Below are 69,245 nucleotides of genomic sequence, written 5' to 3'. Positions count from 1 at the left end.
GGATTTCTGTTCACAGCTCTGGCCTTACCTAACTTCATGTTTGTCATTTTTTTGTCTCTTCCCCTAAAGTGAAAATTCAAGGAAGGCGGGGATTGAGAATTGGGCGCAGCCCCCATGACAGGCCCAGCAAACATTTGTTGAGCGCAAACAATTCTATCAGAGAAAACTGGGTCTAGTTGATGACCCAATGCTCTATTTTGTAAACAGTTAATTAAACAGAGATTAGTTTTCAAGTGCACTTTCTTTTCTTCCTTTTTTCAAATCTCAGATGGTTTTACAGGCCCTTGAAGAGTTGTAGCTCTGACTCAGGCCCTCGTGGCTAACGATCCATTTCCATCTTAATGATCATTTGGCTGCTTGGTTTCTTGGTGCCTTATGGATATAAGCCACCCGCCCATAGCCAAGGATGGAAATCAGGTCTATATTTTAAAACTATATTTTTAAACTCAAAAGGTGGCAGTGGGTAAGAACCTGGGGGTTTCTCTGCACCTTGGTGATGCGTGTGCCAAGAGGGATACTCCAAGCCCACCGATGCCAATGTTCTATTAAACTCTACAAATTCAAATTTTTACTATGTCACATTGATTCCTTGGTTTGTTGGATAGAGCAAACATTCTTTAAAAAGCAAAAAAGCAACCCATTGAAAAAAATCCAAGACATAAATGAGCAGCAGTGTGATAGAAGTGTGAGTCAGTAATTCTGTCCCAGCCTTCTGGGGCGGCACCCATCAGGTACGTACTGGGTGCAGGGGCTGCATCCCACACGTCTCTGCCACGATCATTGGGTTCTCGTATCTCGAAGATGCCCGTTATAACATCCACATCTGCCACGTGTTGTGGTCACTCTGGGCCTCACCCCACTCCCGAAAAAACACTGCTAGTGACCTAGTCAAGTGGACAATCCCAATGGTGTTAATATGATGTGAGTTGAAACCTGTCCATTCTAAAAACTTCATTCCAGTTTCATTAAGGTATAACTGATGTAGAGCACTGTGTAAGTTCGTACATAGCATAGTGACTGGACGTGCAGATACTGTGACATGGTCACACTGTCAGTTCAGTGAGCATCCGTGACCTCAGACAGATCCCCAGTAGATGGCAGGACCTCCGTTTTCATGGGTGAGTAATATTCCACACATGTATCTGCCACACCTTCTTTGTCCATTCGCCTATCGGTGGGGGCATGGATTTGGCTTCCCTATCCTGGCTGCTGTAAATAATGCTGCAGTGAGCATGGGGGTGCAGGATCTCTCCCATATGGTGTTTTCAAGAACTTTCTGCGTTAATTGAGGTTTTGACCCTCCTGTGCACCATTGCTATTTCACGCACACTGTGGGTATGAGCTCGCTCTCTCCTTCCCGGAGCACGTCTGAGAACCGTGAGTCCTTGAAGTTCAAATCCATCTTGGGAAGGTGCCCCTGTCTTTACTCTGACAACCACTCATCTTCCAGGGTTCTGATTTCTCTGTCTTTTTTAAAAGTCTCTGATAAACATACACGTCTTCGTAGTCGGCCATCCACAATATTATGATAACAGGCCAGGGGCAACCTGAGGAAGAGAGGAACACTTGGTTCTCTGTGTCGCAGGCCGGTGCACCTTCCAGTAGGGCCAGATGGTAAACGTGTGTGGTTAGCAGCTCCTTGCTCTGCCATGGGAACAGGAAAGCTGCACAGACCATCTGTAAAGGGGGGAGCGTGGCTGTGTTCCAATAAAACTTTATTTTGGATGTGTGTTATAGGCACAATTTGAATTTCATGTAACTTTCACCTGTCACCAAATAGTGGTCTTCTTTTCTCCCCTCAACCATTTAAAAATGTAAAACCTATTCTTGGCTTGCAGGCTCCCAAAAGTGGGCGGATAGGCTGTAATTTGCTGCTATGAATTGTCAATGATTATGGCCAATAATGATCATGGATAGTTTTGGTGTTGTTAACAGTTACCAAGTGCCCCCAGTGACTAGATGACTTTAAATAAAAGGGACTTGGGGCACTTGGGTGGCTCAGTCAGTTGGGGGTCTGACTCTTGACTCAGGCTTAGGACATGACCCTGGGGTCCCGTGATCAAGTCTGCTACTCCCTCTGCCTCTCCCCTTCCCTCTGCTCATGAGCACACACTCTCTCTGTAAAATAAATAATTTTTTTTAAAAAAGAGGTTTCAATTCAGAAAATTTCCTCTTGACAAAACCAGACAAATGAAAAAATGGAAATTGTGTTTAAAAATGTATTTTGGCCTGTTCCAATTCTATCTGTCTGCCACCTCTCCCCTGTTTCCCTTCCACCAGCAGCCCGGATCCAGTGCCTCACCATGCACGCCCAAAACGGTGGGACATGCTCTCCTCTTCCATGTCCCTTACCCTGTGGCAAGCTCACTCCTCCTCTGCACCAGCCCAGCTAGACCCCTGAGTCCACCCTCACCCCTGGAAGGTGGCTGCTGCTGCCCTAAGGAAGCATCCGTGCAGGACCCCATACTTAACTCCAGACCCCGAGGGCCACGTGTCCGTTTCCCCTTCTTCCTCTTGGTGTCGGGTGTCCAGCTAACTGATGTGTAGCCGACACAAGGTGGATCTGAATCTGAATCCTCCTGCACCTCTTTCCTGTGTCTGTGAACTGGGAGCACCTGGGAGGGGGAGGTTAGCTGGGAAAGCGTCACAGGCACCCCAAGGAGTGTGCAGAGTGCTCACTGCTTTCAGCCTGAACCCAGGGGGACAAGATGTGACCTGTTCTCAATAGGAAGTAAATAGTTACCCCTTTCTTTTCTTTCTGGTCACACAGGTCATGGCTCCAGTTCCCATAGAGGACGTATCTCCCTGTTTCCTTCATGCTACTTCTTTTCTTCCCTAATGCAACTTAATTTCCTGATATGACTTTTTTTTAAAAAGATTTTATTTACTGATTCATGACACTGAGAGAGAGGCAGAGACACAGGCAGAAGAAGCAGGCTCCCTGCGGGGGGTCTGATGTGGGACTCGATCCCAGGACCCCAGGATCACGCCCTGAGCTGAAGGAAGACGCCTAACCACTGAACCACCCAGGTGCCCGGGGGAAGAACTGTTTTATACCAATGTGAAGTATTAACAATTCAACAGGTGGGGGGAGCTCTTTAGACAAATAATAGGTGGTGAGAGTTCCAGAAACTGGTCATTGTTTAAAGCAGGTTCCTTATTTCTGCCGTTACTCCTGTTACTGAAGCTTATCTTGACGAGCTTAGAAGAGATGAATCCACACTTTGTGAACCCTCACTCAGGCGGGATAGTTTTCAGTATTACGACTGGTGACTTGAGATGAATTAAACTATGACTCAGATAATTTGCAGTAAAATATGTAACGGCTTTTTTCGGAGAGAACGAGGGCCTCCATGTCACACAAAATCCTCCCTCTGGGGTGTCTGGTTCTGATGGAGATGCTTCTGTTGGAGAGCAACCCAGAAAATGAAACTCCTAGGAATGTTCCTCCTCGGGGGAAAATGTTTTCTGATGGAAAATGGAATACAGAGAGGGTCTGGGGGGTATTGGTGGAGCACTGATTCTGAGCTTGGTGTCCTTTTCCTCAGCGTTAAAGCCTTGATCCCACTCTGATGCCAAAGACTGCTCGCTACTCAGACAGTGTTCTCCCGGGAACTGGCTCCCTGTATGGTCTCCGTATTTAACTCAGGATGGGCATCTGTAGTTAGTTAACTCACGTTAACCAAACTCTCAAGATACTGATGTATAAACCAAAATGCCAGCTTATTATTTTCAGCGAGGAAAGGACGGAAGCTCAGTTTTTTCTCTTCAATACCTTCTCTCTTCAATACGGGAAGCCAATCATTGTTGGGAGACCGCTTTGGGTGGACATCGGGTGTGTGCCTCGGATGCTGGGCTGGCATCTGGCCGAGTGGCAGCCTCCGGACGCAGCCCAGCATCTGAGGCTGAGGTCCTGCCCTGCAGCGGCTGATGCACCATCGCCCCTGGACGGGGCCCCAGCTTTACCCTGCACGTGGCGGAACGCTGGCGAGTCCTGACTTCGTCGCCCGGGGTCCGCAGCACTCGCAGATGTTTCTCCTGGACTCACACGGACTATTCGGACAAGATACAACATCGTGTTGTGATCTCAGCTTTCCTCGAGCCCAGCCGTCCACTCCTCCACGGGCCATACGCCGTTTGCTTGCACCGGACGGTCCCAGGTGCCCCCAGCTGCCCAGTGGCAGGTGATGTTTTAGGGGGGGCTGAGATGCCACTTTCAGAAGGAGACTTCATTTCTAGGTCGTGTGGAAAATTGATCTTACTGAGCCGTGTCTTTACTCTTTGTATTTTGGAAGTAGCCGGCTCTTGTCAGGGAATTTGTATAGCTTATTCTTTCTATACTGTCGGGTTTTTCTTGCAGTTTTGTTTTGGGGACATAATATTATCCATTTAAAAATAAGTCATCAGAGGGAAGGCCTGTGTTGAGTTGGGGCTACATTCCGGAGGGGACAGACGCAGGAGCGGGGAGAGAGAGGAATCAGCGTGTGTGGACCTGGCCGTCGATGAACTCAGGTGAAGTAGGTCGCAGACGATGGGAAAAGTTTGTGTCCGTTCAGGCTGCGGCCGCTGCCCAGGGCTGGTTCGGCCAGGGCGAAGCTGTGCACCTGTCCATCCCGGATTCCCACTAGTGTCCGTCCTGGTCCTTCCCAGCACCCCCAGGGTGTGTCTCCATTTCCAATACACATGACATTTATTTCAAGTATGCCTCTTGGAGGTGGCAAGATGCTGGATTTTTATTCTTATAATACTGGCCATGGCCTGCCCTGCCTCCTTCCCTCCCTCCCTCTATTAACACGGGAGTCCTGCTGGGTCACCCCCCTCGACATAAGGGACGCCCATTGGGGCTCCATCCTCCAACCACTGACGCGTTGGCTGCTTTCTGCCGAGTGGCTTCTGTTGCAGTGTGAGCTGGTCGCATGGCTCTCACTGACCTGCTGGTAACTTTCTTCAAGAAGTTGGGGGTAAAGAGGCGCAAAACTCCATGCCACATTCCTCCAGGGCCACGCACCCTGTCGGAACCCTTTGTGTTGACCCTGTTGACCCGCCGCCCTTTGCTTAGACCCTCGGACATTAGGAAAGTGTTGGCCTGGTGCCCAAGCAAGTCCCTTACAGACCTGTGGTGCCGGTTGCCTTTGCCTTTCATGCAGCAGGTGCCGATGTTTCTTGGGGCCCCCGGGGCTCAGCTTTGTGAGGGTGGGCAGCTCTGGGAGCCAGAAGAAACACAGAATGCTTCATCTTGCACCAAATCACCCTCCCTTGGCTCATTCCCTCATCCCGCCTTTGGACCTCCAGTGGCGTTACTTGGAAGTGGATTCTGACATGAGCGCTGCATGGAGAGTGCGGAGAGCGATGTCAGGCGTGAGGGCAATGGGGCTGCTTCTGCACCTGCCCCTCACCCCACTCCCTGCCTGTGCAGCCCAGACACATCCAGAATGCCCTGCCTCGACAATCAGTTCAGAAGCAGCACGTTTTTCTTCCAAATTCCATCTGAAAATTCGGAGAATGTAGACTGGATTTTGACACCACATTGTGAGCTTGAAGGCAAGATTCCCCTTTGCTGAGACGGTTCCAAGCCCCTGGAAAGGGAAACGCTGTTATTCTTTGTGTTCGTTAATTGTTAAATTCAGGCAGTCCACTTGAATTTAATGGCCATAAGTTTCAAGTAATTAAGTACCTGCCAAAAAATAGACAATTATGCTTCAAAGCAATTCATTTTATGATTTTTGTTTCCATGAAATTGATTGCTTGACAGCTGTTCTGACGTCATGTGAATTTTGTCACCATTGAAAAAAATAACATTCCTTGGTCAGTGTCCGTTAGTACCACCCTTGAAGAGAAAATCCTGAGGACTGCACATGACAGATTTATGATGTTTGGGACATTTTGACATATTTGCAACACTCCTATCAAAAATGACATGTCAGAAGCCACACTGTCATTGGGACTCCTCAGAGAACAGGGTCTGAAGGAAGATTTGCAGGCAGGATCTTTGAGGTGCCCGCTTGGGAGCCACCTTGTGAGGGCAGGAGGACAGCAGGACTGGCAGGGCAGAGTTGGCTGTTATGTGGGTGCAGCAGCAGCCTCACGGGGCTCAGTTCTGAGCAGGAATGGCTTGTCTGAGGGGACCTGCCATGAGGGAAGGGGTTTGGGCCTTGCACCCTCCAGGGAAGGCAGACGACCTTGGATGAAGCCGAGTCCTTTGCTGAGGACAGTTCCTGAGGAGGCTCCCGTCTGGGAGCTATTGGTAGCAGGTACTCCCGGGAGCTGGGGGGTGAGGGCCTGGTGGGGAGCAAGATCCAGGTGGTACACCAGCGTCCACCACAGCAGTTTTGTTATTTTATTTTATTTTATTTTATTTTATTTTATTTTATTTTATTTTATTTTATTTTATTTTATTTTATTTTATTATTATTTTGGAGAGGGAGAGGGACTGAGGAAGAGGGAGAGAGAATCTCAAGCAAGCCCCATACAGGGCTCGATCTCACAACCGCAGGGACTCATGACCTGAGTCCAAATCAAGAGTCAGACACTTAACAGACTGAGCCACCAGATGGCCCACCACCAGAGCAGTTATTAAATTGCTTATTTTCTCTTCTTCTTCTCCTTTTTAAAAATATTTTATTTATTTATTCATGAGAGACACACAGAGAGAGGCAGAGACCCAGGAAGAGGGAGAAGCAGGCTCCCTGAGGGGAGCCTGATGTGGGACTCGATTCCAGGACCCTGGGATTACACCCTGAGCCGAAGGCAGACGCTCCACTGCTGAGCCACCCAGGTGTCCCTCTTCTTCTTGAATATGGATCATAACTGCAGGAAAGGGGACGTAGGTAGCCCTGAGACCAGGGGTTCCACGCAGGGTTGCAGCAGGGCCTGTCTTGCCCGTGAGGACTTGCAGAGCCTTTGCTGTAAGCAGCAGATTCCCACAACCCCTCCTCCCTGACAGAGGACCTCTTCCTGAATTTGCTTCCGATGCCTGCACTGATTCACCCGAACAGGTCCTCGTCCACATTTTTCAATTGGCACTTTCGTTTGTGGTCCTGCTGCGTCCAGATTCAGCAGCTAGGACTTTAGCGGTCAGTGTATCGCACAGTCTGCTGTGCTCTGGGAGACGAGTGCACGTCTTCCTCCAGGTGACACACGTCCCTCCACGGGACCACGGGACACTGCCTGGAGACAGGGTCTGCGAGGGAGCCGGCGAGTGGGGCCGATTTGGAACTTCTGTGGGGTGTGCTGCTACGTCCTCCCACGAAAGTGGGTCCTAGCAGCTGCTTAATTACTCTTTAAATGCTTTCGGGGATTTTCTGGTTCTCAGAGGGTTTTTTTGAAGGAAAAAGTTCTTAAATTTCAGCTTTATGGAGGAACCATCGACAAGTCAAACTACAACGTTTAAAGTGTACACCGTGGTGATCTGATCTGTGTGTAGTGAAAGGATTCGCTCCATCTAGTTAAACGTACAGATCACCTCATGTCTTTCTCTTGTGTGTGTGTGAGCACGTCTAAGTCCTACTATAGTAAATTTTAAGTGTGCAATACAGTATCAGCAACTACAGTCACTACGTTAGATCTTAGATTCCCAAACCTTCTTCAACTTACAGCTGAACTTTGCACTCTTTCACCACGCTTTCCCTATTTTTCCCACGTCCCCAGCCCCAGACAACCACCATTCTACTCTGTTTCTGCAGGTGTGACTTTTTTTTTTTTTTTAAGATTCCTCATACAAGCGACACCAGGTAGTGTTTATCCTTCTCTGACTGATTTCATAATGTCCTAAAGATCGGCCCACGCTGTTGCAGGTGGCAGGAGTTCCTTCTTTCTCACAGCTGAGTACCATTCCCTAATAAACGGGCACCACGCCTTCTTTATTCATTTGTCCTGTGATGGACACTATACTCCCCTGTGGTGGCTGTTGTGAATAACCCTGCAGAGACCATGGTAGTGCAAACATTGCCTTGTAATACTGTTTTATCTCCTTTGGGTAGATTCGCAGGAGTGGAATGTACTGGATCATATGGTAGTTGTATTTTTAGTTTTTTGAGGACCCTCCATCCTGTTTCCCAGGGTGGCTTCACCAGTTTGCATTCCCACCGACAGTGCACGAGGGCTCCTTTACCTCCACATCCTCGTCTGCTCATAGTTCTTGTTTTCTTGTGACTAGCTGTTCGGACAGGTGTGAGGTGACATCTCACTGCAGTTTTGATTTGCATTTCCCTGATGATGAGTGATATCGAGCATCTTTTCATGTACCTGCTGACCATCCTTATGTCTTACTTGGAAAAATGTTTATTCAGGTCCTCTGCTCATTTTTTAATTGGATTTTTTTGTTTTTACTGGGTTGTATGAGTTCTTCATATATGTTGTATATCACCTCCTTATATGATTTGCAAATATTTTCTCCCATTCCATCGGTTGTTTTTTCATTTTGTTGATGGTTTTCTTTGCTGTGCAGGAGCTTTGTAGTTTGCTAGAGTCCCACCTTTTATTTAGTTATTTATTCATTACTTTTAATTTTTTTTAGAGACGGGGAGGAGCAGAAGGAGAGGGAAAAAGACAAAGAGGATCTTAAGCAGATTCCATGACCTTGGGATCATGACCTAAGCTGAAATCAAAAGTTGGACACTCAACCAACTCAGCCACCCAGGCACCCCACTATAGTCCCACTTTAAAAAAATTTTTTTGCTTTGTTTTTGGCGTCACGAAGGAAAAAAATCTTAAGAACAAAAAAGATTCAGTTCAAAAAGTGAATTGCTATTAACATTTGTCTTCTCTATGTCAACAGCAAAAACATATTGGCCTTTAAACACTTTACTGTGCTGAACAAATCCTATAAAATAATTTAATCAACGCATCCAATGTCTTTTTTAATGGTCATCACTTATGTTACTTTGCACATAAGGAATAACTTTAATACTAAATTCTCAAAATTCAAGTCGGTTGCTCAATAAACAGATATTTTAGGAGAAGCCATGCATTTCTTCTTTTTTCCTAATGCGTGGCTGAAGCAATGCATTTTGTCTAATGTGCATGCCCCATCGAAAACTTGTTGGAGAATTTTTTGGAAGCTGGCAACTGTTACCCCAGGCAGTATGAGTCTGAGCTCGTTGTGTCCCATGTCCCAGGACCTCCATCACCTCTCTCGATGACTCAGTCCTTGTCTGAGGTCGGCACCTTGGCTGGGCTTGCTTCTGGTAGAATTCCTACAGCGACCTTGTGAATTTAAAAAATAATAGTGAGTCAAAGGCTCCATGTCTGAAGCTAGGGGACCCATAGAGGACTGGGAGCTGAACCCTCCAGCGGGGGGCGCTCTAGGTGCTCTCTGAGGCTCCGGGGTTGCTCTGAGCTCAATGTCTCCGTCATTTCTCTACAGCGGGGTGGCCACCTGCCTGCTCCTGGGACCCGAGTGGTAAGTGAATGGTTGGGCCTCGCACACAGAGAGGTCATGAACTCATCGCGTCTCCACCCAGGCAGCTCCCGCCAACCTGGAGGTTTGGAGCTACTGATTTTTTTGGAGAAGCCAGAATCTAGAAACTTATAATGTGAACATCTCTCAAATTTTGCATATGAGAACTATTGATGTTTTCTTGAAAGCGCAGTGTGGCCCTCCCCTCTGCTCGCCCCCCGCAAAATAGGCATGAGGCTGTGTTTGGCCACGGGCTTGTCTGTGCACACTCCTTGTAGCGGTGCCCTGGGAACCGATGACCCAGAGAGGACTCTGGCCATGCTGCCCACCAGGCTCCTTGCAGGATCTATTTCTTTATGTGATTTCAGATAAGCACATGTGATTCACGACATCTATGCTGTGGAGATGGGACATGCAGAAGGTCCCACTGCGCCCTCAGACACTCTGCTGTCCAGGAGCCTCATGTGCGGATGTGACCAGGACAGGCAGCTCCCTCCATGACACCTGCACCCACTTGCTCGTTAGGTCCCCTGCATCTACCAACTGCCCTGGACACCTGCACCCGCTTGCTCAGTGGGTCCACTGCATCAACCAACCATTGCCTTGTACGCCCATGGGCGTTGGAGGCTCCCATTACGGGGTCCCAGGGGGCAGAAAAAAGCCAGCAAGTATGTGGATGGCACAGAAAGACAGATTTTCATCATCTTTCCCCATCTGTTCTGCTGATGAGGACCTTCACAAATGGGGAGCCTCCAACGGGGACCTCTCCTCCCAAGCAGGAACCGGGGGGCTGAGGGGGCCTGGCCAGCAGCCACACTGCCCCAAACGGGGCCTGCTGGCTGTCCCAGCACAGGGAAGACCAGAAGGTAGAGACCCAGATGAATTCTCCTGGCACGCTGCCAAATCTCACCTTCTCAGCATTCCCATGAACTGGAAACTTCCCAATTCTAAGTATCACCCATCACACCAATGGCACCAAAACTTGGAGCGGGTCATTGCTATCATATCCTTCCTCCTCCGTGGCAATGGGCTTGCTTGTGAAGCACATGACGAGCTTTCACTTTCTGTCTGGAAGCTGCCACACATCACTACTGCAGAAGCTCTGATTGCAGAGTCTGTACAGAGCTGAATCGGTGGAAGCTTCCCCTGGGTGAGAGCCACACACCTGGACTGTCAGGAAATGAGCACATTCGTACTCAATTGCCACATACACGCCTTCAGCTCTTTTACTCCAGAATTACAGAGCAACAATCTTCCAGTAGGACCAACTCTTCTCCAGCTGCCTTGCTGTGAAGCCTCGTGTCCACATGCCCTCGGGGATCCTCCCTGTACTCAGGGCGTCACCATGTCATGGCACCTGCCACAAGCTAAGGTGCAGGTCTGGCCCTGGGGGTGTAAGCAAACTGGTAGCACACGGATCCCTGAGTCCTGTTAGGGAAACCCATTTCAAAAGATGAGTGAGTTAAAATAATGAAAAATTCTTCTTTTCTTCATCTCTTTACAATATATTTTTAAAAGATTTTATATATTTATTTGAGAGAGAGAGAGAGAGATAGCAAGAGAGAGAGAGAGATAGCAAGAGAGAGCATGAGCCGGGGGAGAGGGAGAAGCAGATACCCCGCTGAGCAGGGAGCCCGATGCAGGACTTGACCCCAGGACCCTGAGGTCATGACCTGAGCTGAAGGCAGACGCTTCACGAGTGAGCCACCCAGGTGTCCCTCTTTCAGTATTTTAGGCACTACAACTATTGGTTTTGTGCTCAACCTGTAATTATATTTCTGTGCACGGTAAGCGAGCATGCGTGTTATGCAAAGGGTGTTTATGTTGCTGGAGCAGGTTTCAAAAGCCAGGCATATACATTGTACCCGAGTGTTTACATAGATTCCTTTAAGTGGGGTTATAACAGAACAAAGCCTCTTTTCAAAGCCAGGAGCAGATCAGTGTATAATGTGATCCAGATAGTTCTCAGATAAGACTTCCAAGGACCATGGGCCTCATACTCCTGCAACGAGAGAAAATAAATTATACACTTTTTATTGGAGGATTTGAATGTCAGTTAATAGAATCAAAGAAGGACCAGCAGATGTAACCAGAGTGGATGATTTTAAGAACTGGTTCTAAAGATTATGGCCTAGTTTCTTTTGATTCCACGGCTCTTCAAAATAGATATTTTGGAAGGAAGTTTCTTATGACAGTATTTTCTTACTTAATTTGGCTTTTTTTGTTGTTGGGAAAAAAATGTTTAAATAATTTTTTCTCTAGGTTTTTATTAGAATGTATTGACTGCTTTTCTTACTAAAGTCACTGGAACCAATTTTTAACCTCCCCAAAGACATATTTGGAAAGCTTCTGTATCAACTTTCCATCAACAAAGCAAATGAGGGGAACTTTAATAATATCATCTCATATAATTGCTGCGTTTAAAAATGATGTTTAGTAATTCATCAACAAATATGACAAATGCCATCATGTCATATCTAATCTTTTTTAAAAAGATTTTATTTATTTATTCATGAGAGACACAGGGAGGCAGAGACACAGGCAGAGGGAGAAGCAGGCTCCAAGCAGGGAGCCCAATGTGAGACTCAATCCCAGGACCCCAGGATCATGCCCTGGGCTGAAGGCAGACGCTCAACTGCTGAGCCACATGGTGTCCCATGTATCTAATCTTAACATAAATGCTATTTTTATTAAAATCAATGAGTTAGAAAGCTCCTGGTCACAGGTGACAGAAGTCTCAATCCAGAGCAGGGGTCTGTCCAGGGGGAGGTGGCGTCCCCCAGCCGGGCCCTGGCTCTCACTGCCAGACTGCAACTCTTCTGGGGTCCCAGGGAGGCGAGGACATCTTGTCAGGGCTCCTGCTGGACGGGGCAGGGGAGCCCCCTGGTCCTGGGGGTCTGCACTTGTCCCTGAGAGCTCCCATTGGGGATCAGCCTGGCCACGACCTGCACCAGGGGATTTAGTGGGGCCTGGGGCCAGACCCCGGGTTTCTACCATCCTGGGGGCCCCCTCAGCAATTCCTCCTGTCCCCTGGGGCCGCTTTGTCATGCCTGAGCTCTTGCTTACATTTTCTTTTTCTTCTTCTTCTTTTTAAAAAATTATTTACAGAATCAATTTTATTATTATTATTATTTTATTTGATTGTGGTGAAATGCTTAACACGAGGTTGGCCCTCCTGGTAGATTTCAAGGGCAGACACAGCGTCGTTGGCATCAGAAACAGGGTGGATGTCAGGTCTCCGGACTTGTTCATCCTGCACTGGAACCTTCTCCCTTGAACGGAGCCCACCGCCCCCACCCGGGTCCTCCTGCCGTGGATCCCACTCTCCCGCCCTGCTTCCCTGCCGAGGACTCCACGGCCCTCCTGGCAGGGGAACCACGCGGCCTTCGTCCTGTGTCTGCCTCGCTGTGCTGAGTCCGGCGTCCGCTGGGTCATCCCAGCTGCGGCAGACGGCAGCATCTTCTATTTTCAAGGCCCTGCACGTAGACATCACATCTTCTCTGTCCATTCCCCTGTTGCTCATCGGGCAAGACATGGTGTTCCCCGCCCCCACCCCGCTTTCTGGGGATGAATTTGCGTGCAGGCCAGTGTCACTGCTTCTCTGTGTCATCGTAGTGACAGGTGGGCGAGTGTGTGCAGCTTCAGTCTCAGGGTTCCTGACCCCTCCCAATCCTTCCAGGCCTTTCAGACGCATCCCAGATGCACCCCAGATGACACGGCACCCGGACCTCTGCCCCACGTGGGCTGCCTCTCCTGGGGTCTCTAGAGGGCTCCTGAATGTGCACATCCACACTTTCCAGTTGGAAATCTGATGGTTTTGTTGCTTCCAGAAAAAGGGAATGAACGTATTTCCTCTTGCCTCCTGGGAGCATAAGAAAATAGAGTCTTTACCATCGTCGGAAAGAAAGGGACAGGATTCCACAGGTCACAGAAGAGGCTTGTATGATGATGGAGAATCAGAGTTCAGATGGTGGGGTAGAGGAAGCTCCTGAGGGAACCAGGAGGCAAAGAAGCTTTTTCCTGAAACAGAGGCAGAGGGCAAGGCTTTGCTCAGGCATGACAACCTTGTGTGGTTTCCCATTTGCAAATGTCCCAGGACACCCACAAACCCAGGGAAAGAGAGGTGAGGATCTGGAGAGGCAGTGAGGGGATGACATGGAACCTCATGCTTCCCATCCCATCTAGAATAAAGCAGAGCCTCCCTTGAAGGGGCCTTGCTACCCCCAGACTCCTTCATCCAAGCCTCACTCACTCACAGTCATGGGCCTCTGCCTCAGGACCCTCGTACATGCTGTTCCCTCCGATCTGTCCCCACAGTCTCTCCATTTACTGATATCAACCAGACCCAAAATGCCTACACTGGCTTCAGAAATAAACTAACAGGGGGCACCTGGGTTGCTCAGTTAGTTAAATTGCCAACTCTTGGTTTTGGCTCAGGTCATGATTTCAGGTCACGGGATCAAGCCCTGCATCAGGCTCTGTTCAACATGGACTCTGCTTGTTCTTCTCCTTCTGCTATTCCTCCCTTGCACACATTCTCTCTCAAATAAATAAATAAATACAATCTTAAAAAAAAACAACAACCCATGAACAAAGAAGGGCCCTTCGTGACTAGCTGAGCCCCTCCATCTCTCTCTCTTTATTCTGTTCAATTTTTCTTTGACATAGTTCCCAGTGTTATTTATTATATATTATTAAATGATAAATAGGGTAAAAAATACTTTTCTGTTTAACTTTGCTATTTCTGCAGTGTCTTAAAAGGTGCCAGATGAAGAGTAGAGCTTGCTTTATGGCTAGAAGAGCAACCCCCCCCCCCCCCCCCCACGCCAGCCCTCCAGCACCCAGCCAGGGACCAAGCAAGTTAGGAAAGAACACAGTGCTTGGAGGCAGAAGCAGAGGGCGCTGTAAAGACAGGCTGTGCAAACCCAAAACTGCTCTAAAAATAATGATAAAGTTCATTAGTTAAAACAAAACCAAAAGCCAACTGGAAAGGACATTTGGACTACATTTTGGACATAAGTGAAAGTCTGTAGGAACTGCTAGTTCTGTAAAAGGCAAAGTGCCGCTTGCTGTGAAGCTGGCTACCACTGGCTGTCTGCCTCTGTGAGGACCTGCAGGGAGTCCTGGTGACCAGGGAGGCCCAGGGGCCCGATCCAGACCTGCGGAGGTGGGGGTGGCTGCCGCATCACTGCCTTCTGGCCTGTCTGCTCTCGGGAGAGATTCAGCAGGTCCAGCAGCCCTATGGGGGGGTGTCTCTCAGAGGTCTCCTCCCAGGCTGCAAAGCCCCTGGGACCCTGGGCGCTGACTCTGGGCACAAGCAGGGGGCACAAACAGGGGACAGTGCGAGGTGCAGGCACTCAGCTTGGTGCCTGAGAGTTCTCTCTCTCTCTCTCTTTTTTTTTAAGATTTTATTTATTTATTCATGAGAGACACAGAAAGAGAGGCAGAGACACAGGCAGAGGGAGAAGCAGTCTCCACGCAGGGGGCCCGACGTGGGCTGAAGACGGCATTAAACCACTGAGCCCCCCGGGCTTCCCTGGATATTTGTTCTTAACAAATAATTTGAGACAGGGGAGGCATATATATTTAACCTGATTCCTTCACCAATTAAGTGGTACTGGAAAAAAGTCAGTTTTCTTTATCATCAGCATAGAGGGTGTTTTAATGGTTATAATTATAATGCTTGTAATTTTATAATCATAAACCATCTGATTTTGGTTCATTTATTGATCAAAGTTAAACAAACATTTGTAATATCTGTGCCGTAGTTTTTAATCTGCATAATCGCATGACATTTCCCATATACTAACCTGTCTCAATTTATCTAATTTAGGTACATTTTGGAACTTTCCATATAAGGGGTCATCATTTCATTTATGATTGTGAATATAATGTTTAACTACATAGTCTAGAGGGTAAAGACTGGGCAATAAGTCTATGCTCGTAAAAGTACAGCTATTCAGGGTCATTTTTAGAAAATATCCTGCATGGAAAACAAAACAGTAAAAGCCCAAACAAAATATACGTGTGCAAACACACAGGTCTGCTGCCTCTCATCTCTATACTCAGGAGTTAGCGGAGGCAGGACAGGCGATGCACCCTCAGATGCCTCTGGCATCCAGACAGACAACCAACTAGATCAAGCATCAGCAGGCAATGGCGAGGAGACTGCGGTGAGCTGCAGGACATGCGCTCACCCAAAAATCCTTGCCTTCTGCAGTGGGAAGAGGCCCCAGCAGGAACAGAACAGGGACACACAACATGTCTAAAATGGGATGACTCTAAGAGTTGGGAGGGGATTATGCAAAGTGTAAAGGATTTTAAAGACAAGCACTATCACGATTACACCAAACCACTTCACGTTAAGAGGCATCTGGTAGTCTCAGAAGATGTAGACATTCCATAGTCTAATCAACAATGAGTAGCAGATGAGTTAAAAACATGTCTGCATTAAGTCCTTCGCTATGAGGGAAAGCGAGGGTGTATCTATTATCTCCAGCGACGCTGGGAGAGGCCAAGCTTGGCAAATCCGCGTCTCTGGCTTTTTGCTCTAATCAAAGGTCAGCCTCTTTTTCCACCCCCGTCACCCTTTTCCCCAGAGCACCTGCCAGCAGATTTAGTATCTGTCATTCTGGCTTCCATTTCATTTATTTCCAGAAAAGTCCAGATGCGAGTGTATCTGCAAAATGGGGAGGAAAGGAGAAAGCATCGTATGTCTTACGTTATTCACAGAAACTAGACAGGTTTTATTTCGGGCCATAAGTCATCTGACAACACAGAGACAACTCTGACCTTAATCCATTTGGTCTGGTTTTAAGAGGAGGAGAATCTCATGCTTACTTTGAAGGTGTTTTTAACTTCAGGCTTGGTCAAATGTGACATTTTGATCCAGAGAAAAATTCATTTTGGAAGGCAGAATATTTATTTTATTTGAAGTAGAGAATAAGACATCCCTGGCTTGAATCTCCATTTGGCCACTTACTACCTCTATCATCTTGAGCTACTGACTCCTCCCCAGGCTTCTGCGTCTCCGCCTATAAAATAAGTGTCTGGACACCCTGTTTTGGTTTCCTGAGCCTGCCTACATTTCCACAAGTAGTCTTTTCATTATTACACTAATTTTCAATCTTCACTGGCCATTGGAATCGCCTGTAAAGCCTGATCCCATCCCCAAGCACGGGAATATGAAAGCTCCCAGATGACTCTAATGGACAGCCATGGTCTAGAGCCACTGTGTTCAAGTCTCTGGATTTGAACCCTCTGATGTAAATTCTATTTTCTGCTAGGATGTTGGATATACAGTTACTAATTCTTTTAATTCCTTACATTCATTCCCACTAGACACTCATTGAGTGCTTACCATTAACAGACTGCATGATAGGCTGTAGGGTTATATAAATTCAAGGAAATTCCCAGCTTTTAAGAATTTTTTTTTTTGGAAATTTTGTTTCTTTATTTTACCATAATTTTTTTGGTATATTTTCTTTATTGGAGTTTGATTTACCAACATATAGTAAAACACCCAGTGCTCATCCCATCAAGTGCTCTCCTCAGTGCCTGCCACCCAGTCACCCCAACTCCCCACCCACCTCCCTTCCACTACCCCTTGTTTGTTTCCCAGAGTTAGGAGTCTCTCATGCACTGTCACCCTCTCTGATTTTTCCCACTCATTTCCTCTCCTTTACCCTTTAATCCTTTTCACTATTTTTTATATTCTCCGTATGAGTGAAACCATACACTGTTTGTCCTTCTCCAACCGACTTACTTCACTCAGCATAATACCCTCCAGTTCCATCCACGTCAAAGCAAATGGTGGGTATATGTCATTTCTAATGGCTGAGTAATATTCCATTGTATACATAAACCAGGTCTTCTTTATCCATTCATCTTTCGATGGACACTGAGGCTCCTCCTACAGTTTGACTATTGTGGACGTTGCTGCTATAGATATTGGGGTGCAGGTGTCCTGCCATTTCACTGCATCTGTATCTTTGGGGTAAATCCCCAGCACTGCAATTGCTGGGTCATAGGGTAGCTCTATTTTTAACTCTTTGAGGCAACTCCACACAAGTTTTCCAGAGTGGCTATATAGTTCACATTCCCACCAACCGCGCAAGAGGGTTTCCTTTTCTTCACATCCTCTCCAAAATTTGTTGTTTCCCGTCCTGTTAATTTTCACCATTCTCACTGGTGTAAGGTGGTATCTCATTGTAGTTTTGATTTGTATTTCCCTGATGCCAAGGGATGCAGAGCATTTTCTCATGTGCTTGTTGGCCATGTGTATGTCTTCTTTGGTGAAATTTCTGTTCATGTCTTTTGCCCATTTCATGATTGGATTGTTTGTTTCTTTGCTGTTGAGTTTAATAAGTTCTTTATAGATCTTGGATACTAGCCCTTTATCTGATATGTCATCTGCAAATATCTTCTCCCATTCTGTAGATTATCTTGTAGTTTTCTTGACTGTGTCTTTTGCTGTGCAGAAACTTTTTATCTTGATTAAGTCCCATTTTTGCTTTTGTTTCCCTTGCCTTCATAGATGTAGCTTGCAAGAAGTTGCTGTGACCAAGTTCAAAAAGGGTATTGCCTGTATTCTCCTCTAGGATTTTGATGGATTCTTGTCTCACATTTAGATCTTTCATCCATTTTGAGTTTATCTTTGTGTATGGTATAAGAGAATGGTCCAGTTTCATTCTTCTGGACGTGGCTGTCCAATTTTCCTAGCACCATTTATTGAAGAGACTGTCCTTTTTCTAGTGGATAGTCTTTCCTACTTTGTCGAATATTAGTTGACCATAGAGTTGAGGGCCCATTTCTGGGTTCTCTATTCTGTCCCATTGATGTATGTGTCTGTTTTTTGTGCCACACTGTCTTGATGATCACAGCTTTGTAGTACAACTTGAAATCCAGCATTGTGATGCCCCCGGCTCTGGTTTTCTTTTTCAATATTCCCTTGGCTATTTGGGGTCTTTTCTGATTCCACACAAATCTTAAGATTATTTGTTCCAACTCTCTGAAGAAAGTCCATGGTATGTTGATAGGGATTGCATTGACCATGTAAATTGCCCTGGGTAGTATAGACATTTTCACAATATTAATTCATATCTTTCAATAGTTACTCTGAATGTGAATGGGCTAAATGATCCCATCAAAAGACGCAGGGTTTCAGACTGGATAAAAAAGCAAGGCCCATCTATTTGCTATCTATAAGAGACTCATTTTAGTCCTAAGGACACCTCCAGCCTGAAAACAAAATGTTGGAGAACCATTTACTAACATTCAAATGGTCCTCAAAAGAAAGCTGGGGTAGCAATCCTCATAACAGATAAAGTTTATCCCAAAGACTGTAGTAAGAGATGAAGAGGGACACTATATTATACTTCAAGAGTCTACCCAACAAGAAGACCTAACAATCATGAATATTTATGCCCCTAATGTGGGAGCTGCCAAGTATATCAATTAATAACCAAAGTAAAAAAAATTAAATAAAAAAAATAGCCAAAGTAAAGACATACTTAGATAATAATTACACTTATACTGGGAGACTTTAACATGGAACTTTCTACAAATGACAGATATTCTAAGCACAACATCACCAAAGAAACAAGTCACTGGACCGATGGATTTCATAGATATATATAGAACTTTCCATCTGTACGCAAGCGAATACACATTCTTCTCAAGAGCACATGGAACTTTCTCCAGAATAAACCACATACTGGGTCACAAATCAGGTCTCAACCAATACCAAAAGATTGGGATTGTGCCCTACATATTTTCAAACCACAATGCTTTGAAACTAGAACTCAATTATAAGAAGAAATTTGGAAGATACTCAAACACATGGAGATTAAAGAGCATCTTATTAAAAGATGAATGGGTCAACTAGGAAATTAAAGAATAATTTAAAAAATTCACGGAAACTAATGAAAATGAAGATACAACTGTTCAAAATCTTTGGGATACAGCAAAAGCAGTCCTAAGAGGAAAATGCATTGCAATACAAGCATCCCTCAAAAAATGAGAAAAAACTCAAATACACAAGCTAACTTGGCACCTAAAGGAACAGGAGAAAGAACAGCAAATAAAACCTACAACAACAAGAAGAAGAGCAATAATAAAGATTCGAGCAGAACTCATTGAAATAGAGACCAGAGGAACTGTAGAACAGATCAACAAGACCAGGAGTTTGTTCTTTGAAAGAATTAATAAGATAGATAAACCATTAGCTAGCCTTATTAAAAAGAAAAAAGACTCAAATTAATAAAATCATGAGTGAAAGAGGAGAGATCACAAGCAATACCAAGGAAATACAAATGATTTTAAAAACATATTATGAGGGATCCCTGGGTGGCGCAGCGGTTTGGTGCCTGCCTTTGGCCCAGGGCGCGATCCTGGAGACCCAGGATCGAATCCCACGTCGGGCTCCCGGTGCATGGAGCCTGCTTCTCCCTCTGCCTGTGTCTCTGCCTCTCTCTCTCTCTCTCTCTCTCTCTCTCTCTCTCTGTGACTATCATAAATAAATTAAAAAAAATTAAAAAAAAACATATTATGAGCAGCTATACACCAATAAATTAGGCAATCTAGAAGAAATGGATGCATTTCTGGAAAACCACAAATTACCAAAACTGGAACAGGAAGAAATAGAAAACCTGAACAGGCCAATAACCAGGAAGGAAATTGAAGCAGTCATCAAAAACCTCCCAAAACACAAAAGTCCAGGGCCAGATGGCTTCCCAGAGGAATTCTAGCAAATGTTTAAAGAGGAAACAATACCTATTCTACTGAAGCTGTTCTGAAGGATAGAAGGGGATGGAATACTTCCAAACTCATTTTATGAGGCCAGCATCACCTTAATTCCAAAACCAGACAAAGACCCCACCAAAAAGGAGAATTATAGACCAATATCCCTGATGAACACAGATGCAAAAATTCTCACCAAGATATTAGCCAATAGGATCCAAAAGTACATTAAGAAGATTATTCACCATGACCAAGTGGGATTTATCCCCAGGATGCAAAGTTGGTTTAATACTTGTAAAACAATTAACGTGATAGATCACATCAACAAGAGAAAAAACAAGAACCGTATGATCCTCTCAATAGATGCAGAAAAACCATTTGACAAAATACGGTATCCATTCCTGATCAAAACTCTTCAGAGTGTAGGGATAGAGGGAACATTCCTCAGCATCTTAAAAGCCATCTACAAAAAGCCCACAGCAAATATCATTCTCAACAGGGAAAAACTGTTGAGCCTTTCCCCTAAGATCAGGAAAAACGACAGGGATGTCTACTCTCACCACTGCTATTCAACACAGTACTACAAGTCCTAGCCTCAGCAATCAGACAAAAAAGGAAATAAAAGGCATTCAAATTGGCAAAGAAGAAGTCAAACTCTCCCCTTTTTGCAGATGACATGATACTGTACATAGAGAACCCAGGGATCCCTGCATGGCTCAGTGGTTTGGTGCCTGCCTTCGGAGGCACCCGAGATCAAGTCCCACATCAGGCTCCCTGCATGGAGCCTGCTTCTCCCTCTGCCTGCATCTCTGCCTCTCTCTCTCTCTCTCTCTCTCTCTGTGTCTCTCATGAATAAATAAATAAAAACTTAAAAAAAAAACCCAAAAGACTCCACCCCAAGACTGCTAGAACTCATACAGCAATTCAGCAATGTGGCAGGGTACAAAATCAATGCCCAGAAATCAGTGGCATTTCTATACAATAACAATGAGACTGAAGAAAGAGAAATTAAGGAGTCAATCCCATTTATGATTGTACCCAAAAGCGTAAGATACTTAGAACGAAACCTAACCAAAGAAGTAAAGGATCTATACCCTAAAAACTACAGAACACTTCTAAAAGAAATTGACGAAGACACGAAAAGATGGAAAGATATTCCATGCTCATGGATTGGAAGCTTTTAAGAATTTTAACTCATGTGTAGAAGACACATGTAGAACTTATATTCAAACAGCACAGACTTTGCCATGAAGGATTCATATTGTTAGCTATAATCATATCTGTTGTTATATGCTGCTCTGGAAATATATTGTTGACAATAAGATAAGAAAAAAGGCACACATATTGGGAAGGAAGAAATAAAATTGTCTCTGTTCACAGATGACATGATTATATAGAAAATTCCAGAGAATTGACAAAAATGAAAACTTCTGGAACTAATGGATGATTAAACAAAGCTGCAAGGTTTCAGGATACAAGGATGATATATAAGAGTCAATAATAAAAAAAAAAGAGTCAATAGGTTTCCTATATACCAACAGGAAACAATTGGGATTTGAAATTAAGAACACAAAACCATTTTTAAAAAAGAAAAGGAAATGGTAATTATGTGAATTAGGATGCGTGATTTAGCTTGATCATGGTGATTATTTCATTATGCAAACATGTCAAAACATCATATTGTATACTTAAATGTATACAATTTTAATCTATTTACCTCAGTAGAGCTGGGGGTGGTGGTGGACCACTACACCATTAACACTAGCACCAAAAAAAAAAAAAAAAAAAAAAAAAAAGAGAGAGAGAGAGAGAGAAATACTTAGATATAAGTCTAACAAAGTTTGCACAAGATCTATGTGAGAAAAACTACAAATCTCTGGTGAAAGAAGTCAAAGGAGATCTAAATAAATGGAAAGGTAATTCATATTCATGGATAGGAAAATTCAATATTGACAAGATGTCAGTTCTTCTCAACTTAATCTACAGGTTCAGTGCATTTTCAATAAAATTCCAGCAAGCTACTTTGTAGTCATCTACAAACTGATTCTGAAGTTTATGTGAAAAGGCAAAAAGACCCAGAAAAACAAGGTCAGAGGACTGACTTCACTCCAAAGTCTTACCGTAAAGCTGTGGTAATCAAGACAGTGTGGTGTTTGTGACAAGAGAGACACACAGATCAATGAAACAGAACAGAGAGCCCAGAAATGGACCCACACAGGCCTACTCAGCCAACCTTGGGCAAAGGAGCAAAGGCAACCTGGAGAAAAGGGAAGAACAGCATTATTAACAAATGCTGGGCATCCACATGCAATACAATAAATCTAGACAAAAGTCTTACTGCCCTCACCATAACTAACTCAATGTGGCTTGTAAACCTAAATGTAACACAGAATTATAAGACTTGAAAAACAAACCATGGGAGAAGATCTAGGGGAACGTGGATTTGGCCATATGTTTTAGGACATCGAACGCATGATCCGTGAAGGAAAATATTGGTAAGAGGGACTTCATCATGACAAAAAGAAAAATCATCCCCTCTGTGAAAGACCCAGTTAAGAGGACATGAAGGAACCTTAAATGGACATCAATAAGTGGAACAAGCCACTCTTAAAAAGCAACCTATAGTAGGACTCCAGGTCTGTGATGTTCTGGAAGAGGCAAAACTACAGGGATGGTAAAGGGATCCGTGGTTGCTGAGGGCTAGGGGTGGGGGTGAGTAGGTGGAGCACAGGGATTTTTAGGACAGTGACACATATTCTGTGATACATAATAGTGACATTATGCATTTGGTAAAACCTAAAGAACTGTACCATATAAAGAGCAAACCCTAATGTAAACTATAGACTTTAGCTAATAATAATGATCAATATCAGCTCATCAGCTGTAACAAGTGCAAGATATTAACTACAGGGGCATGAAGGCAGGGAATAAAAGGAATATATGTGAACTCTCTGTTCAATTTTTTCAGTAAACCTAAAACTGCACTAAAAAATAATGTCCATTAATTTAAATATGTGTGTGTGTGTGTGTGCACGTGACAAAAATATCTCAGGCTCCACTTAAATAAATTATTTCTCATGAGCATTTAAAATTTTGAAAAAAATTAATAACATCTGATTGATTAGAAATAATAAGATGGGGTTGTCTGGGGGCTCAGGGGTTGAGCGTCTACCTTTGTCTCAGGTTGTGACCCCAGGGTCTTAGGATCCAGTCCCACGTCGAGCTCCCTGCAGGGAGCCTGCTTCTCCCTCTGCTTGTGTCTCTGCCTCTCTCTGTGTCTCTCATGAATAAATAAATAAAATAGAAATAAAATATGCAAATGAAGGTAGGGGTGAGGGGGCATTGGTGGTCATTGTGTCTCTGGAGCAGGAAGCCACTGCCTGCCACAGTGCATGGGACGCTCCTAGGGCAGAGTCCTGCTACATTGGGATGTATCTTTTTTTTTTTTTTTTAAGATTTTATTTATTTATAGAGATGCAGAGAGAGAGAGAGGGGCAGAAACACATGCAGAGGGAGAAGCAGGCTCCACGCAGAGAGCCTGACATGGGACTCGATCCAGGGTCTCCAGGATCACACCCTTGGATGCAGGCGGTGCTAAACCGCTGTGCCACCAGGGCTGCCCTACATTGGGATGTATCTTAACTCTCCCACTAATGACATGTGTCCAGTCCTAAGGCATTGGTGGAAATGCTATCTGAAATTTCACTGGACAGGCTAAGTCTTGCAGGTTTAAAGCTGCATAAGAAGAAGGTAAAATCATTTTGGCGGGGACCTCATAAAGTCTCTTCAAACTTTAGCTTCTTTAATTGCAAACAAGGGTAAGAAAATTCAAACGAGATGAATCTTTGATATTTTGAGCACCTTAGGAAAAATAATTTAAAGGTTTTTAAAAATTTATTCATTTCAGAGAGAGAGAGAGAGAGCACGAGTAGGGAGAGGGTCAGAAGTAGAAGCAGAGTCGGAGCTGAGCAGGGACCTCGACATGGGACTCGATCCCACAGGATCGAGGGACTCAGGGATCATGACCTGAGCCGAAGGCAGATGCTCACTGACTGAGCCACCCAGGCACCCCAGAAAAGCTGATTGAGATATGTTTAGGAGATAATGGGTCTTGGACTTGGAGTTATCACTCAGCAATGGAGTTTTCACTCTCTCAGCCAATCCCTTAGAGACAGTAGCTGCAAACTTGTCCCAGAAGCGGTTAAACAGGATTTGCCTTAGGCTGTGCGGCCTCGAGGGTCAGGACAGGTGCGCTCTAGGGGAAGGCAGCCGCGGCCGCCACGGTCAAGGGCAGAGCGCGAGCTGGGCAGCTGGCCACTGGGAGACCCCAGCCTGGAATCACCCCGAGCCGGGGAGCACCCAGACTTCTCATGCCTATGGCCAGACATGTGAATGGCTCGGGCCCTTTCTTGGAATATAAATGGAAGTTTATCAGTTGTGCTTTATTACAAGATCGCAGAAAGATGGTGCCTTAGAACACTTGTTTTGAATCCGTGTAGCTGAAAGGAAGAAGAAACCCATAGTTCCTTGGGTGAGCTTGACACAAGCCCCCCTCAGCCGAATGACCCAGATGGACAGTCTCCCATGTGGGACCAGAAGTGCTGGTAATCACTGAACTCCCCACCCGCCCCCCCAACACCTCTTTTGGCTTTGACTTAGTGTTTTTAGCTTCAAAGTCTCCCTCTGAGGAGAATAATAGGGCATCGGGAGATGAAAAGGAAGGGATAAATGCCCGTGATTTAAGACCTGTTCTCCGAAGATGAACGGGCCGAGTCCCGCTGGCCGGGGAGCACGGGCAAGGACACCCACCTCGGCGTGTCTCTGCACACACGCTCTCGCGCCACGCAGGGGGAAGCTGGGCCTACGCCGGCATGGTTCTCCTTCCATCCCTGCCTCCTCCCGGGGAGACGGAGCGGGACGGAGTGATGCTGCAAAATGCGACGGGGAAAAGCCTTGGCCCCATGCCAGAGCAGAGAAACCAACACGGAGGGGAAGAAAATCCGAAAACAGGCTGAGGCACATAGACACCCACCACACGATCTCGGAGCCAAACACGGAAATACGGCGACGTGGTAAGAACACTATGATCACATTAACACATAATGAGAAAATTATGGAAAAGATACTCCTCTGCTTGGAACATGGGACCAAGAAAAGCCAAGGTGAAATTTAGGATTGTGTGTGCATCTGGGCGGGCGGGGGGTGGGGGGGACAAGTGAGTCACAACAGATGGTCCTTGGTCCTCTAGTTAATTGCTGTACATGAATATGAGTGTTTTGTCCTTTAAAATGTTAAATTCTGCCTTGTAACCACCATATGGTCCCCTGTCATTTGCATACTTATCTGTCAGTTGAGCGCTGACTTATTTATTATACTCCAAAAAATATTTGCAGAGCGACTGATAAATTGGTACTAGTAAAAACAGTCATTAGAATCTTGTTTCTGAAAGTCATTGCCGAGTGTCTTAGAGCGTCACCTCACATTCTTGAATCCCCCCAAATTCACAAAATGCAGATGTGCCACGGAGCAGACCTGCTCTTACTTTGCAGCATCACATCGTGATGACACTCTGTGCTTATTCAGGAACATCTTGTTCTACTGCTTTGCTTTCCTGCGCTTTGCAGAGGGTGTGCTTTTTACAAATGGAAAGTCTGTGGCAACCCTGCATCAAGCAAGTCAGTCGGCACCATTTTTTCCAACAGCATCTGCTGGCCTCATGTCCCTGTGTCACATTTTGGCAATTCTCACAAGATTTCAGAGTTTTTCGTTGTTCTTATATTTGTTATGATGACCTGCGACCAGTGATCTTTGACGTTAACATTGTAATTGTTTTGGGGGCATCACAAGCTGCGCGTGTAGGATGGCAAGCCTAATCCGTAAATGTTGAATGTGTCCTGACTGCAGATGTAGGAACAACAGCAAGAGAATCGAGATGAGAAGTATGGTCTGAAGATGCGACTGAACTGCCCCCAATCTCGGGATAAAACTTAAACAGACGAGGAGCTGCTTCTTACAGATGAGCAAAGAAAGTGGGTTCTCGGGATGGAAACTACTCCTGGTGAAGATGCCATGAAGACTGTTGAAATGACAAAAAAGGACTTACAATATCACATGAACGTAGCTGTAAAGCAGCTGCAGGGTTTGAGAGGAGGGACTCCAGTTTTGAAAGAAGTCCTATTGTGGGTAAAATGCTACCAAACAGCATCACAGGCTACGGAGAAATCATTCACGAAAGGAAGAGTTGATCCATGCAGCAAACGTCGGCGTTGTCTTATTTTCAGAAATGGCCACAGTCACCCAGCCTTTGGCCACCAGCACCCTCTGGGGTCAGCAGATCAACATGAGGCAAGACCCTCCACCAAGCAAAAAGATCATGGTTCGCTGAAAGCTCAGATGAGGGTTGGCATTTTACAACACAGAGTATTTTTAGTTAAGGCATGAGCGTTGTTTCTTTAGACACATACCACCACACACTTCATAGGCTACAGGACCCTGTAAACACAACTTCACATGCACCTGGAAACCAAAAAGTTCACTTGACTCACTTGATTGCAATGTTTGCTTTACTGCCCTGGTCTGGAAGCAAATCCACAATATCTCCGTGGTCTGCCTGTAATTTTTCCTAATTTTGCACACACTGAAAAAAAACTTAGCATAATTATTAAAGCTTACGTAATGTCCTCGCCATCAGCAGCCCTGCACACTTGTTCCTGCTGGTGAATGTTCGGTTGTTCAGCTCTTCAACTCGGCCCCGTGGAGGCATGCGGGGCTCGGCTCCAGAGAAACCATTTATCTGTGCACTTGTCACTCCGTTATCACAGGGCTACACCCACAGACTTGTTTCTGTTTTATGTTTTTTTCTTTGGAAAGGTAGTTTGTGAGCATCGGGGTCTTCCCTGATCCGACCTGCAGCAGGGCTGTGCCTGTCCCCATGGGTCATCACATTGTGATTTTAGAGTGAGCCCTGAGTCACCTGAAGATGCAAATAAAACCTGTTGACACCATGTTGACAAGCAAGATGCAGAGACAGCTGCTCCCAAAAGTGACCCAGGCAATTCCTCCGCTTCTGCGTCAAGGGGAGGGGTGACCAAAGAAGGTTCTCCTCCCAGAGGGTCTTACCCACCATTGTTTTATCCCCCAAGGCAAGGCCAGCCAACTTGCCTACGGTCCCCTTCTGTGTTGCATTTCTTTGCATAATGGAGCTTCTTTATTTTCCTTTGAGGAAGGGTAAGGAAGATGGGACAACGAGAGGAGAGGAGAAGGAGAAGGAATCACACCATGTTGCATCTTTCTCAAGTTGGGCACGAGAGACAGTCCTTCCCAGGACACGGCTGGTTTTAAGTTGTGGGTGTGGGTGGTACACTGAGCCTCCCCCATGGGCTAGAATGCTATCCTGGCCCTTCTGGAAAAGAGAAAAACCTCTTGGAAATATTGTCTGGAAAATCATCTTTAGAACTTGCAGGGGAAGAGTCTATGTTGCCTACGACAGCAAGAGAGTGAGAAACATAAGGGCAGAAGTAGTCATCAGGCTCAGACAGACAGCGGGACAAAGGGACACTGAAAGCCATTGTTTCTGAAAAGTGATGGCCAGAGAAAGAAACAGAAGCCAGGCTTGGTTGGGCGGGGCGTCTACACTCAGAACGCTCCCTCGAATGAGGCGGAGGCAGCAGTGGGTGAACAAATCCTGAGCGTCCTCTCAGGACCCCTCTGCTCATCACATGCTGGTGAGAGTGGGGGTGAGTGGGGAAAGATACAAAGAAGGGGGGATCCCTGGGTGGCGCAGCGGTTTGGCGCCTGCCTTTGGCCCAGGGCGCGATCCTGGAGACGCGGGATCGAATCCCACATCGGGCTCCCGGTGCATGGAGCCTGCTTCTCCCTCTGCCTGTGTCTCTGCCTCTCTCTCTCTCTCTCTGTGACTATCATAAATAAATAAAATCTTAAAAAAAAAAAAAAAGAAGGGGGAGGGCGGGAAGGGGCTCCTGGGGCCCCCAGGTCATCGTGTGATTCTTCAAGCTGGGAAGAAAGTGGAGAAAAGGCAAAAATGTCTGAATTCTTATGAATAAAGACACTAAATGGAAAGAAAAGAGAAACAAAAACCATCTGTGCTCCCTGGAGGAAGGAGAGATGGGAGGGAAGAGACCCTCACCAGGAGGGATGAGGTTCAGCCCCAGCCCAGGAGGGAGTGAGGCCCAGAAGACAAGGCAGGTGGAAGTGAGCGCTCCCCAAGCAGGAAGGGGCACCACCCCCCAAACCTGGCACCCAGCATCCAGTGTTGCTTGAGGAGTCTCAGCCCAGCTTGAGCTGCTCCATCTTCAAGGGGCCACAACTCCGGAAGGCAAGGACACACGGGTGGCCATGCCCCATGTGAGGGGGACACTGGGACCCATTTCAGAGATCAGGGCTGCCTCGGGAAGCGAGATTTTAAGATGGCAAAGGAGACGCTTCGCAGACCTCTCTTTTCTCATAACCCTTAAGAAAATAGTGGGGAGATCAGGAATGTGACATATAACACAGGAGACCTCTAATGTTGAACCTTCATATACGCGAAGCAGGGCAGCCGGTGGCAGGGGGAGCTCAGACACCATGAGAACACCTCCCCCCCCCCCCCCCCCCCCCCCCCGCAGACCTCACACAGCAGCCTGGAGAGCAGGAAAACAGGTCAGAACAAGTGCGCACTCCCCACAGCCTTGCCAACCAGCAAAGCTTGTTGAGTTTCAGACTATTGGATGAAAAAATCTTGGAGGAAATGGTTAGATTGATGTAAGTTCTTTGAAAATACAAGTGCTGTGGTGGCTACCATGCGCAAGAGCAGAAATGAAGAAGAGTGGTTGCCATGGGAGCGCACTGAGCGGAGAACAAGCCGCGGGGGCCTGGGCTCACGTACAGTTTAATTACAGTCTTCTCTTCAGGGTCTGCAGGAAGATCTCCCAGGTCAGTGGCTTTCAAGCTGTTTGTTCTGGACCAACAATAAGAAATACATTTCTATTGCACGTCCGCATGCGGATATGTTTGTATTCCTAGCAAGACTCTCATTTAAAAATACATCTTCTGATTACATAGGATGCATTCTGATGTTTTCTACTTTACAGTAGTTCTGTTCTTTATTTTCAAATGCAGCTGTGGCGATAAGATGATCTCCAATAATCCTCCACACCTTTGTACAATCCCCTCTCCCTGACTGAGGGCAGGACCTGCAACTCAATATCACTGATCATTAGATTTCAAACCAAAAGCACAATGAGATGCCACCTTCTACCCACTAAGATGACTACCATTGACAAACCATAAGGTACCAGGTATTGGTGAGGATATGGAGAATCAGGACCATTTGCACTGCTCATGGGAATAAAAACGGTGCAGCTCATGTGGAAACCAGTATGGCGGTTCCCCAAAATATTAAACATGGAATCTCTGTATGATCCAACAATTCCATTTTGGGGTATACACCCAGAAGAATTAGAAGCAAATACTTGAAGGGATGTTTGGACACCCCTGAGGATGGCAGCCAAAGTTGGAAGCACTCCAAGTGGATGAATGGATAAATACAATGACCTCTGTACATACAATGGAATATTATTCAGTCTTAAAAAGGAACAAAATTCTGACTCATGCTACAAATGGATGAAACTTGAAAACATTCTGTTACATGAAATAAGACCAGTCACAAAAAGAAAAATACTAAATGACTTCATCTAGATGAGGTACTCAAAACAGTCAAATTCATAAAAAGTAAAGGGATGGGTTCTAGGAGCTCAGGGAAGGGATTGGGGAGTTAGTGTTTAGTGGGGACAGAGTTTCAGCTCTATAGGATGAAGAGTTCTGGAGATAAATGGCACAATGCCATAAATGTAGTTAACACTACCACACTGTGCTCTTAAAAATGGTCAAGATGGTTCATTTCTGGGTTTTCTATTCTATCCTATTGATCTCTGGGTCTATATTTGTTCCAGGATCATACTGTTTTGATCACTACAGCTTTATAATCAAATAATCTTTGACAAAACAGGAAAGTTTCCCCAACAAATGATGCTGGGAAAACAGGACAGAGGCACACAGAAGAATAAAACTGGACCACTTTCTTACATCATATACAAAAATAAATTCAAAATGGATTAAAGACTTACACGTGAGACAGGAAACCATCAAAATCCTAGAGGAGAACACAGGAAGCAACCTCTTTGACATCAGCGGTAGCAACTTCTTACAAGACACGTCTCCAAAGGCAAGAGAAATAGAAGCAAAAAGGAACTACTGGGACTTCATCAAGATAAAAAGCTTCTTCACAGCAAAGGGAGCAGTTGACAAAACCAAAAGGCAACCTGCAGAATGGGAGAAGATATTTGCAAACGACATATCTGATAAAGGGTTAGCATCCAAAATCTATAAAGAACGGATACAACTCAACACTCAAAAGATAAATAATGCAGTCAAGAAATGGGCTGAAGACATGAACAGACATTTCTCCAAAGATGACCTCGACTTGGCCAACAGACACATGACAAGATGCTCAACATTGCTCATCATCAGGGAAATACAAATCAAAACTACAATGACATATCATCTCACATCTGTCATAGTAGCTAAAATTATCAACATAAGAAACAACAGATGATGGCAAAGATGTGGGGAAAGGGGAACCCTCTATACTGTCGATGGGAATGCAAACTGGTGCAGCCACTGTGGGAAACAGTATGGAAGTTCTATCAAAAAATTAAGAATAGAATTACCCTATGATCCAGTAACTGTACTACTTGGTGTTTACCCAAAGAATATAAAAATGCTAATTCAAAGGGATGCATGCACCCCAGTGTTTATAGCATCATTATCTACAACAGCCAAATTATGGAAAGAGCCCAGATGTCTATAGACAAATGAATGGATAAAGAAGATGTGGTGTGTGTACACAATGGAATATTACTCAGCCATAAAAAAGAATGAGTCAGTCAGACAAAGACAAATACCATATGAGTTCACTCATGTGTGGGATTTAAGAAACAAAACAAATGAGCAAAAGGGAAAAAAGAGGGAGAGAGAGAAACCAACATGTGGTGGGGAGGAAGGAATGACCCTGTGATGAGCACTGGCTGTTATATGGGGGTATTGAGTCACTATACTGTACACATGGAACTAATATTACACTGTGTGTTAACTAACTGGAATTTAAATAAAAACTTAAAATATATACGTATTAAAAATGATTGAGATGATAAAATTTATGTTTTATGTATTTAACCATTTCTTTCTTTTTTAAAAAAGATTTTATTTGAGAGAGAGCAAGCAAGAGAGAGCACAAGTAGGAGCAGCAGAGGGAGAGGGAGAAGCAGACTCCTCACTGAGCAGGGAGCCTGATGCGGGACTCCATCCCAGGATCCTCAATCACAATCTGAGCCAAAGGCAGAAGCTTAGCTGGCTGAGCCACCCAGGGGCCCCTGTATTTAACCATCATTTAAAACAAATTTTAAAAACTCAGATGGGCCCACAGGGCAAAACCCAATGTATGTGTCACATAAAAGACAGATCTAAAATAAAATTAGTTAGATACTGCAGTGAAAGATGAGCACAGACATGCCAGGCAAATGAAAACAATGAGAAAGCAGAGGTTACGATGTCACCATCAGAAGAGATTGCATTTAGGACAGAGTATTCAGCATGAGGAAGGAAGGCCATTTGTACATGACAAGAGGTACAGCCTAACAAACTGAGTAGCCCAGCATCAGAAAATGTTATTCAGGTGCTCCAAGGAATACAAGAAGCCATTGACAGAAACATTTTGGAATTAGGAGGCTTTCATTCACTCTTATTGTTTCATGGGAAATCAGATAGAGAAAAATAATTAAATCTGAAAGAACCCGAAGGATATAAAAAATAAGGTAGACCTAATTGATTCGTGTAACCTCTATTCACTCTTAACAAAGAATACATCTTCTTTATTTAGGACTGTAGGACAGTCAAGCACATTAACCTTATATTCAGCTAGTCCATCAGTTAGAAACCTTTACTTGCAATTTATAGCTACTTATTCATAAATGAACTAATTGTCCTATTGACAATTCTTAATTGTTAAAGTAAATACAATTAAATGAGCACCTCGCTGGCTCATTTGGTGAATGAAGCCTGTGGCTTTTGGTCTCAGGGTACTGAGCTGGGTACATTGGGTGTAGAGATTGTTTAAATAAATAAACTTGAAAAAAATTAAAGTGGGGGTCCTGGGTGGCTCAGTCAGTCAAGCATCTGACTCTGGATCTCAGGTTTGTGAGTTCAAGGCCCATGGTGGGTTCCATGCTGGGTGTGGAGCCAGGGTGGCTCAGTCGGTGATGCATCCGCCTTTGGTCATGATCCCAGGATCCTGGGCTCGAGTCCTGCAGTGGGCTCCCTGCTCAGTGGGGAAACTGCTTCCCCTCTTCTGTCCCCCTCATGCTCATGCTCACTCTCTCAAATGAATAAAATCTTAAAAAAATTTTTTTAAAGTAAAAACAAAAAGTTTTGGTACTTTCTTTTTAGTTCCTGAGAACACATCTTTTGCATCCTTCTGAGAACAGCTCTGTTTTGAACACAAAGATCACCGCAGGGAAAAGACAAAAGCTACACAGGGCTTTTTCTGATCTCACATCATTACAATTAGAATTAATTTTAAAAATTAGGAAGAAAACCTGTTACCCATATAATTTTCTAAAATCTCTTACTACATTTGGGTCAAAGAAAAAATTATAATAGCTGATAGCAATAGCACCAATACTAAAGCTAACGTATTGCTTAGAAAGATTCATAGTCAAGTATTAATGTTAATAAGCAAAAAATAATGAAAACCAGTTTTAAGTATTCAACTCTAGTTGTTAGAAAAAGAACTATATATATATATTTTAAGAACAGTATTTTTAAACTAAAGAAACTAGGTGGTGCCTGGCTGGCTTAGTTGGTAGACTGTGCGACTTTTGATCTCAGGGTTGTGAATTTGAGCCCTACATTGGAGGTAGAGATTACTTAAAAATAAAACCTTTAAAAAAATTTAAATGAACAAAAAAACCCTATGGAAACTAGAATGGATAAATTTATACATATAGAAAAAAGAAAAATGGTAAAACTAATAAATCTATTATCAGCCAAGATACATAAAAGAATACTAATCAATAAAATCGATTATTTGTTTTTAAAGATTGTAATTAATTAATTAATTAATTTATTTATTTATTTATTTTTATGATAGTCACAGAGAGAGAGAGAGAGGCAGAGACATAGGCAGAGGGAGAAGCAGGCTCCATGTACCAGGAACCCAATGTGGGATTCGATCCCGGGTCTCCAGGATCGCACCCTGGGCCAAAGGCAGGCGCCAAACTGCTGCGCCACCCAGGGATCCCCTTTATTCATTTATTTATTTATTTATTTATTTATTTATTTATTTATTTATTTAAATATTTTATTTATTTATTCATGAGAGACATAGAGAGAGACGCAGGGACATCGGCAGAGGGAGAAGCAGGCTCCCTGCAGAGAACCTGATGCAGAACTTGATCCCAGGACCCCAGGATCGTGACCTGAGCTGAAGGTGGATGCATCACCGACTGAGCCACCCAGGAATCCCCAAATTGATTATTTTTAAAAATGAAAAGCCCTGTCTTTCCCTCCTGCTATGAGGAAAATCCTGAGTGCTGGATCTTGGGGGTGTTTGTGCCCTGGGGACCTCCTGACTCTCAATTACACTGCCAGTCACCAGATGTGTGGAGGTTTCCCCACACCAACAAGCAATTCTCAGATGCCAGCGGGCTGTCCTGCCAACTCAACTCAGTTCTGTCCTGAGGTGGTGTCAGATCCTGCAGGCTGAGGGCTTGGTCCCACCAGACACCCCTCCTCCACCTCAGAGGCCAGAGCAGGTTCAGGGTGTCACCTGAGCTTCTGACCAAGAGGATATAAATCAGAGGTTCCCACAACTCCCTCCTCGGGTTCCATTAATTTGCTAGAGCAGTTCACAAGCTCAGGGAGACACCTCCATTCACCGGCTTATTAAAGGCTATGATGAAGGATACAGATGAACAGCCAGATGAAGAGAGGCACAAGTCAAGGTCTGGGAGGCCCCTGAGCATGGGAGCCTCAGTGTCATGCTCACCAGCCTGGAAGACCTCCAAACCCTGCTTCACTGGGATATTATGGAGGCTTTCTGATGCAGGTGTGATGGATCATGACTCCACTTTCATCTCTTTCCCTTCTCAAGAGAATGGAGGGCAGGGCTGAAAATCCCAAGGCTCTGATCACACTGATCAACCCAGGAGACACTCAGAAGTTCACCCAAAGTCAGCTCATTAGAACAGAAGATGCTCCTACTATTCTCATCACTTAGGAAGTTTTAAGAGTTTAGGAACTTTGGGCCAGGAACCAGGGGCAGAGGCCAGTATATATTTTCCATTATCTTTAGGTTTCCTAAGGAAAAAAATAATAAATGGAAACTATTTAGAAAATATGAACTATTTGTGTCAAGAAATAATGAGAGAATGGTTTCAAAGTGCTCTCCTATGGGGAGGAAAGGGCAGACAGTTCACAAGCGGAGGCTGCTGACCTAAGAACAGATAAACCAAAGCTATGTAAGTGGTTCCCCAAGAAGAGGGGCAAGAAGGAAACATTTAATGTTTTTTTTTGTTGTCAGCTTACCGCAGACACAGAAACCTGAGGTGGATGGCACCAGTCACTATCCCAGGCGATCTCACATGCAATTACTAATGCAGAAATCCAAAGTACAATATTAGCAAATGGAACCAAGCAGCACTTGGTATCATAATTGACTCTTTTCATAACTGAAATGCAAGGATGACTCAATATTGGAAAACCTATTCACAAAATTAATTGAATGTAAGGATAAAATTGGAAAAACATGATCATCTTCATAGTTGTTGGAATGAGATTTGATGAAATTTCAAAATCTATCCCTTAAAAGTCCTTAATAAAAAATGGAAAGAAGAATTGACCTAAAATTCAATGCCATAGTCAATGGAGAAATACTGACAGCTTGTTAATAAGGCAGAAATAAGATAAGGATGTCCACCATATTTCAGCATTGTTCTGGAGTATTCCAAGATGAAAGAATTTTCAGCTTGGAGGATAGGAGATACAAATTTAAGATAGCAGTTAAATGAGAACCTTAAGGCCCCAAATTCAAACTATAAGTAGAATCTTGTGATTTATATTTTCTTAAGAAACAGGAATAACTAAACTTATCTCCCAGTTCTGTCCATTGATAAATGTGGGAGCAAAGACCAACCCAGAAGCAAGGAGTTTCCCTAACCCCCAGGCTGTGTCTCTATCACTATTTTTCACTTCAATGAACCAGGGCTCCTTGCAGAGGGCACGTTCCTGGTTAGGGGCTGGATGACCTGAAACATCTTGTCACACCAGATAGCAAAGAAATGAAGATGTGTCAAAAGTACTCGAGGCCAACCTGAGGAAGCTCTCACTGGCCAACAAGAGGGCCATCTGATAATCACAGTGGATCGAGGCACACAAAATCTCTTTAAACACATTGGTTCATTATAATATTAAATAATTCTAAACATACCCAATACAACCCCACACCCCCAAAAGAGAGAAGAAATACAGAAATCACATTGGTTACTTTTGGAAGAGGCTGAAGGGGAAAAAAATCAGGCTTTTGAGCTTTTTTCTCACCTTTTCTTTATAAACTGTAGTAGAGAGAGGCTGGTATTCCAGCTAATAAATGAAGATAAAGGCTGATAGAATACCACTATTCTGCAATCCCTAATGGATTAAAAGAGCTAAGCAATGGGCATCAGTGGCTGTTGACACCACAGAAGAGAGATAACCAGACACAATGGGCCTTCCAATAGAGCACAGCCCCCGTGAGATATGCCTGCCCAAATAATCAAGCCAGAATCCGATTAAGTCCCTAAATCCTACTAATCGTCTATCAGAAATACAGAATAGAGGAAAGTGTTGAACATGATCAAAAGAACTACAGACTGATCCCACTTACAAATATTAATGCAAGTCATAGTAAGGTATTACTTAACAGAGTTCATCCACGCATTATAAAATCATAAACCATAGCCAAGTAAAGGATCAACTCATTCATTCAAGGATGGCCCAATATCAGGAAATCATAGTAAAAAAATCATATTAAAAGTCAAAGAGAAAAACTATATGATCTTTCAAAATTCATTCTTGATTGAAGTCATAAGTGCAATAAGAATGGAAGAATATATCTATTACTCAATAAGATAAATGTACAAATATATGGCACTCAATGGTGAAATATGACATTAAAATTAGGCACATGTGGTATGCACGATCTCCATTAATTAATATTATTTTTATTATTAAATTATTATTAATAATTATTAGATGAAATAAAATATAATTATAGGAAAGAAGAAGGAAAAATATTACTATTTGTAGGTGGTACAAATTGTATCATAAGGAAAAAGTCAGCAAGATGGCTGGATCATCATTGTCATCATAACAGTTACCGTGATCTAGGCTCTGTGCTGAGTATTTCTTATACAGGAACTTGTTTCATTGTCATAACAATTCTATGAGGTAGACATAGGTATTCACCCCAGCTTTACAAAAGAGGAAACTGAGGCAGAAACAAGTTAATAATTTGCCCAGAGCTGGGAAGTGAGGGAGCCAAAATATAGAATTGTTGATGTCCAAATTTGCCAGCGATACCCACTTTTGAAAATACCCCGTTGATCATAAAAACCTACTTAGAAATATCTAGTAATGTGTTTGTCGAGACATGAAGACCTGTATGAATAAAAATTTAAAAGAAAAAGAGAAAAGATGATGAAGAGCAGAGTAGCTGAGTTTTTGGGAACCTCTAACCTAACTGGTTGTCTAGACCATGGGTCTCTGAAGCCACGTGTGTACACCAGGCCTCCCCATTGGATGAGTATTGGTGTGCATCTCTGTCACGATAAGGCAGCAGGTGTGTCCAAAAAATAAGCAGAAGCTCCATAATGAGAGCATCGCCCCTGCTCCACTCACTCACTTACTTTCAGCTATTGTAGCACATTAAAGTTTGCCTGCATCCAAGTGAGTGATTATATGGGATCTATTATTTAATTGAGAGCCTATTTTATTGTAATGATATGGAGAACAACCAGGATGTTCTTATGGCATTCATGGTAATTTTCAGATTATTTCATACTAAAATATTTTATTTCTTTTTTTAAAGTTTATTTATTTGAGAGAGAAAGAGAGAGCAAGTGAGAGAGCAAGCAGGAGTGGGGGAGGGGTAGAGGGAGAGAGTCTCCAAGCAGATTGTGGAGCCCAAGGGAGGGGGCGGCTAGATCTCAGGACCCTGAGGTCATGACGTGAGCTGAAACCAAGAAGTGGGTGCTCTAATCAACTGAGCCACTCAGGCGCCCCCTCCACATTTTTTAAAAAAGATTTATTTATTTATTTTAGAGATAGAATCATTATAAAATATTTAAATGAGGTTTTTAGCTTAGTCATTACTAGAGAAAGTTAAAAATGTTGCTAAATTTTTCAATGCCTGCAAGTGTCTCTGAGCAGTTTGTCACCTAGAAGACACTTCCAAAAATGATTGGGCATCAGCCACTCCTTTCTGGTAAATTTCAGGATTTAATACTAAGCTAAAGATAACCTCCTTTTCCAAAGAAAAGTGTTGGGATGAGAGCACTTTTTGCTACTATGATTTTGTGGCGTTGTGAGAATTCTTACAGCATACTCAAAACTTGGGGAATGGAGTTTTTTTTTTTTTTTTCAACTTGTTTTGAAAGCTTCCAAAAGAAGAACCCACTTGAAAAAAAATATAAAAAGTAAAATATCTTCTAATTAGTATGTAAAACCTCTTGACCCACATCTGGAAAGATGAAACCAACTCCTTTAAAATCTTTCTAGGATGAGTGTAAATGTTTGAATTATTGAATTACTGGAGGCACAACCCAGGGAGGGCAGCCAGGGCCCCACATCCTCTACCTGGATTCACGTGTATTCCCAAGAGTCCTCACCAATGATAGGTCTGAAAACCAAGCGTCAAAATAAATGAAATCTGAAGCCAGACCTCTCATGTCTGCATCAAAAGCTGCAAACCAAATTAAAAAAAAATGATGCACATTTGATCACACTGCTCTATTACTATTTTCTAGTAAAAGTAAGATTTTTTTGTATCATTAAATAAGGTGAAAATCTTTTAAAATAGTGCTTATTTCATCTTCCATTGATCCTCTCACTTCTATTTTTGTAGATTTGTTATAATATACATAATATATTAATGCAATTCTAAATACTTTAAAGATAAATATATACAAAACTTTAATTAAGAGAAGTGAATATATTGGGGCACATGCTGGCTCTCTTTCTTAAGTGCCTCAGGTACATGTTGCAACTTGGAGACTCCTATATTGACTTTCCAAAATTATAATTATTTGATCATCGAATCATCGCCTTTTTGGGCTACTTAGCAGCCATGTGATTGATTGTTCTTCAAAGTCTGCCCCGCTCAGTTGATAAGAGCAAAGTGACATCTTAAACACACACAACACAGGCTTTGCTGAGACATTTCCATTTGATATCAGGAAAAAGATCTTACTGATCTAATTAATGTCAGTTTTTCCAACTAAGATTCTTTTAGATTCGCATTTAATGGTTTAAAAAAATCAATTTCGTAATAGTTATTTTTTAACTGAAAATAACTGGCCCCTTCCTATGTGACTCCATCTGACATTACTGTTATTATTACTATTTTAAAGATTTATTTATTTTAGAGAGAGAGAGCACACAAGTGGGCCGGAGGGAGGGGCAGAGAGAATCTCAAGCAGACATCCCGCTGAGCGCAGAGCCCAACAAGGGGCCCAATCTCAGGCCCTGAGATCACAATCAGAGCCGAAACCATGAGTTGGACACTCCACCAACCGAGCCCCAGGGGCCCTCCCGGCATTACTGTTATTGCTATTGTCATTTACACTCACCTCTTTGCCTTTGCAGTAGGGCAATAAAGCGGCAGCTCCCGAAAACACCACGTTTCCAATCTCTGTCAGAAGAGATTATTCGCCAGTAGAAGAGCAGGAACAGGCCAGTCACATAATGAGTAATAACCACTCTCTGTGAAGGGACAGTTGAAACCATGGTGCTCTGCACCTCCCCTGTAGGTCACCATTACGGGCGGGGGTGGGGGGGTCGACCCACCCCTAGGGCTCTGAGGTCACTGGTCTGGGAATTAGCCTCTCAGAGCCCCTCAGCTTAGGAGACTGGAGCCCGAGGCCTAGAAACACAGGTTGCAAGGGCCGAAGGCCAAAGCATGTCTGTGTATGTGGAACTGAGGCCCCACCCTCGCCGTTGGCTTGGCACCAGGTGACACTTCACCACCATTTTTGGTATTTTTGAAAAAAGATTTTATTTATTTACTCATAAGAGAAACACAGAGAGAGGTAGACACAGAGGCAGAGGGAGAAGCAGGAAGCAGGCTCCCTGTGGGGAGCCTGATGTGGGACTGGATCCTAGGACCCTGGGATCACGACCTGAGTCAAAGGCAGACACTCATTCCCTGAGCCACCCAGGTGTCCCTCACTTGTTGCTATTTTTTATCTTGATGCTAAACTCTTCTCAGAGTTTAAAACAGTTGTGCAGAGTGTTAGGTTTTTCCCAAATGAACGGCGGAGAAATTAAAAACAGTAGAGCCAGGCAGTACGTTCAAACGTGCTTTAATGGGGAGCACTCGCAGGCGAGGTTCCATGACTCGGAGGGGCTTGAGTCAGGGAAGGCGAACCCTGGCAAACCGCAGGGGGCTCTATAAAGAGTTTTCGGCGGGAAGATGGGGGCAGGGCGGCATTCCGATTAGGGCAAAGGTTACAGGTCTTTGTGAGCTAAGTTAGGGTAGGGCAGCAAGGCTGCCTTATTGGGAGGTTGCTGGCCTGGGGTTGGCCGTTTTAAGGTCCCCAATCTCGCCAGCCCAACACAGAGTTTTTGCCTTAAAAAAAAAAAAAAAGTAAAAATATCATGAGATGCCTCCAGAAGGCAGCAGAAATTGTAAAAACTGAATTGCACATGAGACACATGGAGATCCTTGTCAATGGAAAAAGAACAAAAGATCTATTGCCTCTGTCTCCCTAAAAATAGTAAGCAATGAAGACCCTGGAAATGCAGATAGAAGCAAAAAGGGAGCCCTGGCCAAGGGGCACAGGTGCCTTGAATCCTTTTAATTTAAGGACAGAAATGAGCAGGATTGCAGGGAGGAAGACGCAAAAGGGATCCAGAGGGTGACAGCTGGAATTTACCATTTTTATGTTTTTAGCTAATAAAGCAAACGCTTTACAAGATAGTCACGTCTTGAAGTCTCATAACTGGACATTCTTCTAGGTTGGTCTGAAGCACAGTGGGTGCTGATGCTGTGGGTCCAGGTGGTACACATGTGGAACCACTGACCTAGAGATTCTTGCAACAGCCCTGGTGGTGAGAGGAGACAAGTGGGAGGGACCGAGATGGTGACAGCACAGACACAGGTGAGAGCTATGTAGAGTCCAAGGTAACGGGACCACGTGATGAAGCTGAGACTGGGAAGCTGGCTCCCAGGGTTGCACCTTGAGGGACAGGGCACTAAACAGCCAGAGCAGAGACCCCATGTTGTGTGGCAGAGGCCTGGGGAGAAGACAGAGGTCGTGCTCCGGGCATATGGAGCCGCTGTCCAGGAGGCTGTCTGCAGGATGGGGCTAGGGTTCCGGAGAGATCTGTGTGGGGAGAGGCCTGCGGCCCAGGGAGAGCCCGGTGGCAGGTAATGAGCATCGTCAGGTGAAGGCGGGAAATCGAGGCGTTCAGGGCAGAGCAGGGGGGCCGCAGCCGCGGGGAATGCAGGCCCTGCATGTGGGGGGATAGGACAAGGGCCGGGGTGGCTGCACTGCACCTGCCGGAAGATATGACAAGGCCAGGATGTGTCCAGGGATTGAGCACTGCAGGTAAACATAGGGTCCGGGGCTCAGGGGTCTCCACCAAGGAAAGAGCGTGGAAGCCCGATTCCCAGGGGGTTTGAGCCCCAGAAGGAGGACAGGGAGACAGGAGTGGGGAGGACACTCAGAAGTGTGCCTGTGAGGAGACGGTGACAGGGACAGGTTTCCCTGTAATTCTTCAGGGAACGGGATGCATGTGTGCTTAAAACCTGCCAGGAGGAAGCTGCTGAGGACAGGTGCAGCTACAGAGAGGAGTGTCCTCCTCCCTCTGCAGGGATGAGCCTCTTGCCTGTCCCTGAGCTGGGGCCTTGGAAACTTGGGACAGGGAGGAGCCCCAGGCTGAGCGGGAGCACCTCCAGGAGCAGCTGGGGAGGACGACGTAAGCATGCCAGCCAGGGGAGCAGAGGGACACGAGGGAACCCATGTAAGGGGGTGGACCAGGTGAGTGAGGGCCCTGAGACTGCAGACAGTGAGTGACTTACCTTGTCCTCCAGGAGGGCGGGGATGTCAGAGAGCTGGGGGTGACAGAGAGTGGGAGGCAGTGGTGGGCAGCCAGCACGCTGCCCCCAGAGCCAACTCACTGCCAGCCCCCACTCCACATGCTACCACCCCTCGGCTCCCTCCCCCACTATCCCCCCTTGCCCCCCATATCCCCCCACTCCCTTTGGCTCCCTCCACCGCACCCACCCACCCTGTCCCCCAGGCTTCGTGGGACCCTCAGCAGCTTGTGTGTCCCAGTCTAGTGTCCTTTCGTTGGAATCGGTGCCGTGAGACACGTCTGCCCCTCTGCCCTCGATATGTGCGGCCCGGGGACCGGAAGACAGCAGCGGGAGGCAGAGACCCGCAAACTCTGCTGCCCAGACGAGCCCCGCACGGTATGGAAGTGAGAGCAGAGGCAGGAGGGGCAGGAGGGCAGGGGGCAGGGGGCAAGTGGGAGGCCCAGCACCCGAGTCCCCGCCGAGGCCTGCAGGAGCGACCAGGAAACAAGCGCACTGCCCGCCTGGCCGTCACTGCCCTGTGATCACAGGACACACTGGCCCTTGAAGAAAAGCCCTGAAGGATGTGAGCAGCAGTCCTGGCTCAAAGCAGCAGCACGGCACCAGAATTGGAGGGTCACACGCTCCAGGTGAGTTCTCCATGAAGACAGCAGTGACAGCCCTCCAGGACCCCCATTTGGCCCTGCTTGCCCTACAGCCTTGGTCAATATCCTCCCCCTTCTCACCTGCATGTAATAAACACACCTCAGCCTTGGGTGTCGCGGGACGGCTCCTCAGCTAGGGGACACATGGCCCTGCAGCCCTGTAACGAGCAACACCCCACTGGGCACCACCCCTGACTGATCCCATGGAACTTGGGTTGCTCCCCAAGGAAAGGCCTGGAAGGTGGAAAGCTGGAGTAGGGTGTAGACAAGCAAGCAGGTGAGTCCATGGGGACAAGTGCCAGGATCCCCAGACCCACATTTACACCAACAGGGAAGCCCCACAACTTCCCTTTGGTGGTAGGTCCTTTCCTGAAAGGCTGAAGTCATTTCCCAAGCCCGGCCTGGCCTGGACACTTGGTTTAACTGACGGAACGTGCGAGAGAGGACGAGGTGCCAAGTCTGGGCCTGGGGCCTGATGCCTCCTTCATTGCCCGCTCACTCACCCTCTGGGAGCCCCCGGGCTGCCCCCTGCATAAGGGAGACAGAGGGTGCCCATACCCCACTGCAGCCCACCAGCTCAGGGCAAGCCAGCTCCAGGCACTGATCCGTGGAGCAGCTGGACAGGCGGCCCAGCAGAGCCTAGACCGCCCATCTGCGGCGTCTTTGGCTAAATTGATGGTTGTATTTCTTTAATACCACTGTTTGGGGGTGGCCTCTTGCCTTCCTGCCTTCCTTCCTTTTCTTTCTTTCTCTCTTTTCTTTCTTTCCTTCTCTTTTCTTTCTTCCTTCTATTTCTCTCTTTCTTTTTTAATGAAGCAGAAGTTGACAGATTTATCTCCGTGGGAAACTAGAAGTTGGCCCAGAAAGTCTCCTGATGCAGGGTCATCAGGTCAAGAAGTGGGTAGGGCCGAGGCTGCCCCTGGCAAGAGGGGATTAATGAGAGGTGCACGTGTCTACCTGGTTCTCAGCCGTTACCCAAATGGAAAGCCCCTGCATCTGGGCGCTTCTCTGCCAAGAAGGGGAACAGAACAGCATCTCTGTGGGAACCCAGGGAGCCCAGAGGACCCCGAGCAGGGACATGAAGTGGGAGAACCATGTCAGTCTGCTCCCAGCAGGACAGCGCATTATAGGACCTTAGGTCATCTTCCACTTACAGCAGGAAAAGTCACAGATAGTAGAAAAGTCCGGCTTTCTGTCCAGTCACATATCACTTTTCCCATCACCATGCAAAAAGTCAAGCAGCTTTTAGGTGCATTACTCCTAAATATTAAAGAGGATCCAAATGTAGGAGGAAATTTTTTTGTTTGTTTGTTTGTTTTTAGGAGGAAATATTTTTTCTCTGCTTTCTTGAAGTCAGTGGTTCAGGCTTGTATATCAAATTGGTAAAAGATGGATTCACAGGAGAAAAAAACCCCGAGTTTATTTACATATACAAGGTTACATGCATACACACGGCGGAGCTCAGAGGTGAGTTTAAGGCTCGTATTCCATCTTAGCGGAGGGCGATACATTGTGGAGAAGTGGAAGGTGTGTAGGCTTCTAGAGGAGGTAATGGTGGGCTGGTAAATATCTGGGGAAATTAATGGAAGACGAGGGATGTTTTAGTAAGTTTTGTTTGTGCAGCACCCACTGATGCTGACTTTGTCTTCAGTGGTAACAGTTATTTAGTTGTGATAATGGTATTTTCTGGTGCTGGAGAGGAGTGAGGGCCATCCTCACAAGGAAAGTATAGACACTGCAATTAGGCAGAAAGAGGAGGATAGAGAGCTTCCCTTGACTCTGCTGTTTCTCAAATGCTTTCCATTCAAAATAATTCTTATGCCAAAGTGGCCTATTTCGAGATGGCCTATTCTGATCCCCTTCACAAGGATAACCAGATATTTGAAAAGAGCTATAACATGAAAAGCAAAGGATAAAACCATCACACATGACAAAGAAAACACAAAATAAACATCAGCAATGTGGACAGTAAAGTGAATCTCAAAGAAACCCCTGTAATTAATATGTTCAGGGATATAAGAGAAAATATTGAACCTATAAAGGACTAGATGCTATGAAAAGAAAAATCAAAGGCTAGGTTAAAAGCTAGTAAATTAAAGCATCGTAGTGAAAATTTAAATTTCAGTAGAAGCATTGGGAAATAATGTTAAATCAGTCTTTGAGAAGGTAAAACAGAAGCTGGTGGATGGAAGCTTGGGAAGAAAATAAAATGAGGGGTTCAGCCTGAGATTGAGTGGTGGGCACGTGGAGAATAAGAGAGCAGGGAACGCAGCTGGGGAGGCTGGTGGCGGCTCATCATCTCCCATGTGACTTTCCCCAGGAGGGAAACTGAGAGGGCCACTGAGTCCCAACAAAATGAATGAAAAAAGCCAAGTCAAACCACTGTAAACATGAGCGGTAAAGCAGATCACCAAACACTCTGAGGGAGGGGGATTACTTTACACCAGAGAGGGGATAAAATGTTAGCAGATTCCTCAACATTATTAAAAATAGAAGAACTGGGGTATGCCCTCAAAATTCTGAAGAAAAATTATATTCAACCCGGATTTCATACTGAGTCAAATTATAGTAAAAGAAGGTTATTTCTAGAGATGTAAAGGCTTAAAAATTTATCACCCAGACCTGCTAGATGAGGTCTTCTGTACAAATAAGAGAGGAAGCCAAGGAAGAATGACATGAGGTTCAAAACCAGGGTCCTCACCCAGAGGGGGGTGAAGAGCAGCCCCAGGACCACAGCTGGGCGGTGGCTGCGGGGAGAGCAGGTGCAGATGCCGGGAAGCTGGAGAGCGAGGGGACAGAGGGAACAGCAGAGCCCCCGTGTAATCCGGTAATTGGGCAGAGTAGACAACTGTGCTGAAGACCTTGAGGGAGAAGTAGAGCTACAGATAAAGAAAAGCTAGAAAATGACAAGGATGAGGCAATTATGAGCTACAACCAGAAGTGTATATAACAAAGGGCCTGAATGCCTGGTCCGTAACCTGACGTATGGAGAATAGTGCTTACTTATATGGCTAGAGCACCAAGATGTGAGTATGTTTATCTTATGGCGGGAGGGAAGAGCAGGGGCAGCTGGAGACCTGCTTCCTCATCTCCTAGCAGGAGGGCAGTAGAGGGCGGGGGACTGATGAGTAGAGACTTTCTACTCATCCACTAGAGACCTTCTCTAGTGGGCCCATTAGAGAGCCTGCCACTGCTGAGAGTTTGAAGAATTGCTCGATGGAAATTCCTGAAGATAGAGCATATAGATTGACAACACATGAGGGTCGGAATATCCCACCTAAAAATAGACGGAGGAACACCCCCAACACACACACACTCCCCATAAGGTCAGATGCACTGGGACTGTGGGAACTGAGTGAGCTGCAAGCTGCCTGAAGGGTCACCCAAGAAAACACTTGGGCAGCACAGAGACTGTACACAGACCAAAACTAGTGCGTTTCCCTCGTTTGTCAGAGACCAAAACACAAAACAAAACACAGACATACAAATAAACAAACATACAAAGGTTTGGGGGTCATTCTCTCAAAACTAACTTAAGCTGCATCTTCCCTTTGTATCCCAGAGGGCTCCCAGGCACACGCACCTGTGCGAGCTGTGAAGCTTTGCATCAGGGGAGGCGGGAGATTGGATTAGGGTTCTCAGTTCTTTAGTCCCTCCCTCTGCAATGCGACCTTGCAGTGCAGGTGTGCTTCCCTGCCCCTACTGATCTCCGGCTTTGCCAGGCGGCCTGCTTTGGTGAGTGGAATGAGTAGTAGCAGAGGTTATAATACACGCAGAGGCCTCCAGCACTCTTGTGCAGATTGGTTGGTGCTCTAGTGACCTCCCAGGAGAGAAATATTGCCCAGGTAGCTATTGAACCAAGGTTAACTAAAGACACATGGAGGGAAACTGAAGCCAACCCAACAGTGGAGGTCAAGACCACTTGACCTGAAGCTGGAAGAAAAGCACACCTATAAGAATCATAATCAAGAAAAAAAAATACATGTATCTGTAAACCATTATGACTCAGGGTAGTTATTACCCAGCATTGTAGAGGGAATAGCTGACTGGTACATACAGAAAATGTGCGGACTTTGGAGTCCTAGATATCTGGGATCTATTCTTGAGTCTATCACTTGTCACTGGATAATATTTGGAGACAATCTTACTCCTCCTATGTCTCATTTGTTTTTTGTTTTTTTTTTAAATTGAGGTATAAGTCCCAGATCATACAATTTATCCTTTTGAAGTATATAATTCAGTGGTTTTAGTATATTCCCAAAGTTGTTCAGTCTGTGATGATTCACAGTACAATTTCAGAATATTTTCATCAACCCAGAAAGAAACCCCATACATGAGCATCTGCTCCTCATACACCCACACCCTGACCCTTAGAATTCACTATATTTGTTTGTTTGTTTGCTTGTTTTGGTTTTTATGGATTTGCCTTTTCCGGATGTTCTATATAAATAGAATCCTACAACATGCAACATTTGTGTCTGGCTTCTTAACCTAGTGTAGTGTTTACAAGATTCATCCATGCATCTTGTACCAGTATTTCATTGTTTTCCAAGGTTATATGGTTATATCACATTTTGTTAATCTATTCATCACTTCTTGAACATTTGAATTGTTACCACTATTACAGCCACTATGAGTAATCCTGTTTTCAACATTTGTGTTTACTTTTTTGGTGTGGACATATATTGTCAGTTTTCTTGGGTGTTTACCTAAGAGTAGAATTGCTGGGTGGAGTTAGGTAAAGACTATGTCTTTCTTTAGCATAATGTTGGCTATTCTGGGTCTTTTTCTTTATATCTAATTGATCTTTCATATTGAACCAACCATATATTCCTTGGATAAATCCCATTTGATCATGGCAGATAATTCTTTTTAAAAATTGCTGGATTCAGGTTGCTAGTATTTTACTGAGGCTTTTCGCACCTGTCTTCACAAGAGATATTGGGTTATAGTTCTCTTTCCTTGTGACATCTGTGTCTAGCTTTGAGACCAGAGTACTACTGGGTTATAGAAGGAATTGAGAAGTGTTCCCCCAACCTGCTATTTTTGGAAGAGCTTATGAAGGAGTCATACTAATTCTTCTTTAGACCTTTGATAGAATTCACTAGTGAAGCCCCTCCTGGGCCTGGGCTTTACTTTTTTTATGGGAAAGTTTTTACTACTAATTCAATCTCTTTACTTGTTATGGGTCTATTCAAGTTTTCATTTCTTCTTGAGTTTTAGTAGTTGGTGCCTCTCTAGGAATTTGTCCATTTCGTCCAGGTTATCCAATTTGTTAGTGTGTTAGTTTGCTATTGCTGTCAAGACATGTTACCACTAATTTGTGACTTAAAAAATAGAAGTATATTAAATATGTCATCTTATAGTTTTATAGGTTAGAAGTCTGAGATGGAACTCTCTAGGCTAAAATCAAGGAGTTGGCAGGGCTGTTCCTTTCAGGGCACTCGGGGCAGCGTCTGGCTTGCTCTCCTAGATTCCAGAGGTCTACTGCTTTCTTAACTCAAATTCCTCTTCCTTCATCTTCAAAGCCAGCAACGGCTCAGGTCCTTCTCATTGTGTCTTATCTGGTCCTGGAAGGATTTTCTACCTTTAAAGACTGTTATGATTAGATTGGACCACCAACATCACCCAGAATAATCTCCCCACTTCCAAGTCCTTACCCTTCATCACATGTGAAAATTCATTTTTGCCATAGATGGTCACATATTCATAGATTCTGAGGATTGAGGATAAACTCTTTCCTCTCTTGGGGAACCATTGTTCCCAGAGAGGGAGACTATTGTTCTTGTAACTGGCATGTGGTGTTCATACAAGACCTTTATAATTCTTTTTATTTCTGTAATATCAGTACCAATGTCTTCTCATTCTTTCCTAATATATATATATATTTAAGATTTTATTTATTTATTCATGAGAGACACACAAACACACAGAGGCAGAGGCACAGGCAGAGGGAGAAGAAGCAGGCTCCCTGCAGGGAGCCCGATGTGGGACTCGATCCCCGGTCTCCAGGATCACGCCCTGGGCTAAAGGTGGCACTAAACCGCTGAGACACCCAGGCTGCCCCTCTTTCCTGATATTAAGTTAAATCTATTCTTTTTTTTCTTTGTAAGTTTTTATCAATTTTGTTAAACTTTTCAAACAACCAATTTCAGTTTCCTTGATTTTCTCTATCATTTTTCTCTTCTTTGTTTCATTTATTTCTGCTTTTAGTATTTATCATTTCTTTTCTTGTGCTTGACTTGGGTTTAGTTTGTTGTTCTTTTGTTAGTTTCTTAAGCCGAGAGGCTACCTTACTGATTTAAAATTTATGGCTATAAATTTAACTCTAATTACATTAGCTGTATCTCATCCGTGTTTGTGTTTTACTGTCTTTTTTTTTTTAAATTAATCTCAAAGTATTTTCTAATTTCCCTTGTGGTTTCTCTTCCAACTCATTGGCTATTTAAGAGTGTGTTGCTTAATTTCCACACGCCTGTTGATCTCAGCCCATCTAGAGTGCTGCTCTCAGCTGGGAATGCCTGGGGCACTCACCTGGGCTGTGTCAGTACTAGGGAGCCCCATAGACATTTCCCAGACCACAGCCAATGTTGTGGTTGGACCAGCCTTTGTTACTGTGATAGCAGGATGCATATCAGGAGTACCATCAGGGAGCTCGAGAGAACAAGATCTATTGGAGGGTGCATGGCATACTCAGGGGTCACACAGAAAACTCTTGGGGAGAAAAAGAGGGGGACAGCATGGAGCTCAGGCTCTGCTTTTATTAGGGTCCAAGGATGGGATGCCTTGGGTCTTGTGGGGTCATCTTTTTTGGTGAATTTAAAGCATAAAAACAGGAATTAGAATGATGGAACAGAAAAGTAGGGCCAGTCAAATGGTCAGTTAACAAGGTTACCCAGGGTTTTCTGAAAGGGGAACTTCATGGGTGGGGTAGCCCAGTTCCTTATTGGGTTTCCTTCCTAACAGCTGCATCATATAGCTGGTTACAAGTTTATTTGAAATAGATGTCTTTGATGTGGATGTCTCTGCAATCAAGCTCTGAATGTCAGGCACTCACACTGTACACACACTGTATTTCAAATCTCCTGTCATTGGTTTCTAACTAATTCCACTAAATGGTGACCAGACAACATCAATCTGTTTACATGTATTGACACTTGTTTTATGGTAACAGATCAGACTGTGGAGACTTTTCTATGTTACGTGAGAAAAAATATGTGTTCTTTTGTCATTGGGTGGGATGTCCTATAGAGATCTGTTAAGTCTTGTTGATTTATAATACTAGGTCTTCCATTTCCTGGTTGATCTGTGTAGTTGTTCCATCTGCTATTGAAAGTGGGATATTGACATCTCCAACTATTTTATTGTTGAACTGTTTTTTCATTCAATTCTGTTAGTTTTGATTCATTTGAGGCTCTGTTACTGGGCACATATATATTTATAATTATTATGTCTTTTTCATGGACTGACCCTTTTATCATCATAGAATGATCTTCGTCTCTACAACTACTCTTTCCTTAAAGTTTAATTCATCCCATATTAGTATAATCACTTCAGCCCTTTTCGATTATTGTTTGCAAGAAAATATACCTTTTTCCATCCTTTTACTTTTAACCTGTGTCTTTGAATCTAAATTGTGTCTCTTGTAGGTAGCATATAGTTGGACAATTTTTAAAAAAATATTTTTTTTTAAAGTAGGCTTCATGCCCAGCATAGGACTTGAACTCAGACCCTGAGATTAAGACCTGAGATTAAAATGCTCCATCCAACTAAGGCACCCAGCGCCCTTGAAATCTTTTCTGTTAACCTCTGCCTTTTGATTGGAGTGTTTAACCCATTTAATATAATAATATAATCCATTTAATGTAACTGAAAAGGTAGAATTCAGAGCTGCCACTTTACTATTAGTTCTCTGTATGTCTCATGTCTTCTTTCGTTCCCATAGTCCCATTAATGCCTTACTTTGGGTTAACCAGATAGTTTCTAATGTGTTTTTTATTTCCTATGCTATTTTAAAAAAAAGTGTACTCAAGTTATTTTCTAAATATTCCCCTGGGGATTATAGTTAACACTTCAACTTATGACAATCTGGTGTTTATTAATACCACCTTAATTTAAATATTGTACAAAAGCTTTGCTCCTATATGTCTGTTTCATGGCCCCCATTTTTGTGCTATTATTGCCATATAAATGACATATTTATGCATCATATACCCATCAACATGGTATCATTGTTGCTTTATGTAGGTGTCTTAAATCATATGGGAGAAAAAAATACAAACAAAAAACACCTTCACGATATTTTATATTTATCCATGTCATTATCTTTACCAGTGCTTCTTATTTCTTAATGTAGATTTGCATGACTGTCTAGTGTCCTTTACTTCAGTCCAATGGACCCCCGTTAGCATTTCTTGCAGGGTAGTTCTGCTGCCAAAGAGTTCTTTCAGTTTTATCTGGGAATGCTTTAGTTGCTCCTTCATTAAAAGAAAATATTTTATTTATTTATTCAGGAGAGATACAGAGGGAGAGGCAGAGACATAGGCAGAGGGAGAAGCAGGATGATGCAGGACTTGATCCCAAAGGAAGACACTCAACCATTGAGCCACAGTGTCCCAGCTCCTTCATTTTTTAAGGGATCATTTTATTGAGTGCAGAATTCTTGGTTGGCAGTGTTTCTCTTGTAGCATTTTGAATATACCATGCTTTTACCCTCTGGCTTCTTTGGAGAAATCAGTTCATCTCATTGAGGACAACTTGCACACAATGAGTGCTTCTTTTGATGTTTTGAAGATTCTGTCTTTTGACAATTTTTTCGTGATGTTTCTAAATATGGATCTCTAAGTTTACCTTATGTGGAGTTTCTCAGTTTCTTAAATACATTGATCAATATGTTTTTCACCCAGTTTAGGAAGCTTTGGCCATTTTTCTTCAAATATCCTTTCTTTCTCCCCCATTCCTTCCCTCTTCTTCTTCTGGGGCTCCCCATTATGTTTATGTTGGTACAGCTGATGGTGTTCCCCAGGTTTCTGGTTTCTGACACTCTTTTTTCCCCCTCACCCTACATAATCTCAATTGACCTATTTTTAAGTTCACTGATTCTTCTAGCTGCTCAAATCAGGTATTGGGCTGTTGTGGCCACAGTTTTCCTTTCAGTTATTATACTCTTCAGCTTTGGAAATTTTATTTTATTTTTCTCAGCATTTTGAACTATTTATTTATATTCTTTAATTGGTTACACACTATTCTCAATCTGTTATTTTGGTTTCCTTTAGTCTTTGAATGTATTTATAATAGCTGATTTAAAGTTTCTGTCTAGTAAGTCCAACATCTGGGCTGCTTTATTTCCTGTGTGTGGGCCATACTCACCTATTTCTTTTTTTTTTTTTTTAAGATTTTATTTATTTATTCATGAGAGAGAGAGAAAGAAGCAGATACATAGGCAAAGGGAAAAGCAGGCTCCATGCAGGGAGCCTGATGTGGGACTCGATCCTGGGACTCCAGGATCAGGTCCTGGGCCAAAGGCAGCCACTATACCACTAAGCCACCCAGGGATCCCCCTCACCTATTTCTTTGTGTGTCACTTAATTTCAATGTGCATCAAATCACCTAAAAAACTTGTTAAGACAGATGCTGGGCCTTACCACCAGATTTCTGGGGTCTAAGAACTGGTGTGTTCCTAGTTGATTCTGGGTGGCTGGCCCAGGGAAAACACTTTGAGAACCACCAGACCAGGCTAGACCCACCATCTCAGCCTCCTGAAGGCGAGGTCCATGTCTTATGGATCTCTTAGTCCACAGACTATCCAAACAGTGACTCATCAAAGTTGTTCTATTGAGCTTTATCGGTGTTGAATTACTGAATTTCAAAGATGTGTCATAGAAAATGTCATACCCATCAGTGTTCTAAGGAAGAATCACAGAGGTGCCTGGGTGGCTCAGTAGGTTAAGCATCTGCCTTTGATTCAGGTCATGATCCGAAGGTCCTGGGATTAAGCCCCACATCAGGCTTCCTGCTCATCAGGGAGTCTGCTTCTCCCTCTCCCTCTGCCCCCTCCTCTGCTCGTATTCTCTCTCTCTCTCTCAAAAAAAAAAAAAAATTAAAAAAAAAACTTTAAAGGAGAATCACAGTTACAGTAAAGAACCCAAAAAGAATGAAGAAGGACATCTGGTCCATTCATAAATCAGGCTGCTTCATCAGTGAATAATGCAATGAAGGTGTAAAGTTTGGGGATTTTCAATGTCATTATAGGCATCAAGTTGTTCGATAGATTATTTCAGTTATTACAGAAGGGAGAAATATTTAATTTTTAATCATAACATCATTCTAGTGATTAATAGGTTCATTGTGAGTGTTTTGTTAATTACTAATAGGAGAATTATTAGAATTAGTGCCTGGCTAAAAAATGCCAGACACAGAAATTAAAACAACAGGCAGAAACTGGAGTGTGAAAGGCAGTGTGCAAGGAGCTACCTGGCTTTGAGTCCCAGCTGTGCCCACAATGCCCATATGCCCTCAGGGACTCAGTTTCCCACTCTGTAGAATGGGCACCAAAATAATCACATCTGTTTTGGAAGGCCAAGTCCTCAAAACAATGCCTGGTGCAAAATAAGCATTTGTTAAAAATGCTCCTAGTGCAGCCACTATGGAAAACAGTGTGGAGGCTCCTCAAAAAATAAAAAAAAAGAACTACCCTGTGACCCAGGAATTCCACTACTGGGTATTTCCTGAAAGTAAATGGAAACACTAACTCAGAAAGATACCTGTGCTCCCATGTTCACGGACGCATTATTCACGATAACCAAGATATGGACACTACCTCAATGACCTCGGTGGATGAAGATGCATCCAGCAGAATATACAGCCATCAACAACAAAGAAACTTGTCATTTGTGACAACACGGAGGCACCATGAGGCATCACGCTAATGAGATAAGTCAGACAAAGACAAATGCATATGCTCTCACATGTGGAACCAAGAACATCAGCAAGAACAAAACAAAAATCAAATCCTTGACACAGAGAAGTGAGGGTGGATGGAATGGGGGAAAGAGTCAAAAGGTACAAACTTCCAGTTATAAAATAAATAAGTCCTGGGCTCATAATGTATAACATGGCAATAGCAGTTAATACACTGTATTGTATATTTGAAAGTTGCCAAAAGAGTAGATCTTAAAAGTTCTCATAAAAAATAATAATAATAATAATAAAAGTAAACTAGGGGAGAATCTTCTCGGGCTAGTGTAGGCCCTCAGGACCACATGTTTCCCATTGAAATTTATAACAGGAGAGATGCTGGGACCACGACTAGGGATAAAAGGCTCTCCAGAAGTCCCATGGGTCCCAGGGGTCTCTGGGGTTATAGCATGCCATGTAGATGGACACCGCAGGCTGTCCAGCTCTCCATCTGTATATTCCCAGCCACCCCCCCCCCCCAAATATCCTGCATCTCCAGGAAAGGAGAGGACACAAGAGCACGCAAGGCAAACTCAGGTCTTCAGCAGCTTCTTCAGTCACGCTGGGGATGGGTTGTTCTGGAATGGAAGTGACTTCATGTTAATGACCCTCCCAGAACCTGTGAGAGTTCACATCCCATCCCTGAGGTTCTAGGCTGGTGGCTCGTGTGTCTACACGGGATCACCCCAAGGAAACCTGGCAAACAGCCAGCGATCTCACGACGACGTCCTTCCTCTTATAACAGGTTGTTGTTCCCACACAGAGCCAGGGGTTGACCGTGGTCTATGCCAAGGGCGTCACTCACCAGTGAGGGGTCATAAGGTGCACAAATCTCTCAAGGACAGTGTTTGTCCAGCTGGACCAGTGAGAAACACGCCTCCCTCACGCAGCCGGAGGCAAGGAGCCAGGCCCCTGATGGGGCGACTGGACACAGGGCCGGGAGGGGAAAGACTGTGAGACCCACTAGCCCCCCATGGCCTCTCCCTTGGTGGTGGTAGTGGCGGTGTTGGTGGCAGTCCCACAGGTGCTGCTCTCTGACCTCCCCTGTAAACACTCAGGCACTCTCCCCTCCTTCCCCTTCTTTGCTTCTCTTCTTTCTGCCTTCCTTTCTGTTGGGCTGAGAGGGTCAGAGTCAATGGTATGCTCTTTCTCCAAACTTTCCAAACACACACAAAGATAATGACAAGCTTGTCACAAGTCCCCAAGTGCCATGTCCTCAGGCATGACATTGAGCCAGTTTGGTTTCCCCTGTTTCCCACTTCCACTCCTCCTGCCCCCCAGTGTTTTCCTGGAGCATTTTAAAGCAGACCCCAGAGTTTCACTCTTCAGTGTGGCATTTTGTCTCCTAAAATCTTAGCCCTTTAAAACCCCTACCCAGAATACATCATCACACCTCTCCAAGTCCACAACAATCCCTTGATACCATCTCATACATCTTTGTTCTACATTTTCTCAGAAAATACCTTCTTCCAGTTGTTTTGTTCAGACAGGCTCCCCCGAGGTCTCCGTGGTGCACTTGGTTGACACGTCTCCTAAGCCCTTTGGACCTGTGACGTTTCCCTCCGTATTTCCCTCCTGGTGCCGAGCGTCGGGCCTGCCGAGGTTCCCACAGTCTAGATCTTGCTGAATTGCATCCTTACAAGTGTCAAAGATTTAGAAATAACAGAAGTAAAGCCAGCGAGTCACCAAAGTAGCAATCAGTAAAAGTTTAGTGTGCCCACGCCCAACAGACAGTCTGCAAACTGGGAGGCCTCCTACGAGAGCATGGAGGGAGCACTGTCCAGCAGGCGGCCCTGTGCGCTCCCCCCAGGGACTAGTTATGATGCGAGAATGTTCTTGAGTGAAAGGGAATGGGTCAGTACTTGCCTCTTGTCAGTTTGGGGGACAATTTAAGTTTTACTTAGGATATTCAGGAGCATCAGCAAGAAGTGACCTGGGCACATTAGCCTCCCTTGTCTCGCAAAATAAGCCAAATCCAGTTTTGCTTGTAGACTAAGCTGGTTTCCATTTGTGTTTGATTTGAACCATGCAACTAACACATTCCTTTGCTCCCCGAGTTCCCATAAGCCGATGTTTGGATCCAGAGGCTTGTTTAGACTTGGGTCTGAACCCCTCAGCATGAATTTTCTGTAAGTGGCGCTGGCGGTCCCTCCGGCACCCCTGATGTCTGGTCACCCCAAGTCTCTTGGATCTGATACTGATCAGGGGCCAGGCGAGGGGTGGTCAGCCTGACCCAACCCACCAGTGTCCCCCCCACCCCTCGGCCCTTGGTTTCAGCATTCATTCCTGTCCACGCTCATGCTTGCACTAGGGAACGTGTAACAGGATTTCTACTCCATCGGCGGCGCTGAGGTTCTTGGGCACACCGCTCCCAAGAATGAGGAGCTGGACCCGACCAAGAGTGGTGGGCGGGCAGCAAAGCGAAGTCTGTGGAGCTCTCAAGGAGGGAGGGGAGCCGAGAGGCTGGCCGACTCCGTGTCCAAACCCAGGGGGTTTACGAGCTCTTCTGCGGACTGTCTTAAGCAGTCAGGGCTTGCTGAGCCATGCCAGCCAGGGCTCTGGTCACATCTCTGTCCACCTAGTAGGCTGATGTCCACCCGCTGATGATCTTTTTTGCTGACATCGGGGGTTTTGGCCTTCACTGCCCTCGGCCTGTGATATCCACAGATGCTTTGTGGTTAGTTGCCTTATTTTAGGATGTTTTGTAGAAGTCATTTCTGCAAAGGCTGCAAAGCAGAATGTCAGTGGGGTCCTGTCTAAGCTGCGAAAAGGATGTCAGTGCTGCTATTTTATTTCACCTGTCCTGACTCCATGTTTTCTTGCTGGGGACCCTGGCCCTGACACCCTAACTCCTGACAATTGCAAATGGTGGTTTTTTATTTTGATTGTCCTGCGTTGGTTAGCTAGAATTCCTCTGTCACTATTTACTAACGTGTAAAACAGTCTGCAGAGGAAAGTATACTTGAGAACTGGATATGTGAAATGATGCCTTCTTTTTATAAATTTTCAGAATAATTGTGAACCTACAAGGAGATCAGTCAGACCTTCTTCTGTTTTACTGCCATTACACACTCACAGCTTCGCGCACTTGCTTTGTTCCAAATACAGCCATTTTTTTGGTGGTCGTGCGTCAGTCCTGTCTTCCCTGTGGGGCTCCTCCAGGCTGGCTCCTGGACACAGCCCCTTGGTCTTGGCGATGTCCCTATTTTTGGCCATGACATGGGTGTCTCAGGATCACCTTGTACCGTGTCTGCCCCCAGAGCAGCCATTCCTCCAAGAGCCCTGGTTCCTTTCAGTAAAAAGTTGCTTCTGGAGACCACAGTCTGGGGACTGGGAGTGGGGAGTGGTGTGTGTGCTCATCACGACTGCTTTGTCTTTGATCCTAGGCCCCTTCTCTGTTTGTTTTTTTCTAAAAGATCATGTTATGAGCTTATACTTATTTTTCCAAACCAAATGCAAATTTTTATGTTTTTTTAATTTTTATTTATTTATGATAGTCACACAGAGAGAGAGAGAGGCAGAGACACAGGCAGAGGGAGAAGCAGGCTCCATGCACCGGGAGCCTGACGTGGGATTTGATCCCGGGTCTCCAGGATCGCACCCTGGGCCAAAGCAGGCGCCAAACCGCTGCGCCACCCAGGGATCCCCAATTTTTATGGTTTTTATTTAAGTCTGATTATAAAGCTGTACTCCTTTCCTTAACGTTGAAAATCTTTATTCCTAAGGAATTTTATGTAATTATTTATCTGATCTCTCTGTCTTTTCCTCTACGTGTTTCACTATGTGGATAGTTCAGATAACAGTATCAGTATTAGCATCAAAAGTAAGAACTGGGACACCTGGCTGGCTCAGTGGTTGAGCATCTGCCTTCAGCTCAGGGCATGATCCCGGAGTCCTGGGGTTGAGTCCCACATCAAATCCCTGCAGGGAGCCTGCTTCTCCCTCTGCCTGTGTCTCTGCCTCTCTCTGTGTGTCTCCATAAATAAATAAATAAATATTTTAAAAAATACAAGAAACTACGATGAAGGAAAAGTTTGCCACTTGCAGTGTATGAAGAGGTATCACGAAGAGTGTGAACCACAGCGACAAAATCAAGAGGAAGTAGTTTAAGGGGCATTTGTCTGCCATGAGATTGCTCTGAAACGGAAGGTCTGAGATAGGATCTCTGAGGGGTGTTGCCAGTGAGAACCCCACAGGAGACAGCTGTGGGCATCAGAGTTGTGGGTAGTAAGGGATGGATGGATCTTTCCATGTAGCCTTCAGGAGTTTTTACACATCGTTTGTTTGAGCCCCTGGATTCTGGCGACTCCTTGTAGGTCTCTGGCACCTGCCAGAGACAGACTTGGACCTCTGGGCGGCAGGAGACAGTGGAGGTGGAAGGTGGTGTAACTTTTTCCAATTTCCCTTACTTTTTTTCTGAGCTTCTCCACTGCTCTCAAACTCAACTTATCAGGAGAGATATCATCCTACCAAGCATGTCAAAAAGACCATTTGTCTTCTTGCTTCTTGGAAACTCTCTGGAAAGTTCTGTGTATTTTCCTTCCCACTCACTGGTGTTTTCCCCTGTGGGGATGCTGTTCACTGAGTTCACTTGTGCGGGGGGACAGGGACTCATGGTCCTAGTCACCTTTAGATTGAACAAACCTCAACTTGTTTAGCAGTTAAGTTGCAAGTGACATATTTTACTAAGTGTGTTACTTCATCAATGTGATGATTAGCACTTAACTATAAGCATTGCCAACGACTATGCCAAGATAGTAATTCAATATTCTAAAAAGCTGTTTTGGAGCATGGGTATGGCATCAATCCCCAAGTTTTCCCAAAGATCAAGGTGCAGCTCCCTCAGCTGGCCTGGCTGCTGCTGGTTCAGGAAAACATGGAGAAGACACAGCATAATAAACTCACTTTTCAGATTTACTGATATACCCTGCCTGTATTCTGGTATTCAAGTGTATTCTGGTCTTGTTAACCCACATAGCACCCCTGCCCCTTTAGGATTATATCCTGAAGTGGGGAATTGAAAAGGTTGAACTATCGATCAGCTCACAGTCACTGCTAATGGGGGACATGCAAGTTCTATTCCTGCATTTGTCATGCACATACTCCTCTGTCACCAGCCCCCCTTCCCTGAGCAGCCAACCTGAGCTCAGTCTCAAAACCAGAGGAACCAAGGGGGAGGTGCAAGGATGTGGCGGCAAGGAGCCGGGGTGGGGTCTGGGAGGGGCACCTCAGGGCAGGGGCAAGTGGCAGATGTTTCTGTACCCCCATCTCACACAGTACCTGAACTAGAGTCAGACTCCAAACATGGTTTCTGAACTGAGGCTGCTGGTGAGAGCCAGACTCTCAGGATCAGGTGCACATCTGTTCATCTCCACCGAGAGGCCCCAGAGCTCAGGAGCACATATCTGTGTTCTAAGTTTTCTCCCACGACATTTGCCAATTTTGGTCAGCCAATAGAGCTCTACTCCTTTGTGTTTCATCTTTTTCTCATAAATAGAAATTAAAGACAGAAAAGATGTTAAAGATTTTAACATTTCTTAGGTTGTGAAAATATTAAATATATGAAAAAGTAATTTAAACAGTGTAGACATTTATTTGGAAACTGGTATCTTCAATGCTTGTCATCCTCCTGTGACAATCACTCTTTGTTCTCTTTCAAAACTCAACAATCTGCCAAAGCTTCATTTGCTGGAAGCATGTCTGGGAATGGAGCATTTTTTTGATTTAGTGATGTGTAAGTATTTTTTAAATGGGATGAACATTTTTTTAAAGATTTTATTTATTTATTCATGAGAAACACAGAAGGGAGGCAGAGACACAGGCAAAGGGAGAAGCAGGCTCCCTGTGGGGAGCCTGATGTGGGACTTGATCCCAGGACCCCGGGATCACGACCTGAGCCCAAGGCAGATGATGCTCAACCGCTGAGCCACTCAGGCATCCCAGGCATCCCAGCCATGAATATTTTGAAGGAAATGTGGGACTTCTGTGTATTGTGATGCTAAAATATCAACAATAATTGGAGTAAAAAACTATATTAGTATTTCTTAAGCAGACTTCATTTTTTGGAGCTATCTCTGTCCCCTCCCACTACCCCCCACCATCAACATTGCCAGCAGATGGTGCATTTGTTACGGGGGATATTTCCTGCACGGACCTGTCATATCACCTAGGTGCATGGCTCACCTCAGGGTCACGCTGGGTGCTGTATATTCCATGGGTTTGGGCAAATGAGTAATGACGCATATCCACCGTTACAGTGTCACAGTAGTTTTACTCCCTAAAAAGCCTCTGTGCTCCACCCCTCATCTCCCCCACCCCCAGCCTCTAATCTCTTTACTGTCTCCACAGTTTTGCCTTTTCCAAAGCATCTTGAGCTGAAATCATAAAGTACACATCCTGTTCAGACTAGCTTCTTTCACTTAGTATATACATTGGAGTTTCCTTATGTCTTTTCATGGCTTGATCACCCATTTCTCATAGCGCTGAGTAACATTCCCTTGTCTGGATGGACCATGGTTCATTAATCCATCCACCTCCCGAAGGATGTCTTGGTCGCTTCCAAAACTTGGCAATTATGAACAAAGCTGCTATAAACACTCATGTGCAGGCTTCTGCATTGATGTAAATTTTCAGCTAGTTCACTAACTACCAAGGAGCATGATTGCTGGATCCTGTAGTAAGTGGATGTTTACTTTTATAAGAAACACACTCTCTTCCAATGTGGCTGCCACCAGTCTGCATTCCCACCAGCAACAAATGAAAGTTCCTGTTGTCACTATTCTGGATTTTGGCCATTCTGACAGGTGTGAAAAGCTAGATTATTTTTAGCAACAGGATCAGAGCATCCCAAATGTGGGCACGATAGTAATTGTTTTAATCTCAAATACAGTCTTTATAATTAACTACCTAGAAACATCTAGTTTAGTGGAAGCACTTGTCATCAAGAAACCAAGGCTGACTTGTGCAGATCTGAGAGAGAAAATCATCCTTCCACTGTAGAGCAATCAGCACTCTTATCACATGGAAATGAAACATTACAAGAAAAGATGTTATCTTCCATTAAAAAAAAACCTCCAAATGCAATTTTAGGTTTCTTCTTAGTGCCATCTTTCCTTTAATGCATGTATCACCATGCCCCAGAAAGCAATAGAAAAAAATAAAATTTAAATTGATATGAACAAATGAACTATTGGGACTTCATCAAGATAAGAAGCTTTTGCACAGCAAAGGATACAGTCAACAAAACTCAAAGACAACCTACAGAATGGGAGAAGATATTTGCAAATGACATATCAGATAAAGGGCTAGTTTCCAAGATCTATAAAGAACTTATTAAACTCAACACCAAAGAAACAAACAATCCAATCATGAAATGGGCAAAAGACATGAACAGAAATCTCACAGAGGAAGACATAGACATGGCCAACATGCACATGAGAAAATGCTCCGCATCACTTGCCATCAGGGAAATACAAATCAAAACTACAATGAGATACCACCTCACACCAGTGAGAATGGGGAAAATTAACAAGGCAGGAAACAACAAATGTTGGAGAGGATGCGGAGAAAAGGGAACCCTCCTACACTGTTGGTGGGAATGTGAACTGGTGCAGCCACTCTGGAAAACTGTGTGGAGGTTCCTCAAACAGTTAAAAATATACCTGCCCTACGACCCAGCAATTGCACTGTTGGGGATTTACCCCAAAGATACAAATGCAATGAAACGCCGGGACACCTGCACCCCGATGTTTCTAGCAGCAATGGCCACTATAGCCAAACTGTGGAAGGAGCCTCGGTGTCCAACGAAAGATGAATGGATAAAGAAGATGTGGTTTATGTATACAATGGAATATTACTCAGCTATTAGAAATGACAAATACCCACCGTTTGCTTCAACGTGGATGGAACTGGAGGGTATTATGCTGAGTGAAGTAAGTCAGTCGGAGAAGGACAAACATTATATGTTCTCATTCATTTGGGGAATATAAATAATAGTGAAAGGGAAAATAAGGGAAGGGAGAAGAAATGTGTGGGAAATATCAGAAAGGGAGACAGAACGTAAAAACTGCTAACTCTGGGAAACGAACTAGGGGTGGTAGAAGGGGAGGAGGGCGGGGGGTGGGAGTGAATGGGTGACGGGCACTGGGTGTTATTCTGTATGTTAGTAAATTGAACACCAATAAAAAAAAATATTAAGTGCTAAAAAAAAAATAAATAAAATAAAAAAAAAATAAATTGATATGAACAGTTTCTATATTTGACCTTAGCCAAAAGGCCAAGAAGAAGCAGCACATACAACTCAGAGTAATGATTTTCAGTGATGTTTTAGGGAGGGAGTTACAAATACAGGAAAACAGGATGTTGTAATAGATTCATCAAGAGGTGCTAGATATTCCTTTGATTCAGGAGAAAGGAGAAAGTACCAGTGATTCCAGGATCAATGGAAGAGGTCTTCACCAATCCACAAATGGGGACAAGATGAGCTTCATGTTGGAAAAGAGGCTCTGGTGGGAAGCCCCTGCAGCCCTCTGGGCTCCAGTTTCTTTTTCTGGGACAACAAAGAGAGAATCAAAGTTGAAGTGGTAGTCATTAACTTTGATCCCCTGCTAGATAAATATTTAATAACTTCTTACCTAAAACCAGGTAGGACATTATTAAGATGCTTGAGACAATGTGAAATGGTCAGTCCAGCCTCAAGCCCTGGTAGAGGATATAGTAGTGCTGCCAAGGAGAAGGAGGACACAGCAGCACCATGTTACCCACACAGCATCCAGAGGAAGATAACTAGAGGTCCCTTGAGACGCCCGCATGGGCTCCTGGGGTGCTTGCTCCAGCCTTTGGGCTTGCTTCTTAGCCTGGCATTCCTACTGTTTAGAAAGTTCCTTGAAAAAAATAGTCCAGTATTTTGATATGATTATTTCAGAGATAGCCCAGATGCTAACAATTAAAAAAACAAACAAACCCCAAAACACTTATTTTCATATAATCAGAACTCCATCTGATCACTTTGGAGAAATTGTGGCAAATTTAGTGTTCTTCTTACAAAACAGTGCAAGCTTTGTGAAAACTTTCCTTCCATCATGATCTGCTTAGAGGGTGTTGTGAGGTCACTTCAACACAAGGAATGTAAAAAAAGAAAAAAAATTTAATGAATCATGTTATTGTCCTCCATAACCCCGAGTCCTATTAAAAATAATTGGAAATTTTCTGAAATGTTTCCTCTCCCACATAATGATTTTTTGACAAAGTAATTTTATGGTGCTTACACTTGATCAATAAATTCTGATCAATACCATCGAAGTGAGTTTGCCCAATATGGCAGCCATGTCACAGGACACCAAATGTCATTGGATCAGTGGGAGTTGCACACAGCTCATCTTTGTGACTATAACTGATTCCTCTGAGAAGTAAATCAGGGCAAAATCACTTGCCAAAAACACATAGAGGATTTTTTTTTTTGCTTGTTTTGGTTTTTATCTAGTAGTTTTCTGATCCTGAAGCTTCAATTTCTGAAGACACGAATTTTGTCTATTAAAAACACCCATAAATTTTAGAGCTTAAGGTAAAAGTTCTTACATCACAACAAGTAACTGGGTCTAATCTATTTCATTACTTTTTTTACTCAAGGGAAAAGCTGGGGGATTTATGAGATCTACCTAAGATGGTTAACCAGACACCCCCTGTTCAGTCTCTGATGTGTACAAGAGAGATCTATAAATCCCATCTGGTTGTAATAAAAATAAAAATTTAAAACCTGAAGTTTTATTGTTACTTTAAAGAATCAAATCTTTTATTTGAAATAAGAAAACTGAAAACCAATTTAGGGAGGAAGTCTGACGTCCCCTGGAGCAAATATGGGTTTCTTCCAGTTTGGGAATAATAATAAGCTGTGATATCTGGAAGAAAAATGCTTTCTTCTTTTAGAGAGAGCGTGACCGTGACCATGACAGAGCTCCTCTCATTTCAGGCCTGCCACCCTGCCCCATCATCTAGAAGTTATGTCTCAGGTGGCCATCACTGATTTTCTTTAAGCTTTGACTCTGAAATTGCCTTGGAAGCCTACATGTGAGCACATGTATGTTTTGCTTTTTTAAGAGGAATTCCCATGATCTGAGGATAATGGCTTTGCAGGAGTCTGTGTCCTTGGCCAGATTCCCATTTCACAAATTTCCTTATGCTAAGATGCTTAGTCCAGTCTCATTAACTACTTTATTTGCCCTGGAGTATAAGTGACCAAAGCTAGGTTAAAGTATTACCTCTCTCAAAGAGGTTCACAAATCAATGAGGGGGAAATCATTTGTTCTTTAGAAGTATTTGAGAACTGATCATAAATGTTAGACTGGGCCAATTCAAAAAATATATATACATAAACTATGAGTTCTGTTATATGATATGCAAAATATTAGAAGAAAATTTAAAATTCTCACATGGTCAAACAAATCGGGAAACTGGGGTTATGAGGAGAATAAAAGACTTTTTATCTCAGGACTTCTCAGACTCCTCCTTGACCTGCTCCCCAACCTAACTTCCTCAGTCTCAGCCATCAGGTATGTGGGTGGGAACTTGGACGTTCAACCGAAGAACAGAAGATGAAAATGTAATGGCCAAAAATCACCAAAGCTATGGCAGAGCTTCCCAAAACCATGTAGGAATGGTTCTGTAATAAAAATCATTAACAATAGAGGGCACTGCCCTCGACACAAGGGTTTGTAATGAAAAAAAAAAAAAAAAAAAGAGGGCACAAAATAATGAATTAAGAAAAGGAAAATGATATATGTCTTCAGAATGAAACAGCTATGCCCTTAGCCACTTCATGATGAGATTTCCAAATATGAAGATTGAAGGGTGGTGTGCAGAGCCCTCCTTGGTCAGGAGACATTGCATGAAGGCTTCAAGGAAGAGAGAAAGTACACTGGGCAGACATTTGGGAACAGAACGCTCCAAACCATGGGGCCAGCTGTGGGGTAGCCACATGTGGGACCCCACTTGGCACACTTGAGGAAGTATGAAAATTCTCCAAGTATAATGTAGGTAATGTTTCAAATCAGTGCAGAGAGAATGAACAATCCAAAAATGGTTTTGGAACAAATGAATATCTCTTTGGAAAATATACATAATCTTATATTCTTAGTGTACCCCCCACACACAAATTCTGGATAAATTAGAGAACTAAATGTAGTGAATCCCAATTAAAAATAGTGACTCAAGCACCTCCATTTATACTTGTTCCTTCCACCAACCTCAGGAAAACCACGTGAAGGGATTTTTGAAAACATAAACCTGCAAAGAGAAGAGGAAAAGAGACAATAACAAATTTCAGAAGCCAGAAAGTAGTGATAAGTAGACTCTGAACTTAGCAAACATGGAAAGCCAAATCATAAGCCAGCAGTGAGGAAGTCCAAGAGAAAAGACAGTAAAAAGTCCCAAAGGTTTAGAAACTGGGATGATTCTGGCCCTCAGCAGGAAAGGAGAGTGGGCTATGAATTAGAAGGTGATTTAAAATCAGTTTAAAAAGCAGTGGACACTCATCCTATCCACTGTTCCTTACAGATGGGGATTCCTCCGCTCCCCCATCTAATGGAAAGCTAGAGATTTATTCTCTGGAGGGGCCAAGGAAAACATGTCCATGTGGGGGGACCCCAACGGGTTGACTCAGGACTCTTGCTCTTCTTCCTCAATATGGCTCCAGGACTCAGTCTCTAGGAATAAGTCTGGAAGTGTGTCTTTGGTGAATTGGAACCAAGCCAAGAGGAAGGGCCTACTAAATACATTAGAAACAGGACCTCCCCACCCCAGACAGCTCATCCCCCTAAAACCCCCCCACACAGTGAAACCCACTGAGCTCAAAGGACTCATACATCAGCAGAGAGCTGAGAGTCACAGATGCTTAAACAAACTCACCAGGTGAATGACAGGGATGGGAGCATACAGAAAGGGGCACCTGGAAGGTGCAGAGGCTACACGCAGAAAGAAAACTAAAAAATCATTAATATCTTCAGAGGGCTGAGAGGAAATATTATACCTTGGGGGAAAGTACTATCAAAAGAATAGCTGGAGAACCATAAATTTAAAATAGGTTATCAGGAAAGTCACACTGGATGGATGTATTTGACAATGCTGACCTTAGGGACTTGTGTTCATGAAAACCCATCATCATAGGAGCAAAAGGCAAGTGATCTTATCTCTAATGAAATACTTGTATCCAAAACATATAGAGAATATCTATAAATAAGAAAAAAGGAAAAAAATAAGAAAAAAAATAAGAAAAAAGGTAGAAAACCAATAGAAAATTGGGGGAAAAGGTCTGAACAGTCACTCTATAAAAGAGAACATTAAAATAGGAATGAAAAGGTGCTCAGGAGACACCTAGGTGGCTCAGTGGTTGAGCATCTGCCTTTGGCTCAGGTCTGATCCCAGGGTCCCAGGATAGAGTTCCACATCGGGCTCCCCACGGGGAGCCTGCTTCTCCCTCTGCCAGCATCTCTGCCTTTCTCTGTGTGTCTCATGAATGAATAAATAAAATATTTTAAAAAAAGAAAAGGTGCTCAACTTCAGGAAGAAGCAACTTGAGATCAACATGATACACCATCTACCAGAGTAGCTAAAGTGAGAAACAAACATACTAACATCCCAAGGATTGGTGAGAAGGTAAAGTGATCAGGATGCTCATACACCGCTGCAGGAAGTGTTAGTTGTTAAAACTGCTTTGGGAAAACTGATTTGCAACATCTACTAATGTTGAACATATTAAATAATTCTACTCTGAGGCATATACCCAACAGAAATACACACATATGTTTACCAAAAGATACCTGCAAGAATTATCACATTTATCTATCAATAGCAGAATGGACAAAGAAACTGTGGTATATTCATACAATAAAATACCATATAGAAAGGAGAATGTACACAAGATAAATGAACTTCATAAACATAAAGTTGAGTGAAAAAAAAACAGACACAAAGGAATATAATTCTGTGTGATTCCATGTGATGAAGTTCAAAACCAGGTAAAATTAACTTATAATGTTAGAAAAAGGGATAGTTGCTTCTCTTAGGAATTGTAGAGCCTGAGCAAGGCACAGGGATGGGATTCAGTACTGTTCTCTTTCTAGACCTGAATGCTGGCCACATAAGGGTTTTCACTTTGTGAAAATTCACACAGTTGAACACTTTTGATTTGTGCACTTTGCTATATTTAATAGAAAGTTACTTTATAAATACATGCTAGAAATGTGGAAGCTAAAGATATGGCATGCTCTCAGAAAGTACAAAACAAGGACTATGATTGCAAATGGGAAGAAAGATAAAAACCAAAACCCAAACCAAAAAAATCCTAGAAGACCAACTTCAGAAGGGCCAACTTCAAATAAAATGAGTTTCTGAGAGAGTGAATTGAGAAATGGTGGTGGGAGTAGGAATTACAGAAATATTTCAAGAAAATATCTCATAACTGAAGATTTGAGTTGTCGAATTGAAAGGATGCACCAAGTTTGGGCCATATTAAATGATAACCATCCCCCATCCAAAGCACATCATTACTGATTTTCAGAACCCTGAGAACAGATAGATGATTTTATAAGTTTCCATAGAGAAAAAGTAGGTCAAATACCAAGAATAGAAGTCAGAATAGCTTTTGAATTCTCAGCAGCAACAGTGGAAGCTGAAAGACAATGGATTAATGTCGTCAATATTCAGATTGCCATCTTATTATTTTATACCCAGCAAGTGTATGAAATATGGAGATGGACAGACATATTTAGATGCAAAGGGCTCAAATATTTTACTTCCCATTTCCTCATCTCAGGAAGCTGAGAGGATGTTCTTGACCAAAATGAGGAAATAAAATTAGAAAGAATATGCTCTAACATTCTGGAAACAGTAGAGGTGAAGAGAACCCTGGGATGATACAGAAGGAGATTGCAGGATGCCAACTGGAAGCATATCTGCAGAACAACCAGCCCAGCAAGAGATCAGAGCTCAGGACATATTTTCAAGAAGATGATATTGTGCTGATGTATTTGAACACATCAAGAGAAGCGCTTCGCAAATGGAGTAGAACTTAAAATTAATAAGTGGTAAATATATTTTAAAAATAAACAATGAGACTGTTGGTAACTCAAAAAAATACAAAGTTGATAGGGTTTGTAAGATAGTGGTCGAGAGTGCAAAATATATAACTTCAGAATGTCTAGGGTTCAAATTCTGCCGCATAAAGGCTGAACCTTGAGAAGTCACTTGACCTCTCTGGGCCTCAAGTGTAAAATCGGGATTGTTATCACAGTCTTGGAAGAGATTTGTGAAAACTAATATCCTCCAATGTCTGCCCAGCTCAGAGAAAGCATGGTGTGAATGGGAACGATCACCCCTGTTACCACCAGCACTATCACAATCATCATGGTCCAGCTGGTGGCTCAGCTGTGAGGGGTGTGACAGTAATAGAAGCATTGAGTGCTGAGATTTTTTATTTTATTTTATTTTTGAATGCTGAGATTTTTACTAAATTCTATAAAACTAGGGGCATCTGGGTGGCTCAGTAGTTGAGTGTTTGCTTTTGGCTCAGAGCATGATCCCAGGGTCCTGGGATTGAGTCCCACATCGGGCTCCCCTCTGCCTCTCTCTGTGTGTCTCTCATGAGTAAATAAAGTATTTTTTCTTATATAGAATTAAGAAATTAATTAATTAATAATTAATTCTACATAACTAGATTGGAAGAAAGAGAAGACAGACATTGCTGTGGGTCAGGGAAGAGGAAATCACCATCTTCCACTTGGGAAAGTCTTAGTTAGATACTTTTTAAAACTAAAAAATAAGGAAGTAGCAACACACACATGTCTGAAATATGGAGCTGGGCATCAAAAGAATTAGCTAAGAGAGTGGCCGAGAGTTGTTTTGTGAGAGCAGAAAATGGGGGAACTGTTATTCTTAGTAGCAAACTTTGTAAAGTATGTGCAGATACACTTTCATTAAAAAAACAAACTAACAACTAAGTTCTTCTTTAAAAAAGAAGTCTCCAGGACAGATGGTTTCACTAGAGAATTCTACCCAATGTTTAAAAAGGAATCAATGCCAATAATGTACGATCTCTTCCAGAAAATACAAGAGAACTTTTTCCCATCTCATTTTATGACACCAGTATGACACTGACACCAAAATCAAAGGTAGAACGAAAAAGAGAAACTGCAAACCAATATCCCCCCTGAATAGAAATGTAAAAATCCCCTGACAGTATTAGCAAATAGGATTGAGGAATATGTAAAAAAATTATACACCATGACTGGACAAGGTTTATGTGAGGGATGCAAATTAATTCAATATTCGAAAGTCAATGTAATCCACTGTATCAACAGGCTAAAGAAGAACTTTCACATGATCCTATCAATCGATGCAGAAAAAGCATTTGAAAATTTCAGTATCGATTCATGATATTTTTCTCCCCCCAGCAACCAAGGAATAATAAGGAGGACCTTCCTCAACTCGGTAAAGAACCCACCTGCCAAAAGCCCACAGTAATCATCTACTAATGGTAAAGACGGGATGGCCTCCTCTAGGAGTGGGTGTGAGACCAGGGCGTCTACACTCAACGCTAGTGCTCCACACAGTTCTGGAAGTTGTAGCCAGAACACAAGGCAGGAAGGGAAATGAAAGGCAAGCAGAGTGGAGTCTCGGATTCGCAGGAGTTGTGTTCTCTCAGGCTGCCGTGAGCACTGAGTTTGCAAACGCTGCCCCACTTCTTGGGGGGTGGGTAGGGTTAGGTTCTTGTGAGCCTTCGCTCACGACACTGTCATCAAACAGATGCTACTTGCATCATGTGGATTCGTTCGCTGGTGTCCTGGCGAAGCAAGCCTGTGTCTTCAGGTTGAAACCCTGCTCTTCCACGTAACCCTTTTCTTACCACTTAGCGGGTGTTTTTAAACTTCTTCCTCAGCATCCTATCTCCACAACTTGTCCACCTGCAAGTTTAACGTTTTTACTCTGTCTCACTTTTTAACATGTGCAAGCCAGTGGGGCCGAGAAGAGTTTAACGTTTTCCTGACCGTGGGGGACGTGACTGTCAACGGCATTGGCTTTCTTCACAGCCACGCCGTCCACCTCACGCTCT

General features: G+C 43.9%; 3 long non-coding RNA genes across 7 annotated transcripts; 2 read left to right on the top strand and 1 right to left on the bottom strand.

Moving 5' to 3' along the window:
- Window positions 1-8,902: 8,902 nt before the first annotated feature.
- LOC144321145 (uncharacterized) lies at window positions 8,903-39,223 on the bottom strand. Of its 2 annotated transcripts, XR_013386883.1 has the most exons (4): window positions 39,076-39,223; window positions 38,116-38,189; window positions 10,308-11,399; window positions 8,903-9,204 (listed from the first exon to the last, which is right to left on the bottom strand). It is a non-coding gene; the product is annotated as an uncharacterized LOC144321145 (long non-coding RNA). The 2 variants fall into 2 exon arrangements; XR_013386885.1 differs by lacking the exons at window positions 38,116-38,189; window positions 39,076-39,223 and adding an exon at window positions 24,947-25,201.
- On the top strand, window positions 28,118-31,319 carry LOC144321140 (uncharacterized). Its single transcript, XR_013386879.1, has 2 exons — window positions 28,118-29,068; window positions 29,255-31,319. It is a non-coding gene; the product is annotated as an uncharacterized LOC144321140 (long non-coding RNA).
- Window positions 39,224-39,303: 80 nt separating the features above from the next.
- Window positions 39,304-43,493, top strand: LOC144290676 (uncharacterized). 4 transcript variants are annotated; one of them, XR_013358286.1, is made up of 5 exons: window positions 39,304-39,457; window positions 40,463-40,605; window positions 41,263-41,487; window positions 41,785-41,921; window positions 42,074-43,493. It is a non-coding gene; the product is annotated as an uncharacterized LOC144290676 (long non-coding RNA). The 4 variants fall into 4 exon arrangements; XR_013358291.1 differs by having other exon boundaries at window positions 41,229-41,487; XR_013358279.1 differs by having other exon boundaries at window positions 41,321-41,487; window positions 41,790-41,921; window positions 42,074-43,492.
- The last annotated feature ends 25,752 nt before the right edge of the window (window positions 43,494-69,245 follow it).

Source organism: Canis aureus, chromosome 1 (assembly GCF_053574225.1).
Source record: "Canis aureus isolate CA01 chromosome 1, VMU_Caureus_v.1.0, whole genome shotgun sequence".
In the NCBI taxonomy this organism is placed as follows: domain Eukaryota; kingdom Metazoa; phylum Chordata; class Mammalia; order Carnivora; family Canidae; genus Canis; species Canis aureus.
Note: the sequence above shows the minus strand (reverse complement) of the source record. Positions and strands in the feature narration are given on the sequence as shown.